At 34.9% G+C, this 71658-nt stretch overlaps 6 protein-coding genes and 1 pseudogene across 10 annotated transcripts; 4 read left to right on the top strand and 3 right to left on the bottom strand.

The window, feature by feature from the left end:
• Positions 1-4497: 4497 nt before the first annotated feature.
• LOC127792257 (uncharacterized) lies at positions 4498-5138 on the top strand. The gene has a single exon (XM_052322709.1). The coding sequence runs from the start codon at positions 4573-4575 to the stop codon at positions 4894-4896; it is 324 nt and encodes a 107-aa protein (XP_052178669.1). The 5' UTR covers positions 4498-4572; the 3' UTR covers positions 4897-5138.
• Positions 5139-17632: 12494 nt separating this feature from the next.
• LOC127792276 (1-acyl-sn-glycerol-3-phosphate acyltransferase-like) lies at positions 17633-24410 on the top strand (annotated as a pseudogene).
• A 4744-nt stretch (positions 24411-29154) lies between these two features.
• Positions 29155-37103, top strand: LOC127791546 (DEAD-box ATP-dependent RNA helicase 32). The gene is made up of 8 exons (XM_052321529.1): positions 29155-29605; positions 30829-31104; positions 32233-32556; positions 34671-34862; positions 34970-35125; positions 35336-35751; positions 36162-36322; positions 36396-37103. Exons 1-8 carry the CDS (start codon positions 29234-29236, stop codon positions 36746-36748), a joined length of 2250 nt encoding a protein of 749 aa, XP_052177489.1. The 5' UTR covers positions 29155-29233; the 3' UTR covers positions 36749-37103.
• Positions 37104-37517: 414 nt separating this feature from the next.
• Positions 37518-49291, bottom strand: LOC127791547 (polyadenylate-binding protein RBP45-like). 4 transcript variants are annotated; one of them, XM_052321530.1, is made up of 7 exons: positions 48667-49288; positions 47754-48234; positions 39673-39728; positions 39462-39592; positions 39275-39371; positions 39049-39195; positions 37518-37935 (listed from the first exon to the last, which is right to left on the bottom strand). In XM_052321530.1, the coding sequence occupies exons 1-7, from the start codon at positions 49033-49035 to the stop codon at positions 37933-37935; spliced, it is 1284 nt and encodes a 427-aa protein (XP_052177490.1). In that variant the 5' UTR covers positions 49036-49288; the 3' UTR covers positions 37518-37932. The 4 variants fall into 4 exon arrangements, 3 of the variants coding, with proteins under 3 accessions (XP_052177490.1, XP_052177491.1, XP_052177492.1); XR_008020967.1 differs by lacking the exons at positions 37518-37935; positions 39049-39195; positions 39275-39371 and adding an exon at positions 47318-47400 and having other exon boundaries at positions 39501-39592; positions 48667-49290; XM_052321531.1 differs by lacking the exons at positions 37518-37935; positions 39049-39195; positions 39275-39371 and having other exon boundaries at positions 39458-39592; positions 48667-49290.
• Positions 49292-50104: 813 nt separating this feature from the next.
• LOC127792537 (CRS2-associated factor 2, mitochondrial) lies at positions 50105-55373 on the bottom strand. Of its 2 annotated transcripts, none has more exons than XM_052323061.1 (6): positions 55252-55373; positions 53312-53913; positions 51534-51661; positions 51213-51438; positions 50896-51044; positions 50105-50785 (listed from the first exon to the last, which is right to left on the bottom strand). In XM_052323061.1, the coding sequence occupies exons 2-6, from the start codon at positions 53841-53843 to the stop codon at positions 50717-50719; spliced, it is 1104 nt and encodes a 367-aa protein (XP_052179021.1). In that variant the 5' UTR covers positions 53844-53913; positions 55252-55373; the 3' UTR covers positions 50105-50716. The 2 variants fall into 2 exon arrangements, with proteins under 2 accessions (XP_052179021.1, XP_052179023.1); XM_052323063.1 differs by having other exon boundaries at positions 50917-51044; positions 55252-55268.
• Positions 55282-56397, bottom strand: LOC127792538 (uncharacterized). The gene has a single exon (XM_052323064.1). The coding sequence runs from the start codon at positions 56245-56247 to the stop codon at positions 55282-55284; it is 966 nt and encodes a 321-aa protein (XP_052179024.1). The 5' UTR covers positions 56248-56397.
• Positions 56398-63075: 6678 nt separating this feature from the next.
• Positions 63076-70490, top strand: LOC127792619 (protein FATTY ACID EXPORT 5-like). The gene is made up of 3 exons (XM_052323201.1): positions 63076-63417; positions 64564-64651; positions 70194-70490. The coding sequence occupies exons 1-3, from the start codon at positions 63219-63221 to the stop codon at positions 70264-70266; spliced, it is 360 nt and encodes a 119-aa protein (XP_052179161.1). The 5' UTR covers positions 63076-63218; the 3' UTR covers positions 70267-70490.
• The last annotated feature ends 1168 nt before the right edge of the window (positions 70491-71658 follow it).

The raw sequence follows: 71658 nt of genomic DNA, 5'->3' as shown, positions 1-71658 counted from the left end.
TGAACGAATTACGATTTAAGGAAATTGGTCAACTATATATTTTAACTCATGTACTTGCACCTTTTTTTCAGTTAGACATTTAAATTTTTTATTATTTCAATTATATCCTTGAATTATATAATTTCAATTTAATTGTACTCTTAAATTTTTATTATTTCAATTACACCATTAAACTATATAATTTCGAGTCAATTGCATAACTCAATAAATTTATTGAGAATAATGAATTTAGGAGTGTAATTAAAATAATAAAAAGTTCAAAGATGTAATTGATTCAAAATTATAAATTCATAGGTGTTTTGAAATAACAAAAAATTTAAGTATTTAAATAAAAAATATAAAGTAAGTATGAGAGTTAAAATATATATTTTGCGCAAGTAAATGGGAATGGGATTCCTTGGAAAGCTTGTTTGGTTGCAATGACGAGGAAATAGGCATTCTCTCAGCAGCAGTCTCTCCATCTACCAAATGCTGTCGTCTACGACTACTGTTGCTTGCCGAAAACTGATGCCAAGTACTTCGTTTTCTTCTTCCTTCTCCATTCTTCGCAGATCTCCATTACAAATGGCCATGAGTCCATAACCAACCATTATTTTCATCGATCTGATCTTTATTCTGCTAGAACCACTGCACTTCACCGATCTCACCATAACCCATCCCAAACTGCCGATCTCCACCGAGACCGATCGTTATCTACCATCATTCCACCAATCTCCACCACAACCAACCACTATCTACATTGATCTGACCATACTTCCACTAGACCCACCCCAAACAACTGCAACCTTTCACCTTCTCCACCGCGACCCACAGCAAACCTCCATCCTTTCGTTGATCTCCGCTAAGAACAACCACCATCTCCACTGACTTGACCCTCCTCCACCATGACCCACCTTTCTGCTATTGGAACCACCGGTCCACCACCACTCTTTGTCGCCTCCACCGTTCGCCACCCATTTTCTGAGCCCACGTCTGATCTGTATTCGCCCTTTTTTAATTTTTATTAAAATAAAATATTTAGATTAAAAAATGAAAAATAATCTTTTATTTTATTATTAATAATAAAATAAAACTATTCAATCCAACCAAACGGGCCTTTAAATTGTCTTTGCACACATATTACAACCCTTTAATAACAAATACAAGTATAAATACAAGTCAATAGTGAGTTGGATGAGAACCTACATTATAGGACTCAAATCTACCTATTAACCTTTGAGAAATGCTATTTGTACAGAAGATGATTCACATAATGGGTTATAGGAACGATAAATTGTGATATATCGCGATATATTGAATATGAGTTGGAGCAATTTATCACAAGAAATTAGAAATTGTAGATAGAAATGGGAGAAGCTGGCGACCCTAATTTCTTCCCTAATTTATCTGCTCTACCCTAATTTTTTCGACCACCGACGAAATAAAAGGCAGGAGAAGCTCGGCCAAACCATATTTCTTTGCTGCTCTACTCTCCTGACCATCGTTATTCATTCTTAATTTGCTACTATGCTCTTCTAACTTTTGTGTTCTTCAAGCATTTCTTGGGAAAGTTCCCTTAGAAATGAACCTAGCTTGTGCTTGTTGCTTCATTTCCTATTGATTAATTAAGGTCAAATGAATGATCTATGAGAGAAGAGGAATAAAAGCATTGAATTAATTGAAAATGGAAATCTTAGAATGATCTAATGGCACTTGCAGACAGATGCCAGCATTATACTTCGCTGATTTCCAGCATTATAAGTTTGATTTCCTGATTGCATTAAACCTTATAATGATCCACCACTGTGAGCACAGTGTTCGGAGAGGGACGAGCGGGTGGTCAGAGGGTGGGGCCGACGATGTCGTGAAACGGAGACGCGAATGAGGACGACCGTGTTTGCAAGAGGGAGAGCGAAAGGGAAACAAAAGGGGATGAGAGAGAGAGAGAAATGGTTTTGGGTGATTTGGGTTTATCACAAGGGTAAAATAGTCATTTCATTGTTCCTGTAAACCATCCTGTGAGAGTACTTCTGTACAAATAGCACAACTCTTAACCTTTTGGGATGGCATAATTGGTTATTCGTGTACAATGAAAAAATTGATTATCACAATATCAAGGGTTCAATTCATGTTCTAACTAAAAACATTGGTTCTTGTTATTTGAGGGGCCACAACCCTTATCTTTAGGTAATAACTCAATGAGTTTTATTATTAAGGCTATAGTGGTTGGATTCGTGATTTATGAAGCGAGTGAGGTGCTCCAATTCAAAGCCTTTAAGAAGACGAGGACCCTTGATTTCTCTCTCAATTTTCAGTCTCTACCTTTATCACGAAATTGAGGCTTCATTAAACACGATTAATTGATTAGAACAACTATTGCAATTAACTTAAAATATAAAAGAGATATGTTATGTTGCTCGCGTCAGATAATAATATGTTGCCTGACGCGAGCAATAAGGGTAGGTGTGAGGGTCTTCCAATGGGCCCTCGCCCCCTCCCTCCTCAATTTGTTCATGTCCTGTTAAGTAATAAAAAAAATTTCAAATGCAAAATATCATCTCTACAAAAATGTGATTAAAGTTATAAAAAATAGAAGATGGATATGTCTTCATGTTTTTTTTTTAAATACTGACGTGTAAATTACCTTAGGAGGAGATCACGTGACGTGACAGCAGAGAGGCACGTGGAAGGAAGTCATTGATTGATTCCTTTCGCTTCCGCGTTCACACCTGCTTTAATCCCAAAGATTCCGCGCCAAATCTGCTTTCACACCTGAGAGCCCCGGCTTCAGCCATTCGGCTTGGCTTCAAGCTCCTGTATGGCACCGCTTCATGGCTGGGGTACACGTGTCGAGTCCACGTCATATTGTATTTAGTCACAAAATATATATCCAATTTAACTCGATGTTCTCTATCCTTATTGGGCCACGATTTGTGATTAAATCTCAATCGGTATTTAACACTTTATCTTACACACACTTCTATGATTTCTTTCTATCAATCTATGTTATTTATTGAAGTTAAACATATATTTTTCAAAGTGGTTGGGGAAGATACCCTTAAAACATGTGTTGAATCGCAATTTACTTTTATTGATGGTGTGGCATAATAAAATTATTAAAATATTTAATTTAATATTATCAAGTATTTTGAATTTAGGCCAATAAGGGAATGACACGTACCACTTTATTCGAGTTAGATCTAGATCGCAAGGAGTAACATAGATTTAATATTTCAATCTTGATTTAAAAAGACATGGGTTAGATTTTATAGGTCTACCCTCATTTAAATTCATACTAGAGATTATGGTATTTGATAGTAGCTAATCCCGAGAATCCTAGATGAGGTATGAAATTTCAACTACCTCGAGATCAATTATTTCACTTCATTTAATCTATATAAAAAAGGGTCACATTACTAACTTTAACGTCAAAAGCTATACCAAGTGACCTAACCTTACCCCATTCTTGTAAGTATTTGCATCGAGGTAGAGCCATAGTAAACTAAAATAAAAAACCATGACACTTATTTGCTTTCAAGCTTGAATACTTACAATTTTGTTAAAAGTTATTAATTGTAGCACCTAATTGCGGTGTTGGTGGTTGTTTAAGACGAAGTGATTGGTTGTGATGGTGATTGCAAAAGTTTTGGTTGTTTGAGATAGAGTAGCTAGTTGTGGTGGCAGTGGTTATGATAGTCAGTTTAGAATAAGTGATGGTGATTGCAGTGATTTTGATGTTTGAACGAGAGAAAAATAAAGAAATAGGGTGGCTAAAAGTGAAAAAAAAGAAAAAGAAAGTTGTTACTTAGAATTTTAGCTGTGATTGTAACGATAGGTAGAGATAATTAATGTCAACGAAGAGTTGGTAGAGACAATAAATGGAGCGGAAGTAGGTGATAAGTTTTGAGCATTTAGGCGATGAGTAAAGTCATGAGTTTGAGAGTTTATGTTTTTTTTTTTTTTTTAATTTTTAATCCACATTCCTTAAAATTGACTTAAAACATATGAAAATTCTTGAACCATAAAGGAATTTGACATTTAATTCTCAACTAAAATTTAATATATTATCTCCTTTTAATTATTTTTTTTCATCACTTAAGTTATTGGTATTAGTCTCCATTAACACTTGAAATACACATGTTGTAAGCATGTGAAAGAAGACTTAAAATGACAAAAAAAATAAAAATATATATATACTAAAATTTTAATTAAAAACTAAATACTATATTTCTTAATAATCCAACCTAACCAACCCTAAGTAAGTTCGTTCCAACGGCCTTTACACCAGCCGAGTTTCAAGCCATTAGCAAGCCGTGGGTCCTAGTCAAGTGCAAGCCAGCAAAGCCGAGCCGAGCCGAATCGAGAGGCCGGCCATGTGAGTGCAGCACATCGAAAGGCATATAATATAGGATAAGGACATGGCGGCACACCCCACATCGAAAGGTCAATCCTACCCTCACCAAATACACCCCTCTCTCTGTCTCTCTCTCTCTCCTATAAATACTCAAATCCTTCGGCATTTCCCAGTCCTCGAGTTTCTCTCTCTTCACGTCTGCATAAATAAAGCCCACATATTATATATATAAATATAGCATGGGAAACTGCATCAGGAAGGAATCTGCAATGCAATGGGCCGGCGAAGACTGGGGATCTCCGGCGTCGGAATCTCCATTTTCAGGTGAGAGAGGGCAAGAGAGATCATCGCACGGAAAGTTTACGCAGATGTCGGCGGCGGCGGCGCAGGTAACGGAGGTGAAGATCAAGATCACGAAGAAGCAGCTGGCGGAGCTGGTGAAGAAGATGGAGAGGAAAGAGCTACTGGTGGAGGAGGTGGTGGCGCTGCTGGTGAGCGCCGGCGACGGGTTCGAGGCACACCACCGGCCATGGAAGCCGGCTCTGCAGAGCATTGCAGAGTAGTCGATTGATTGATCAGTTCTTCTGCTCTAGGGTTTAGATTAGATGGAAATGTAAGTAATTTCTAATTAATTCTCTTCTTCCGCTAATCCTTTGGGATCTTCTTTCTTTCCTTCTAGATTAGGGTTCGAAACCAATATACTCTTTAGGGATTTTTGTATAGAAAGTGTAACTCAATCTTGATCCAATGATGTTGCAAATGTTCTTTTGTATTTAAAATTCATTTTTGATTCTTTTTTGCTAAAGTTTGATGTGATTTGGATGAAAAAAAGTATATGAAATATTATACCTTCAAACGAGTTTAACAAATAGTATGTCTTTTAACACATAAGTCGAGTAATTAAATGAGTAATATATTAGTGTCAATTTGACGGGTTGCAAGTTCGATCCTCGTCTTACATAAGAATTAAAGACTTAATTTATGATTTATCTCTCTTAACATAATTAAAAACACGAGCATAAGAACCACACAAAAATGATCGTTTCAAATTTAACAAATTTATATATATCACATCAATTTATAAAAAATATTTTTATAAACCATTTCTTGATAAGGCTCTTAGCGAGTAGTCGACCACATAAAGGTTTAAATTTACTTTTTCAAAGATTTGTCCAAGTTGAGCTTGTATATCTTGGTTGTTTTGCCGAACTTGGCCTGCTCATGCTAATTGGGGCCATATTAGGAGGCCTAAATTTAGAAGTAATTTAAATTTAATTTCAAGATAGTTTAGGTAAAATATATAAAATTAATATATTTTAATATATATCTAAATAATAAAACAAAATTATTTGATCATAAAAAAAAAAAGCATTATTTTAGAATAAGTCTAGATCGAATTAAATTAAATTTAACCAACTAACAAATGATTCTTAGTTGTAGCTAATTAAATAGATTGAATTATTCAAATTATATAAACTGAATCTCTATCCAAAATTAAATTAAATTTATCGAATAAATTTTTAAATCAAATAAATTAAAAAATAAAAAACAGAACCAATAGAAGAAATCAAAAAAACCAAAAAAGGGGAAAATAAAAAAATAAAAAACTGAAAATCCAAAGTAATAAAATTAAAAAATGACATTTTGACTTTCAATTGATTTAATTATTTTAATATAAAGATCAAACTCAACCCACAATTTTAACTAATTTGATGAGGTTATTTAGGTGAAAGCAGACGTTGAGAAGGGCCCCTCGCAAGGCTCCACTTGCTGCAGGTGATAGACTTAAAATAAAAATGATAATAATTAGAGAGGTGGGGCAATGCTATACGCGTTAAAGAAATATAAATAAAAAATTATTTAAATTTTGGTATAGTTGTAAAATTATTTAAAATTTAAGAGTTTGAATTTTATTAAAGAAATTAATTTTATTTTTTTAAGTAAGACAAATAATAAAATATTTTAAAAACATACTTTATTGATAGAATTTATAATATAAAAAAATAGTGCTTACTCATGCGGATTCAAAACAATCAGATAGTACCAATCGAACCAACCCAAACCACCAAATTGTGATTTTTTTATCGAGACGGTTTGTCGTAGTTCGGGGTTTAGGAAAAATTGATAAATTCATATGTAAAATTGAGCATTTCACCTTTTAATCAAAACCCGAAACAACTCCTATGTGATTATTGGCCCAACACTATTGTTAAGGGAGAAAAAAAAAAAAACTCAAAACAATGTTTTAACACGAATCTTTAAAATGAAATGTATTGGATGTATCGACGTATTATTTTAATTTTAAAGTTTACGTATTTTGTAATTTTGTATATTTTACGAGATTGTTTTAATTTTATTAGGTGTGTATTAATTTTAAATTTTATTGATTATATTTTTTATATTTCTCAAATTGCTTAGAGGGGTCAATTATGATTTGAGTAATTTAAAGTATGTAACCAAACCATTAGTGGGGTTTGGTTGGAAAAATACTTTTCAAATACTCGGTCCAAAAGGTAAAATTGTTCATCCCGGACACCTCCACATTCGACCCGACATGACGTGAGGAGGTTAAATACTTTTCAAATACTCGAACTGACCATTGCACGTCCTTACTTACTTATATAATACTATTGATGAATAAAAAATAAATTAAATATTAGGGTTTTAGTTGGGAGTGATGATGAGGACAGGTTGGCTCTCATGGTGGATTTGGTAAGATATATATATATATCAACAACTACTTCTCAAGAATAATTATTTAGACCTGGTTGGTTTTGTGTTGCTTTTGAAGTATAATTATTTTTTAATAATTTTTTTTAAAAAATTATGATATTTATGAAAGTTGAGAATTAATTAATATAAGGGATGTGATGTATAATATAAATGGTATATTATACTTTTGTGTCATAGAGCACAATGTTCCTATTGTATAAGATATTGATAATATTAAGCTCTTGAGAAATAGCTAAGATGACAAAGATTGAGTCGTAATATGTTAGTGTCATTTCAATGAGTAGTGTGTTCGTAATGTTAAAAATATCGATATCGATAGAAATATCGGTATTACGATTTTGCCAAAATATCGACGAAAATATCGATATCGATGGAAATTGACGTAAAATTTACGAAAAATACTGAAATTTAGTTAAAAATATAATATTTTTTAATGAAACTTTTAGTAATGTTAAAATAATCATTTCTATAATAAAAAATTATATTATATTTAAAAAACTATATTATATCTACCAAGTAATAACTAAAAAATATAAATATGGATATAATATATAAACGAGTTATATAAAAAATTAAAAAAAGGTTCCATTAAAACTTTTCAATTAATTTGCATCACACAAGTCATGTAAATTTTAATACCAAAATAAAGTCTTAAATGGTTCATACATGGTGTGGCTAGTATTTAGATTTATACAATACTGATACCATGACATATAATTTGAATAGTTTTGAATATAATCACGAACATGCCATGAATAAACTTCTTGATTTCTTCTTACCATTTATCCATATATAGGAAATTGTGTGTAAGGATCATTGGAGATCCCAAAACTTCTATAGCCATCATCATTTGTCCTTGAACTCATGAATTCAAAAGTAGTTAAAATGTTATTTTCATTTGATGATGACATCTCTAATTGCATTTGATGGATTATTATTTCAAAAGCTTAGGTCGTGTTCTCTTTATTTTTTAATTTTTAATTTTAAGTTTTGAATTCATTTTCAGTTTTCTGTTTTATTAGTCTGTTTTTAGAAAATTGAAAACTCGTTTTCTTTGTCATTTTGAAAAACTATTTTTCAAAATAGAAAATTAGAAAACGCGTTCTATTTGAAAATTTAAAAATAATTTTTAATGATATTTTATTCAATAAATTTGATTATTCAGTAAATTATAAATATTTAATGTTAATATATTATTAAAATATATATATATTTTAAAGTTAATGAATTTTGTAATATTTTTTTCCATTACAATAATAAAATATAAATAAATAAATAAATATATTTTGAGTTTAGAATTTGTTTTGGATGAACACACTTAAAATAATTTTTTGTTGTTTTGAGTTTTCTTTATAATTTTTTTTTATTTTCAAAAATATATTTTTAAAAACAACAAAGAGAACGTGTTTTTATTATTTTAGAAAATCAAAAACTAAAAATGACTTGAAAACAGTAAAGAAAATGCAGCCTTAAATTTTATTTTTTACTTATAAAAATTTAACTGATATTTCCTAGATATTTTACAAATATTTTTGGAAATTTCCTCTATATTTTGTAAAATTTATATTATAAGTTCATGGAAAGAATATTTTATGGAAATATCACAGATATTCTCATATGTTTCTAGAATATTTTAAAGAACAAGAAATTACACCCTCTTTCTATATCGGAACCCTTGATTTACAGAAATATTGGCAAAAATATCGCAAAAATCATGAATATTTTAAATTATATGTGTTCAAACCCTGGCCTCCCTAAAACACATCTCGCAATTTATCTCCCTCTATAAAATCAAGAGTATAAGCACATAGGGACCTGCGCAAGAGTGGGTAATCCCAAAATATATTGGTATTATTAAGTAACGTAATAATTTCCAAAAAAAGATTTAAAAAAATGGTGTTTGACATTAAGTTCAATTTTCTTTTTTAAAAAAAAACAAGTTATAAGCTCAATTTTTTTGTATTTTTTTTATTTTTTTATCGACGCTTAAAAAGATTGGTAATTTTGCACCCAATTTAATCTTATTGTTTTCCAACTTTCTCGTATATGCGACATTTTTTCCCTTTATATTTAATGATGAGCATTTGGTTATCGAATAAACCAAAACCTTAGAATTGAAATAATCAAACATATGAGAAAAATTAAACTAAATCAATTCATCAAATACGAAAATTGAACAAATATATATATAAAAAAAATCAAACCGACTGAAAAAACAAACAAAAAAAACCAAAAAACGAACAGAATTTAACAAAAATAACCGAAATATAGGTCAAATCACCCTGAGATAAGAATTAAAGCAAAAATCACTTGTCAATTTTAAAAATGACAGTAAATACCACAATCATTAAAAAAATAGTAAAATAATCATTCTATCCCCATTTTTTCTCTCTATCTTAAAATTTTATTAAATTACACTTTATTAAACTTAATTTTGTTAATCATGCCATTGATAATTATTAAAAAATTAAATGAAAACACAAAAACATAAATTTTTAATTATTTTTTGAAATTTGAAAACACTTTTAATTTTTAAAGTATTTATAATTTTCAAAAAATAATTGATAATTTATGAAGAAATTGTTATTTTTTTAAACAAATACTCATAATTTTATGAATATAAAAAATTAATGTACAAGTAATTTTTTTTATAAGTAATAATTCATTAAAAGAAAAACTCAAAACGTTTACAGATTTTTCTAGAGCATATCCCGAGCATCACAATTAAAATTAAATTAGAAGACAAAAATTGTCTCTAAACTACTTATATACAATGATACATTCCACCAAACATAATAAAAATGAGAAGTGTGTCAGAAGTCTTTAAAATATCACCCTTACGATTATACGCTTAATCTTTATTTCACTCATCTCCCTAAGCATTACAAGAATTTTGACGTGCATGACGACATTTATTATGTTGTCACCTATTTTCTGACTTAAATAATATTTAGAGAGGACAACGACTATTAATTTGAATTATTTTAATTTTCTTTTATAGCCCTATGCATTAATTGGCTTTTTCGTGTGAATGTTGATATTTTATAATAAGGGTAGTCGATTATTCACTAAATAATAACTTAAGAGTGTATGAAATAGACTCGTGATTTAAATAATCTTTTTATGTGGAAATTGATATTTTATAATTGTCACAATTCAATATTATACAATAATTGTCACTTCACTGAGTTCACAAACTCAGTGAGGTGGCAGTGATCACGTGTCACTTTCTAATTACTTTAATAAATATTAAATATTCAAATTTACTGAAATTCTATTTAGGTTTAGGAAATCAATGAATAACTTCATTTTATATTAATAGTTCGTTAGGAGGTTTTGGCTCTTCCACTAAGATAATTTGTCCAAACTTATAAGTTAATTTTACGAAGGATTCATGATGATGGTTAATTGGTTGGTTTGGTTTGATTTTGTTTATCGGTTTAGTTTAATCGGTTAGTGAATTTTGATTGATTCGATAATCGCAGTAGTGAAATCAAAAAAAAATTTTAGTCCAGACTAAAATATAATTTCAATCCTCACTAAATTATAATTATCTATAATAATATATATAAAAACTTAAAAAAATAGAAAAATTAGCTAGAGCCAAGGTCCCAGCTGGTCATAACGTGACTCCGCCACTGTAATCGAACTTATCATTTGTACACCTCTAACTAAAAATTACCTTGTAATTAATCACGGTCACCATTGAGTAAGTATGAGTTTAACAAGATATTTTTTAAATTAATTTCGGTTAAATTGATAAATGACACTTAAGACCATGCTAAGACTTAAAAAAAAAAAATAATTTGTCTTATTTTTTCAACAAGTAGATTATATCATAGTAGTTAGAATAACACAACTTGAATATTGAATTATATGACTTGACACAAATATGAGCTAAACCAATAAGAATCTATAACAGAATTGAAAATTGAAAAGACTCCCAAGTAGATGAATATATTGATGTCTCATGGCCCATGACCTATTAAATAAAAAAATATTAGGATTGCCCCTAGGGACACAGTTGAGTGGCAAAGTCGGGATTGTAAAGTCATGTCAGAGACTATCAATGTAGGATTCATTCTTGAGGGAGACAAATCTGTATCTTTCTAAGAGTGATTATTGATAAGTGTCAATGGACGCAGCTTTAAACCCTGGTCACCTAAATACATCCCTGATTTATCTCTTTCACGATAATTTTGGGACGAGATCGACGGAAACGCAAGTGATAGTGTGTAATTTAAGAAAAAAAATCAAGATTAGGAAAAAAGGAACGAAAGCCCAAAGGAAATAGCCGACAGAGGTTTCAGTAGACTTCCTTGACAAAAAGGCATCTCGGATCGAGTCTCACATAAGAGAGATGAATGAAGCCTTGGGAGACATGTAGGCGTTTTAGGAACCTCTCCTAGATTGGGACCTGCGTAGAAAAGCGGGAGGAATCCTCAAGAGACTCGCAAGTCTCCAGGAGACTTCTCTCACGGGCTTCTCGATAAAGACATACAAACAGATAACTTCAAGAGGCGAAAATCTCTTTGAAAATCTTGTAAAAAAATAAAACTTATTTGTTAAAAGTTTTATTTAACAAATAAAACTTGTGACACTTTAATTATGTGCTCTTTAATTATTTGCTTTCTTATAAATCCCAAGAGACTTGTTGATGATGACTTTTTTAATAAATAAATTTATTATTATGTTTGAGTGACAATAATATATATTTATATGTTTGTACTCAACTTTAATAGTGAAAGAAAAGATAATATTGTTGATGAATTGGACCGTTAGAATAATTACTTAAAACTTAAAAAGGTGATAATTTTAATAATTGGTTATTAATATGATTCTATTTATTTATTAATATCATAATTAAGGGAATTTTATGTAAGGGCGTTCATTTGGTCCAGAGTGGACTAAAATGGCTTATCGAGATTTCTAGATTGTGTTCTCTTTACTATTTTTAAGTTATTTTTAATTTTTTAAAATAATAAAATCGCGTTCTCTTTGCTGGTTTTAAAAATAAAAAAAATATAAAGAAAACTCAAAACAACAAAAAGTTATTTTGAGTGTTTTCATCTAAAACAAACTCTAAATTCAAAATTTATTTATTTATTTATTCATATTTTATTATTATAATGAAAAAAAATATTACAAAATTCATTAACTTTAAAATGTATATATATTTTTTAATAATATATTAACATTAAATATGTCTAATTTACTGAATAATCAAATTTGTTGAATAAAATATCATTAAAAAATTATTTTCAAAATTTAAAGAAAACGCGCTTTCTAATTTTCTCTTTTGAGAAATAGTTTTTCAAAATGACAAAGAAAATGTGTTTTTAATTTTTAAAAATAGACTACCAAAACAAAAAATTGAAAATGAATTCAAAACTCAAAACTAAAAATTGAAAAGCAAAAAGAACGCAATCTAAAATTCTTGAATTGAAGACCGGACTGACTAGGATCCACACTAAATCAAAATGTATAAATATGTATGTAATATATATTAATTGATTTTCAATGTTAAGTGGATCTTCAACCAAATTGAATCCAAAACTAATTAAAATTTACAACTGAATTGAGATTCGCACTTTTCAATCCGATCCAAAGTGAAATTTGAATACTCTTACACCTTGGGCGTTTGGCACATGAGAAGTTTTTAGATTCTTGAAAACGTTAGATTAGAAATCTATATTCTTATGTTTGGTATAACTTTTTTAAAAAGGAATTATGAGAAAATGGTATTTTTAGAATTTATTTTTAATTAATTTTTTTACAAAAAGATTTCTAGGGGAGATAGGAATCTTGGATTCTCATGGATTAGAAAAAGTTGTTAACAAATAAAAAGACTAAAACACTCCTTACTCTCTTATAATCCTATAACCCTTTCACGATTATTTTCGTCATATCCTTTATCCTTTTATAATCCCAGACCCTTTACTCTCTTATGACCCCCATAGCTCAATATTTTATATACTAATTTTTATTATTATTTTTAAATAACAAATCAAATAAAGATATTTTTGAAAAATAACGTAGATTCTTAAGAATGTTATATTTAAACCAAACATAAGAATGTAAAATTCTTATAAGAGAATATCTATTATTTCTAAGAATATTTAAAACTAATCCAAAATAGAATTATATAAATTCTGAGAATTAAATATTTTTAAAAATATTCATAAAAATTATAAATCTCAAAAATCTAAACATTTTTCCCATTGGATCGATGTGAGAATTCCTTATCTATGATCCCATCTCTCATATCCATTGATCTTGTCCTTTTCTTTATGCCCTCTTAATCTTTATTCTGCAAGAGTCATGCTATTTATACAGAAGGTGGATTACAGAATTATTTACAGGGCAATAAAATATCCATTTTGCCAATAAATAACTCAAATGATTTTATTTTGTCCTTGCAATACCATTTTTCTCTCGCTCTTCCTCACACACTATTGGCCCTAATGGCAAGGCGAGAGGAGGCGAGAGAGGCGAGGTGACGGGGTGAGGCAATAGAGGTGACGAGACAAGGCGGTAGAGATTGCAGCGACGAGGTGACGGGGCGAGGTGATAGAGGTGACGGGACAAGGCGGTAGAGGTTGTAAAGGCGAGCGACAGCAAGAGGAGGCGATGCGACTAAGGTGAAGAAAAAGCAACAAGTGGTCAGTTGCAACTGCGTGGGAAGGGGGAAGAGAGAGAGAGAGGAGAGAGTGAAGAAATATCATGATATATCACGATATTTTAGTATCAATATATCGCGATATATCACCGTAAAGCATTTTGTAAGAATGCGTAGGTACAAATAGCATTTTCCATTCTGCAATGACACTGTTTTTGACCTCTCAATTTTCTCGCACTTTCTCTCTCATTTTCCCTCACTTTTCCATGGAACCAACCGTCCAACTGTTTCAAGCCACTGGTGAGCAACCTGTCTCCTGTAGAAGGAATAATATTTTCGTAATTCCGTCATATAACTTTCGACTATACCTACAAGACTGGCAGTTCATTGCGCGAATTCATCCAAAATCGACAGTGAATTCCTTCCGCTCCGGTCGCTTCTGTTTGGTTGCTGAGAAAGTTGAGACAAGTCGAAGTATCAATTAAGTACCTCTCCGATTCCTAGTTTTGGATCGTCTGCGTTTGCGCCATAACACAACATACGTATTGTAAGATTCTCTCTCTCTCTTTTTCTCTTTCTTGTTTTTTTCGAGTTAAATGCCGACAAATGTGAGGTTTTCACTTTTCGCCGGTGGTTTCCTTCTCTCTTTCTCGGCAACCAAACGCCTCGTTTTCATTGAGTCTGTCTGGTGCCGTACGTATTTTCCAAAACCGTTGCGAACCAGAGATGATTACTGTTTCAGAGAATCCTTTTTCCTTGTAGCTTTCTCAGCCCCAGGAACAGCAAAGTGTACGGCATCAGGTATCAGGGCGATCTTCGTCTCAACCTTACGAGTAGAAAATCCTGACCGTATTTCATCCCTAATAGATCATGTTCTGTTCTTAAATTTTATATCTAATGAACTATTTCAATCTTGAGCACATTCTAGCCATCTCTGACGTATTGTAATAGATGGGAGTATTTATCGTTCGGATAAACTAAAAGATCAAATTCAACCAATGTAATTAAGTCGATGGATTTGCTTTAGCTAGTTGATGCTTTAGTTCTACCTTTATAGACTTGATTTACACTTAAAAACTAAATTCAACCAATGTAATTGAGTTGATCGATTTGGTTTAAATAGTTGATGTTTTAATTTTAGGTAATATTGCCTAGAAAATAAAAACCATCCCACCCCCTTAAAATAAATTCTATGAAAAAAAAAACTTTAAATACTTGTACCATACACATTTTTTTATAAAAAAATTAAGAGTGTTTGATTACTTCCATAAAAAATATTATAATAATTATACATTTTCTATGAAAAATGTGTGCAATCAAACGCACTCTTAAGGTGTGTTTGATAGCATGGAAAATGTCTCATATAAGAAATTGAATTTCATCTTTGGTATTTGATACACTATATTTTCTATGGAATTCAATTTCATGGTACAATCATTAAAGTATATTTTTAACTATTTTCCAAGAAAATTCCATTTAGGGGAAGATGGTTTTTGTTTTCCATGTAAATTGAAAAATATTTTTTTTTCCACCTAAATGCTATCAAACACACCCTTAGAGTGTGTTTGATTGTATACATTTTTCATGAAAAATATGTAATAATTACATATTTTCTATGGAAAACAATCAAATACTCTTAATTTTTCTATGGAAAAATATGTATGGTACAACCATTTAAAGTCTCTTTCCATGGAATTCATTTTCCAAGGGGGTGAGATGGTTTTGTTTTCTAGGCAATATTACCTAGAATTAAATTCTAGATAATTCAATTAAACACACCTTAGAGTGCATTTGATTGTAAGGGTAGAATTTAGGAGGAAAGAAAATGAGAATTGAATTGCAGAGAAAATAATTTTTTGAAAATTGAAAGTTTAACTTATTTGATTGGTATAATTTTTTACCTAAAAATGATGTTATTTTTCATTTTTTATGTTTGATTGGTAATATTTTTTTATAGAATTTGATCATTTTTCTAGCATTTCGTGTTTAATAGGCATTATTTTTCATGAAAAATACGTCATTTTTCATGGAATTCAATAATGAAAATGTATTAAAAAACATTCAATCCTGTACAGAAAAATTAAAATAATAACATATTTCAAGTTAATTAAATCATTTCTCCAAAGAAATGAAACCACAAAATTAATTTTTTTTTTGTTTTCCAAACTTATTAATTTATACGTAATTTTTTACTTTTATACATTTATATTTATCAATTATTAAAAATAAAAAATGTATTATTTTGTAAACCCTCCCTCGTTCCCTTGCGCTTCTCCCTTATTCCCCAGCTGCCCCCATCCCCTGCCTTTCTCTCTTTCTTGCTTCGCTCGTTGTCATCGCCCACCCCCTTGCCTTTCTCCCCCTCCAGCCTCTTTGCCTCCATCGGACGACTCGGATCATCGCTGCCTCGCTCATCCTCCTCGATTGCTACTCGCTCGCTTCGCTCAGTCGCTCTTATCTCTGCCTGGCTCCGTCGCTCACTGACGTTGACACGGCCTCAGCCTCCTCTCACTGCCTCACCAATTGCGACCCTCTCGCCCTCGGTAGTCACTCACCCTCGCCGGCCATCGATTCTCCCCTCAATCTCTCGCTGGCTACTTCTCTTATTCTCTCGCTTGGTAAGTTGGCTACTTCAATTGTCAAGAAAATCTCAGCTCCTCCCCCCAAAGAATTTGATTTCCATGATTTGAAGAAAAATCTAATCACATGATCATAAATGAGAAAATGAGTTGTCTAGAAAAAAAAATGACTGTGAAACACTACGCAAGTGAAAAATTGGGTGGAAAAAATAGTTTTTCCTTAGAAAAAAATGGCTCTCAAACGGGTTTGGTTGAGTTTAAGTTTAAATGCCAACTTTATGTACTTGATTTGAAACTTAGTTTATATAATTTTGTACTACTCTATTTTGCTCCTACTCTGCTATTTTTCATAAAAATTGATATGATTGTGTTGATTTTAGAATCTAACCAAAACTCTACCAAAAATGTGTTAAAGTTGACTGAATTTTACTTTGTAATTGAATTAATTTTGAATCTAAATTCTTGAAATTTGAAAAAAAAATCAAACTTGATAGAGAAACATACTTAAGAAAAAAACAAGTCACGCCAAACAATGTGTAGGCAATGGCCAACAATGGATCAGAGCCATCCTTTGAATAGAGCTGAGACAAAAAAAAGAATTTGTATTAGTAAGTTGTGGGTTCAATTTTTTATCTTATATAATAAAATAAAATTATATGTGATTTTTTTTTTTTTTATCAAAATTAAGGATACATGTGACGAGTGTTGCGCAAGAATAGTCATCCCAAAAAAGATAACAAAGTTGCGCCCATACTACATGATGAATCTAATGTACCACTTTGTACTGTAACAATCTAATATGCCATTTTGCCCCCAGGGCTCAACCAAGTGGTAAATGAAAGGGTTGCAAAGAGCAGTCATGCTGAAGACTGTCAGTGTGTGATCAATTTCAAAAGAAGTAATTCTTTCTGGGGGTGGCATTGGTAAGTGTTAGTGAACGCAGTCTCCAATTCTGTCCACTTGAATATATCTCACTATTTATTTTTCTCGTGATAATTCAGGGACAGGTTCGGCGAGCGACGCAAATGATGGCACGAAATTCAAAAAAAAATCTAATGTGCCACCTTGCTCTTTGACCGAGTCACATACGTGAAATACTGCTGGTAAAACCAAATGATGAGAGGTCCACTCTAATGAGTCGCTACCTATAGGGTATCTTGAATTTGGTTACACTAATGCTAGGACTAATGACGCTATTGAAATTAAAAATTAAAAAATATTTTTAAAACAAATTTAATATTTTAATATTTAAACATAAAATATGTGAATAAATTAGTAAGCAACTCGTACCGTCTTCCCAAAGCTTTATTCCTCTCTCACTCTCACTCTCTCTCTCTCTGTATATTCTTACAGCTGAGTTCCTAACGTATGGAGGAGAGCAGCGGAGTCGGTGTTTTTACGAGGAATAGGAGATTCGGAAGCTACTTCGACGCTAGCTCCGGTACGAATTTTGGTGGAAACTCGAAAGTTTTGGTGAAGGAAGAAGCGAAAAAACGATGGTCGGAGGCTGAAGTGTATGCCGGTGACGGCGGCGAATGGTTGTCGTCATTGATTTCATGGATTCGAATTATGGTATGTTTCATGACGATGATGTTCACGACTTTCGAGTGGGCTCTGGTCATGCGAGTCACTCTATGAGACCCACCCGCTTTGCAAATTTGTAAAGCGGGCCACTGCCCCTCTCTAACTCTACGCCTCTCTTGCCTGCATGGTCGTCGCTCGCCTCTCCACCGAACCTCGCCTCCATCGCCCGGCCTCACCTCACCTCGTTGATTGTCGGTGAGGCGAGACGATGGCGGCAAGACGGCGGAGACGAGACGACGGAGACCAGGCCGAGCGACTGCAGCGAGGCACAAGGGAGAGGCAAGCGGCGGCCATGATAGGCAAGGGAGGCGCTGAGCGGGGGAGGGAGAATCCATGGGAGGGGAAGAGTAAGGGTGTGGGAGTAAAATAGTCTTTTTATCCCTTTTCGGTAAGTATGTTGATAAACTTATCGGGCTCCCTAGCATTTACCCTGATCATGCTTGTGTTGTTGCCCTGGCCGTGTCAGAGGATCAGGCAGGGGAATATCTACGGACATGTCACCGGGAGATTGCTGGTAAAGCCTCCCAATCTGTCATCCAAGTTATGAACTGAGTGGCTGCGTTGTGAGAATCAAGAAAGAACAAAAGTTATGATCAGAATCCATCTATTTAACAGAAAAAAAAAAAAAAAACGAACATAAGAGCTTCATGAAAGTCAAATTTGTTCCTTTCTTGATTGAAAATTTTGAGCAATTGGATTTAGTCCAGGCCAGTGTTCCTCTTTTTAATCCCTTCCTGCTGGACCTTTTGGTAAATAAATTGATCTATCAATCTTAATAAGGGGTGTTTATTAAAATGTGTAAAATAAAGTTGTATTAGGATTAAAACACTTTGCTAAATAACATATAAAATGATCAAAATAAAATTAAAAATTATTTTAAAATTTTTATCAAACTATTTGTCAAATTTTTCGAAATGTACCGAAAAATATATACGTCATTTTTCTTATTAGTAAGCTCTAAGACATGTTTATGGGAATGAGAGATAAATATATATAAAAAATATCATAAAAGAAATCACGTGACATCTTTTCAAGAGTCGTAAGATAATTTTAATAAATACATTAAAAAGGACAAAAATTTATAATATCTTTCGTATCTTATCTTTTTTTAGTTTATATCTTGATTAATAAATATTATCTAAGTAAAACAATGTTTTATTTTAATGTAATACAAATTTAGATATAACCCGATATTTGGGATGACCGCCTTTGCATAGTTCTTGTTGTTTGTGCCCTTGATTTTGTAAGAAAATTAAATCATAAGTGGAGATTTTGTCTCATTGCACAAAATAAGAAATCGAACTCATAATTTACTGGTACAAATTTTAATTTATCGTGATCTAACAAGTTAACCTATACCGAGAGATATATAACCCAACACTTGTTGTGATTGATTGTTTGTTTTTCTAGTTGTGTCCGTATCAATGTTGATATGTTTGAATGATAGTTATTGACACCCAGTGGACAGTGGGATCACAGTTAAGCAATTTGTGGCACCCTTTGCAAATATAAAAGTGATGATCTCAAATATAAAATTTTAAAATTACTTGATAGTTCAAATTCAAAAGTTTAAAATTATAAATCGAGGAAAGAAGTTCATCTTATCATTAAACTTTAAAGAAGTTAATCTTATTTTTTGTTAAGTTTGTAATATCTTATGAATATAACAATTTATTTCTTTTAAATTTGAACGAGTGTACCAATTCATTATTTAAAGTGAACCGCTAATCAAATTGACTTACCAACTAATCCTATCCCCCATAAATGTATACCTAAATAGGTAAGGTACCTCGAACTAAAATACATGTCATGAATCAAAACATGTCACATTTTGTGTAATTATGAGTGGGACATGTCAACCACTACTACTTTGTTTACAAACTATCATTTCACAAATAGAAGAGGGGTACTAATTTTTGGAGGCCAATGTAATGTATATAAAAAAATTAAGGTTTATTATTATTGTGACATGGATACAACAATAAATTTATAAAATGGAAACGTCGTCTTCAAACTATTTGTGCCTGCAAAAATAAGAAAACAGTCAAAAGGCACAGGGAGGTCCCCGTGCAAATACTCTGACGTTTCAGTTAGATATTGAATATAATAAAAGAAACGGTATTGAAACAGTATCAAAAACTTTTTTTTTTCTCTCTAGGAATGCATACCTACCTATTTATAAACAAATACGGAGTAATTTAAAATGTAACAGAATTGCAGATAACGCTTATCTTGATAGATAATATTTATCTTATCCTTTTTAGAGATATAATTTTTTAGGGATAATGCTTATCCAAATATTTCATAACCATTTTAGAATTTAGAATTCGCTACAGATAATTATCTAACCTCTTCTTGGAATATTCAAAAGAATTTTTAAATATCGGACTTATCATGTTTGCACGTTTTGTGTGGGACCCCCGCATATGGGAAATTTATGCCTTTTAACCCAAAAAGACATTTTGGACTTTTGGCTTTACTTGACCCTTTAATGGGTTTTTACCTATGACACAACAATTATATTTTGACTTCACTAAAAAATAAAATTTTAAAATGACTTGATAGTTCAAATTCAAAAGATTAAAATTACAAATTGAGGAAGGAAGTTCACCTTATCATTAAACTTCGAAGATAATTGTTAATTTTAAATTTGTTACGTTAGTATTTAGTTTTTTTTATTCTTTTCTATTTCTGGTCTTATTATTATAATTTTATGTTAAATTAAACCTTATTTTCATTACAATATCTTAGGAGTATAACAATTTTTTTTTTAAAGTTAAATAAGTGTACCAATTCATTATTTAAAGTGAACCACGAATCAAGTTGACTTACCAATTAATCCTATCCCCCACAAATGCATGTTTAAATAGGTAGCGTACCTCGTACTAAAATACATACTATGAATCAAAACATGTCGTGTTTTGTGTAACTATGAGCGGGACATGTCAACCACTACTACTTTGTTTACGAACTATCATTTAGGAGAAAGGTTTTAATTTTTAGAGACAATGTAATATATATAAAAAATTAAGGTTAATTATATTTTGACTTCACTAAAAAATAAAAATTTTGATTAATTCACTAAAAAGTAAAAAAAAAAAGTAATAATTGGTAATGAAGCAATTATATAAAGCTTTTAAAATATAAAAACTCGCAATGGATAGTTGTAATAATATAATTATTATACATTTAAAATGTCCTATAAAGTAGAGAAAATTCTTTAGTTATTACTTTATTTTATTTAATTATTATAGTTGACTCTACTGGAGTAAAGTTCTCAGTCCGGCACTACTAGCTCAAGCTTTGATTGTGGCCCCATCAATCAACCCATTTTAATTGTAGGCTCCACATCATGTTATGTACTACATTGGCACAAATGAAAGTTAAAATGAGTGCCATTTTGTTCACCACTTTAACGGGATAACTTTATCCCGTTAGTTTGGGGTAAAAAGATTATTTTGGGGGGTCTTCACCCACTTGTTCCTCTCTCTCTCCTTCTCCCCTTCTCTTGTTCTCGTCGCCTTTCCCTACACTGTCGCTGCATCGCGCCGTCTCGTCACCTTTTGCCTCGCCTCTACACCACCGCCTCGCTGTTGCATCGCGCCACCACCTCACGGTCGACGAGGCGAGGCGGTCGATGCGCGATAAGAAGTGGCGGTAGCGGCGACACGAGGCTGGCTGGAGAAGAAAAGGAAGGGGGGAGAGATGAGAGGAAAAGAGAGGGGGAGACTTAGAGAAGAAGAGGGAAACAGAGACGAGAGAGAAGAAGAGAGAAGCAAAGAGGAGAAGCAGAGAGGGGAGAGGAAATGGGCATTAGTTTTTCACGAGAGTTATTTCAACCCTCGTTAAAGGGGGTAAACAAAATCGCACTCGTTAAAAGAGATGCTTAGACCCAACTTGATGGATCACAAATGATTATACAGGATTTATCTTATTTTTTCACAAATAAAACAATTAACAGAAATCTATGTTCATGTATTAATTAATTATTATTCCAACACTTTTTTTTTGTCGTACATTTTGTTAGTTTTTCTTCTTTCTTCTTACAACAGGGTACAAACTTTCTTCATTAAATAGTTGCTCTTCATCTGTATGTACAGTTTTTTATGTTGGCACAACATTTATAAGCTTTTGCTGTGATTTTTAAGTAGCAATATGATGTAGGCTCGTCTACGACTCACACTAAACATATATACTCGAATACGGATTGTATTAAGAAAACGAATATCTTTCTTATTTCATAAGCAACCAAGAACTCTACGATGAGAATAAATATCTTAAATAGACACAAACAGAAAATTTATTGGGCCAACATACCCTAAGGGGCTGGGTTTACAAAACAAAATAAAGAAAAATTTAAAATAATGAACTAAACACACAAAACTTAAGTTTTGACACGGTAAATGATCTCAAACAATCAAAATCCATCACACGTCATGGCAAAGCACGTGTTAGATGCGTCTCATTGTGAGCTTTTCGGAATGGGGTCATGGGCCCAAAACAGACACCGTATGCAAAAGTTACGCACATTTCTTTGAATACCGATCGTTGTAACATTCCAAGTATGCAAGTGCTTTCTCCTCTGCATTAGACACACGAACCTCATCACAACATATCCTTCTACTTCCAGTAGCTAGTTTAATAAATTCTCTCTTATGTAGGGAGCAATTATTAAATTATTAAAGCAAAATTGAACATAATTGCTCTTTTGGTTTTGGTTTTTTTTCGTTTTCATTTTTGTCTATTTTCACTACTTTTGGAATTTAGAAGTACTCTTGAAATCTTGAAAACATTTTTGTTGTCATTTATTTTCTTTTTATATACAATGAGGTTTGGGAAACGTGAGAACATTTGAGATCAAGTCTTTGGTTTTCATTGCCATCAGTGGATCTAAAAATCTAGAAAATCTAGAAAGAGTTCACAGCTCAAGTGTTGATCAGTTTGAAATAGTAGCTAAAATTTCCTTATATAGACTCATACAAAGAACTTCTTAAGTCACGGTTAGCATAGGCATCAGTAGACCCAACTACTAGTAGAGCTATTTGAACTTTAAGTGATGCAGAAATTAATGCAATTTAGGACACATAATGCAATATCAGAGTTGGCTGATTCTTTACAATATTGTCAAGCCAAAAGCAGCTCTTACAACACTTTTATATGTTTGAATCATAGTCACGACTGGACTGAACTATTTTACCACCCTGTTTGTTAATATGTTTCCATTCTGATTTCCCCTTGATATCTAGTTTAGTTTACCATACAAACATCAAGCCTTAATCCTATTATATAGGGTTTAGCCACATAAATCCTAGCTAGTTGGGTTTATAATAAATATGGAAAACTAAGTTTCATCCCTAGAGTTCTCAGCTGATGAATGCAGATGTGGATACTGGGGAACCCTATAAAGATTGAAGGTGTTGAGTATTCCAACTGGAGGGCGATTTATATCAGTAATCATGCATCGCCTATATATTGACATTTTCAACCAATTGATATGTGGATGTGCCCCTTCCAAATGCATACCTACATTTTCAGATATAAGGGCATTGTCTTAGCAGCAATACTATTTTCTCCAGATCATAGGGTACCCCTTATTTGGACAGCTCTACATCTTAGCACACCATCTGCGCATCGATCACTCTAATCCAAGTGCAGCCATTGAGTCCATGAAACAGGTACTATTCTCTCTCCAATATGATGTGTTTGACATCTTTTACGATCTCTTTTTTCCAGATTGAAACTAACATTCATGTGGTCAGGCTGCTCGTGCAATCACCAAGAACAATCTGTCTTTGATCATTTTCCCAGAGGGAACCAGATCCAAAAATGGAAGGCTAGTCCCATTCAAAAAGGTACAAACTCTCTCTGGAATTTGTTTCTGTCACAGGTACAGCTAATTATCTTCAATTGGCGAGAATTAGGACAGAAAATGAGGGAGAATTGAGAGAGAGAAGAAGAACAGAAGGATGCAAGAGAAAAAGGAGAATCGAGGGAGAGAAATGGAGAGAGAGATGAGAATTCTCTGGATAATTCTTGGATGCATTTTTATTAGGCTGGATTAGCTTTGTATTCTAATCCCAGCAGCAGTTAAGTTGGCGCCAAGCCAGTTACAAAGTACAAATCAATCAGCAGCTTGCTTAGGTACAACTGCTCCTGCTAATGCTATTAAAGTACAAACAGTGAGGTTCATGAAAGTTTCTTCAATTTAATTTCTCTTTGTGAAACATCAGATAAGAGCAAAGCAGCCAAATTAAAGCAGTTCTCCACACTAATTCTGCGTTCTCCTCTGCAGGGTTTTGTTCACTTGGCATTGCAGTTACAGCTTCCAGTAGTTCCAATTGTGCTGACAGGCACACATCTAACATGGAGGAAGACGTGTCAGGCCGGCACCGATAACTGTCAGGTATCTTCCTCCTATTAGAACTGACGACTGGACTTCTGACAATATCGATGATCATCTAAAAATGGTACATGATGTTTATATGTCGAACACCTTCCAGCATCACAAAGGCCTCTTCTGTCCGAGGATAATGTAGCTTCTGTCAAAACATCGGATTCCTAGTTAGAGGTGAATCATTCTTAGTTGAGTTGAATCCCAACAAATTAACAGTCCAATCTGCATTTTGGAAAAGCTGTGCGAATGTATCATTTGTAACATAGTTTTAGGAGATTAGCGCATATATATATATATATATATATGCAATAAAGTGAATTTGCTTGCTTGCATGTCTTATCTTAAGTGACAAATACACTAAAACATTCATTCTTCTTGTTAACTTTACCTACTTTTCAATACAACAAGTGATATATATATATATGTAACGGCCGGAGTCTACATAACAACATATTATTCGGTTTAAGTTGCAACCAATCCCCGTTTTTAACACTTTGGGATTTAATCCCAAAACACCGGTCACTATGTAGAATACCCTCTGCACTTATATGTCAAGTTCCCCCTCTTTGCATGGCTGATGTGGAATTTGCTTAACATGCTTACATGCACCCCCTTTAGGAACTCAGGGTCCTCGCTAAGATTTGCCCCACTGTCGTGCTCAGAGACTTAGGGGTCGATTCTAATACCATTTTGTAATGGCTGAGGTTCACTTAACAACATATTGTCCGGTTCAGCTCACAACTAATCCCCAATTTTATTACTTTGGGATTTAATTTCAAAACGTACGTCATTATGCAGAACACCTTCCGCACTTATATGTCAAGTTTCCCCCTTTGCATGATCGATGTGAAATTTGTCTAAAGTGCTTACAATATATATATATATATATGCAATAAGGTGAATTTGTTTGTCTGTATTTACATCAAGTGATTAGCTTCTTTCCATCTTATTTCTTTTTCTCAAATTGTTCTATCATTTTGCCTTAGTCATTCAAGTGATAATATATTGGTATCCTAGATTACACAAAAATAAAAATGGAAACGAATATAATATGAAATAGAAACGGAAAAATTATATTTTTTAGAAAAGTAAAAAATGAAAACATATAAATAAGAAAAAATATAGGGATTTTTGTTATAAATATAATTTTTAATTTAAAAAATTATAAAAAGATAATTTATTCAATTAAACATAAACATAAATTCTATATTCATTCAAAAAAATATAAACACAGTTGCTTCTATCTCTAATATAATCCCAGAATAGAAACACGTTTATAATATTTTTATAATATTGTGAAACGTTCTCAAAATTATAGAAATGACTTGAAATTTTTTTTTTTTTTTGTTGTGATTCTTGATGTTTTGTGGCAGAAAAAGTTTTAAATACACTAAAATGACATTATTTTGATGTTTTCTGTCGACGTTCAATTTCAGCCCACCGTGATTCGTCAGGGCCGCCGTGAATGAGTAAGTCCAAGATACAAGGAGGAAGAACAACACAAAAAGAACACAAAGAATTTTTACGTGATTTGGCCAAAACGATGCATACTCCACGACTTTACCCTAATTATTTTTTCAGAGTGGCAGTATCAAATTATTTCTGTTGATCCCTTATCTTTCATGATATTTTTGCCCCCTATTTATAACAAGGGGCCTTTACAATTTGCATAAAATATAAAAATACAAACAGTCCTTATCATCTGCATAAAATCATGAGTGGGATCTTTATTACGAGAGATATGGCTCGCCTCAGAGAAAGTGAGTAGGTCCCATGCCTCCAGCTGTCCAGCAGCTTTGTGGTCTAAGTGAGCTGGAGGATTTTGGACTGGTGAGCTGAATAGTTAGGCCAGCGAACTATGAGTATCGCTGAAAACTCGTTGGGTATATCACTAAAAGCTCATTAAAAGCCTTGTTGGGAGTTCGCTTAGAACTCGCTTGGACTTTCTGAGCTTTAGACAATTGAGCCAGCCTTCTGGATTGGGTCTAGCTCATAAAAAGTGGTGAAAGAAATACATAACATTTTCGTATATCAAACTTAGTACCTCAAAATTTTACTAAATTACGTGTATTTTCCACATTTCTCATTAATAAAAAATTATTAAGACATTTATTTAATTTTGTAAATCTTTAATGATATCCCTCCATCATAAATATAATCCCATATAATCTCTTGAGTTTATATGATATAACGTTACATCTTTTGGAGAATAGCAAAGGTAGTCCGTGCAACTTTTTAAAAGTGAAAAGTACTTCTTGTGTTCTTGTGTTTATGCGACCTATCAAAGTGTCAAGTATAATTTATTCTATATATATATATATTGTTATTCCTTAAATTTATGGTGTTTCTAGACAATTTTTTAAATTATGGTGCTTCAAATAATATTTTACATATAACATATATTTGAGGGTAAACTTTAATTTTTTAAATGGTTAAAATACAAGAAAAAAATTAAAAAATGAGATGAAAAATAATTTTGTTTAATGTAAAATCTTTATATAAAACTTTTTTTTTTCTAATATGAATTTTTTTTACATTAAAACAAATGGAGCTTAAACCACACTAAATTTGTTTATTATTTTACTTTTGTTTTATTTTAATTTCATAGTGATTATATAATTATAATGAAAAGTCGATAATCAAATTGAACTTGATGATTTTTTCATTTTGACAATCAAGATTAAAATTAAAAAATATAATAAAATGTCCCCCAATTAAGGAAGGGCATCCCAAAAATAAAATAAAATGAAACCAAAATAAATCAAAGAGATTAAGTTCAATTGTTGAGAAAAAAATAGGTCGATTCTTTATTTTAGTTCTTTGTTTCTTAATACATGATTTTTTGAACATTTTAGCACTTTGTGTTATTTTTTTTTTTTTATAAATGAGAGATTTATAGAACAAAAATCAACGTCGAAATGGCTACACATCAAGGCCAAGACATATCCCGAATCAATCAAAAACAAGGGACATGAACACAACAACGATCACCCTTTAAGCCAAAAGATGAAAAAAATAAACTAAAAAATAAGAAAAACATAGGAAAAAGTAAAAATTATGTACAAAAAATAAACAAAAGCCTGGGTGTGATCGAAAGTAATAATCCATCTCGAAAGAACAAGTCGGCTGACATTGTGTTCTTAACGTGAACTTCTTCTAATAAGTTTTACCACTTGTGTAATATACATTCAAAGTTTATGCAAAAAAAAAAAACTCAAAATAAGTACATCATACGATTAAATGTAAATATTTGTACTTTCTATATCGAGAAACTAAATTAATTAAAATTTATTTCATTTAAAAAAATATATGTTTCTCCACCCCCTTGGGGTGAGCACAACTTCAGTTAAACCGAAGTAACCAAACTGAACAGACAAGTTCGGTCGGTTCAATTCGATTATTCTTTTATCAAAATTTTGGTTCCGTTAATTTTTTTAGAAGATTCGATTTTTGGTGTTCAAGTCGATATTTTACTTTAAATAACCGAAATATCCGAACTGAATATACCCATAACATCCCTCTACCCGAACCCCCCCCCCACGCGGGCGCGACACCTTACACGGGTTCTGGCAGAGCGCAGCACCCTACGCGAGTTTTCTTTTCCATCTAAATAGCCTTCTCCTATTCTCCATCCCTTGCCTCACAGGGGCGTACCACCCATAGTTTCGGGTTAGGCTATTTTTTCTAATTGGCTTGCAATGGTGGAGAGGAGGAAGCCTCTGGTGCTTGCTTCAACCAAAGCTCTCACTAGTTCGGTGCTCGGGTCGTCAACAACAAGAGATCAGATGACCGCTGCAATTGATCGTACCGAACGGGGCTCCATAGATGAGGCGATGAGTATACTGATATCGCCTTGGTTGGGCTTCCGAGTTCCGACGTCTGTGCTCAAGAAATTATCCATAACATTTGGTTCATCGTCCATTCTTACGGTGTTCTCCATCCCTCGCTTCATTGGGAGTCCCTTTTTTTTCCCTTCACCATCCCTCGCCGATGGCGAAGACGAAGGTCGAAGACGAAAATGAAGACAACGTCGATATTTTTATATTAAAACCTAGATCTACTAAAATCTAACCATTAGATATTTTTGATTTTCGGGTATGTGGATCACCGTGGTTTGAGGAATCCGATGATCGGTTTCGATCATCAGAATCACCGATCGACTAAGTGGCCGGCGGCTACAGCAAGACCGAACTAATGTTCGGTCTCTTGCTTATTTTGTGTTCCAGTTCGATTTTCGGTTCAGTTCGATTATCACACTTCAGATTTCAGTTAGTTCGGTTTTGGTTAATTCGGTTTGTTAAGGTTAGTTGGTCTGTTCGGTTCAGTTACTTCATATAGTTCGGTTCGGTTCATAATTTTTGGGCGATTCGATTCGGTTATAATCGATTGCATACTTCTACCCTCTTGTTTGGTTTAAAAATAAGTCATAAAAGCATCTATGATGCATGAAAACGTATTGGGGGCATCGTTTTAGCAGTTTCCATTTTTAAAATGCCAAAAAATATTTTTAGGTTGTTATTATAATTTTGAAAATATTTTGAGACTGTTTTATAATATTAAAAATATATTTTGTTCAGTAAAAAATTTTGTCTCTAAATCAAAATTTTTAATATTTTTGAAATTTATTTAAATGCATTATAGAATTTATGTTTATTTTTATATTAAATAACTATTTTTATATTAAAAATTATATTTATAAAAAGATCACTATATTTTTATATTTATGCTTTTTTTTCCACGTTTCTGTTTTTTATTTCTTTTGAAAATATCGTTCATTCTTTTCGTTTCATATTCTATTCGTTTTTTTTTTAAGTATTTGGGCCGTTTTGCAATATAACCTGCATTTGGGGATTTTAGGGGAAAAATGCTAAACTTAGGGCCTTCCTTGCTAAAATGGGCAAATCCTCCGACCCAGAGAGCCGCCCTGTGAACCCTTAAGACCCGGAGTCTCAAAAACCCTTGAGAAACCCTAGCTGCGAGAATCTTCCGAGATGAAACGGCCGAAGTCCAGGCAATCCATTCGCGGCCAAAAACGGCTCTCGGAGCTCCAGGAAATCGAATTGCTGGAATCATGGATTGAATTCGGCAAGCCCCAATCCGGTTCTAATCCCTTGGCGGTCCGTCCGTTGGCGCCCGACGCTCCGATTGGCCGAATCGACGGCAACACCTTTTCTCTCTACGCTGGTTGCAAGAAATTCGATCAGTTGCCTCTGTCTCAGAAGACGAAAGATGGGCTGCGAGATGCGAAATACACCAAAATGACCGAAATTCAGAGGGCTTCGTTGCCCCAAGCGCTCTGCGGTCGTGACATACTTGGGGCCGCGAAAACTGGCTCCGGAAAGACTCTGGCCTTCATCGTTCCGGTGAGGTTCTCCGAGGAAATTTTAGTTTACTTGGTTGTTACGAGGGGCAAAATGTAGGGGAAGTACTCCATTTCATTGATTGGGAATGAGAAAGTTGATTTGTCTATTCTAACTATTAAAGTTCAGTTGGTTTCTCAGTTAAAAAGGACAAGAAGTAAAACAAACGAAACCCTGCTGTTCTCTTCAGAACTTTAGCTAAACAAGGAGTTGCCCTTTGCTCCTCATTTGAGAGCAATAGGTGTTTATTTATTGCATTGTGCTAAATATATGTGAGAATGTAAGAGAAAATTGCAAACTAGAAAGTAGTATGGATGGAGGTTAAAATACACATTGTCAACATGGTTGGGCATAGGGATTGAACTTGATATCATGAATAAATGCTGAAAATCACTCAAAACGTTAGCTAAGAAGTTGACTATTGGATTCTATGCGCCTACTTATTTACCTAACTCTTAAAATTTTGATTTTGGATTCATGTTAGTTTGCCTACTGCCTACTGGGATTAGTCTGCTGTTTGACTATATTTTTAGCCCATAACTATATCCCACTCCCACCATCATAGATTCGTGAGACTAGACTTTTTGATTGGCACTTGTGGTTGCTGTTTGGGGTGACTATAGTAGTACATCTTCTGATCAACTTGTCATGCGCTGTAGGCCATAGCATTGCTTTCTGTTTCCGATTCCAATAGTAGAACAAAAACTCACATTTTATCCAAGCATCAAGTAGCAACTAGTAAAACTCATCCAGAAAAGCTAGCCAAAGAGCTGATAATTATGCTATTTACATACACATGTTTTCTCGTGTTACTTTCAATGGCATATTAGCATTATTCTAGTTATGTTTTCAGGCGGGCTTTGTACTCTAGGTTATGTTTTCCACCTACAAGTATCTTATAGGGGAGTACCTTTTTTTCTCCCCCAGCCTTTTTCCCTTCTTGTATTTGGTCTGTCTCTAATTGGGTGTGGATTTTGTTTGTTTTGGGGGGGGGGGGGGGGGGGGGGGGGGGGGATCTTAGTGCATTTGGATGAAAAAGGAAAGAAATTGTTCTTCTGGATTATTTTCATGCAGACTCATGCATGTGCTTATATTTTTTTCCTAGGACATGAATCTTTTTGTATTATATTACCTTCTGATGATTTTGCTTCTCTTTTTGTACATAAAAGGGTAATGATCACTATGATGTAAACTTGCATGACATGATAATTCTTGTTGTCTTACAGGTTCTGGAGAAGTTATACAGAGCTAGATGGGGCCCAGAGGATGGGGTTGGCAGCATTATAATATCTCCCACACGGGAGTTAGCTAGTCAGCTTTTTGAAGTGCTGAAGTCTGTTGGGAAGCACCACGCTTTTAGTGCTGCCCTCCTAATTGGTGGCCGCAAAGATGTTGATACTGAGAAAGAACATGTAAATGGGATGAACATCCTGGTCTGCACTCCTGGAAGACTTCTTCAACACATGGATGAAACTCCAAACTTTGATTGTTCTCAGCTTCAGGTCAAGATTATATTTTTTATTTTCCTTGCCCATTTTCCCTTCTGTTGGCATTCTTTTTATTTGTATGGGACGGTAATGGCAGAGCTAGGGCCACCCAATGGGGGCATTTTTTTTAAAATTTAGTATTATAAAGGTGATATATTTGATTGAGTAAATATGGTAAATAAATTAAGATGTAAAAGAAATCCTTTTAATTTTAAGTCTAAAAAAGTAGCAACATAATTGAGAAGTAGCATAATTTACTATATTATACTTAAACCAATTGCCAAACTCAGTAAAATAAGAGGTATAGAATTTTTGATAATCCTTTCTAATTTTTCTAAAAATATAATCACAAAGTTAACAATTTATTTTATGTAAATTCCATGTATATTTCTTATTTGAATGATAATCTAAAATTTTAATCCATCATTAAGGATTTATGTTAAAGATTTTTTAAGTTCATTTTAACTTCACAATTGTTTAAATGCTTTTCATCATTATAACTACCAAATTTTTAATGAGATGGCTGTTGATATTGCTTTTCTCTTATATAAAACCCATCTATGAGTATACATAAAGGGCGCCCTAAGTATTTACTCCATCTATATTTTGTTTAGCTACAAACTTTTAAAAAATTACAGAATAGCCTGGGTATTTTGTTGCAACCCTAAAACAATTTTTAAAAGTCTTATAATCATTACCAATTTTCTACTTTTAGTTATTTTATGGCTTCTCATTTTCTTTTTTCAAATTGGCCCACATTTCATATATTTGAGTGATGGCCATTTGGGGAAAAAAATTCAAACATTATGCCCTGAAGGGAGGGTGTGGGATGGGGTGGGGTAGGCAATTGCCCCCTCTCTCAGCTCTCTGTGGCTCAAGATGCTGGATGGGGCTGAAGCTCTCTTTTTCATTCATCTTTTTTAAAAAATTCTAGACTTTCTTAAGTATGGTACTTCTTCTAAGCAGTCAAATGCATATGGTGAAATTTTCTTTTTATTTTTCTAGAACAAAATAGAAGGATACTCCTGATTTGGGGAGGCAAAATCATTTTCAAATGGCTAGCTTTTCTTCTGTTCATTCCAAGTGTTATCTGCAATCTGAACTGTTGTTCCTGATTCGGGTGTATTCCTGGCCAGGGAACAGGTTTTTGTCCTTGATGAGGCAGATCGTATTCTTGATGTGGGATTTAAGAAGGCACTTAATGCAATAATTTCACAGCTACCAAAACTTAGGCAAACCTTGCTTTTCTCAGCCACTCAAACAAAGTCAGTTCAGGATCTTGCAAGACTCAGTTTGAAGGATCCAGAGTATGTTAGTGTGCATGAAGAGTCTGTAACTGCCACACCAAATCGTTTGCATCAGACGGCAATGATTGTTCCACTTGATCAGAAGTTAGACATGCTGTGGAGCTTTATAAAAGCACATCTTAACTCAAAGATACTTGTATTCCTTTCAAGCTGCAAACAGGTAACCCTTCATCATGTGTATTTTGCTTGAAACCGTATAGTTATTTGCATGCATCATTTGTCTCAAAGTTGTAGGTATCTGAATCTACTGATTTTGGTTTCTAGGAATTTGAGGGAGCAACTGTATAGGGCTTTTATGTATGGAAGTATGAACGGAGGTTAGGGAAAGAGTTAGGAATGCTTAGAAATCAATATGTTAAGGTTTTATAGCTGTGAAGAGTTGCTCTGCAGGAATGATATTAGAATCATTCCCCCTCCCTCCAAAATAAAGCTATAAAAGCATCAGGAAGTGATTCAAAAACTTACTACAACTTGAAATCTTGAGTCTAATAAAGCATGAGATCATGCAAAGTATATAGAGACATCTTGGTGCTCTTAATTCTATTAAGCACGTGAAATTTTTAGAAGTTACGGAATTTTGATTGACCAGAATATTGTGGACTTGAAATAACCTGTGTATGACCTCCAAAACTGTAACTTAGCGTATGCAATTATCTATGATTGACTCCTATTATATTTGTTCAACAAATTCTAAATGTCTAAGTACCCTTGGTGATTGCATTTAACAAAAAACAAAATCTTTCCAAGCTAATAAGCCCCTGAATTTTGAGGTTCCCCGGGCAGTACTTCCTGATACTATCTATAACTCACTAGAGGCCTGAGAAACAAAGAGAAGATGGGTACGAACGAGATATCAAGCAGCAACAAGAAGAACGGTAGTCAGAGGCAAAAGGTGCCCTTAAGGCACTAAGAATGTCTATTGCCTAAGGCGCTAAGAGCCAAAAAAGTTCTCGCCTGACCAAAGCGAAGCGCTAAAGTAACCAAAAAGTAAAAATATATTTAATATGAAAAAAATTCATATAATGCATACGTAATAAAACTTCTAAAATAATGTCAAATACAAATTCTTCTAATATTCTTCAACCACCAAAAGACGCTCATGTGAGGATAGTTGATGAAATTGAACAATTAGTCAAAAAAAGAGGTAGAGGCAGACCCAAGAAGATTTTGGGAGAGACATTAAAGTTTGATATGAAATGTATGGACCTAAATGAAAATATGACAAAAGACAGAAATACATGGAAGTCTAGAATTTATGTAGCTGACCTCACATAGTGGGATAAAGGCTGGATATGTTGTTGTTGTTGTTGTATTCTTCAACCAAAATGAATAACTTTGCTAACCTAAAGTAGAAGGGCATCATCATCAAATTGTAGCTACTAGCTACCTTCTAAGTTTTTATCTCCACCTTCTTAACATGAAAAAGGTAATACAAATAAATACTGCATATAATAAATTAATAATATTAAAAATATCTAAAATGCTAACAAATACGAACAAGAACAACTTTTGCTTACCTGAAACTAAAAGTTGTCACCATCATATTGTAGCTCTAAGTTTTCTTAGTCTTCATCTTCATCTCCTTCAGATTGATATTCTTCTTCTATATCATCTTCTGTCTCGTATGTATTGGCTTCTTCTTCCTCTTCAAATATTGTTTGTGAGCTAGAAGAATTAGACCTTGCTTCCCCCCCCCCCCCCCCCCCCCCCCCTTCTTTTTCGGTGAGGGGGTTGGGGAGGATTAGCCATCGTTTAGAAATTAAAATAGAAGATTTTATGTGAAAAATGAAAGAGTATTGGGCATGGTATTGTGATGAACTTGCCCAGTTGTACATGCTGGGGTGCATGACCATCTAGATATAAAAAGAAACATGTACCCTGCCGTTATCTAAGTATAAATCTAGAAATGTCCTCATATATATGTTTGGATGAGTTTTAAATTGGCTGCCAACTGGAATTACTTTGTTTCTAATTCTATTTCTTCTTCCATTCAAATCCTACTGGGACTGGTAGCTTTTATTGGATAGATTAACTATGCTACTGTGTCATTAGCTGTTACACATGTTTGATTGTCTGGAGAATTTAATAACTACTACCTCTTAGCTGCATGTGACGTGTTCATGACATAAATGGGAAAGCAAATATCTTCCTACTTGATAGCTGAGCATGGCTTTGTCTAACTTCTTTTCTTAGCTCTTCTTCTTCATTCCCCTCCCTCTATTTGTATTGCTGCCTGCTTTTGTTTGTCATTACTTATGGTCATGCCATCAATAGGTTAAATTTGTTTTTGAAGCATTCAAGAAGCTTCGTCCTGGAATCCCCTTAAAATGTCTTCATGGAAGGATGAAGCAGGACAGAAGGATGGGAATCTACTCTCAGTTTTGTGAGCAACGTTCTGTTCTCTTCTCAACTGATGTTGCATCCAGAGGCCTTGATTTTAACAAGGCAGTTGATTGGGTTGTCCAGGTAAGTTTCCCCCCCCCCCCCCCCCCCCCCCCCCAAAAAAAAAAAAAAAGAAGTAATATTTTATATGCTTAAGGGTCTTCTTTAATCTAATCACTTGGTACGTTTAGGTGGATTGTCCAGAAGATGTTGCGGGTTACATACACAGGGTTGGGCGTACTGCTCGCTATCTTAGTGGTGGGAAATCAGTTCTATTCTTGTTGCCGTCGGAAATGAAAATGCTTGAAAAATTGCAAGAGAAGAAGATACCAATTCAGTTTATCAAGGTAGATTGGTTTCATTTATCTAGTTCAGTTAGATTTTTTTTTTTCTGTAAATAATTTCAGTTAGATTGTATACCTAGCTGCCTGGTATGTTGTCGTACAAGATTTGTCCTCTTCAAGTTTTGTGGTTCAGATAGTGTTTCTTTTGTTGTGCAATGGGTTTACGGACCGTGAATATGCTAAAGTTCCCGTTTTACCTGCTGTTTGTTTCAGGCAAACACAAAAAGGCTGCTACCAGTTTCTGGATCGTTGACAGCTTTATTAGCCAAGAGTGAAGATCTGCAGAAACTTGCTCATAGGGCCTTCATCACATATTTGAGGTCTATCTATATACAGCAAGACAAGGAGGTTTTTGATGTCATGAAATTGCCTGTCGAAGAATTCTCAGCATCTTTGGGATTGCCAATGACTCCAAGAATACGTTTTTTGAAACAGAAAAATAAGGGGAAGAAAGTGTTGGGAGATTTATCTCTTCAAGAAGAAAATTTTGACAAAGAGAATTTGTTAGAACTTCCAAGAAAAAATCTAGTGACCAGTAATCTTGAAGATGATGGTGGGGATGAACTTCTATTATCTAAAGAGGCTCCACTTGAAGGGCAAGGAAAAGAAACCAACATTGGAGATGTTGCGTATGTCATTTTCTTCCTTCCCTTGCATTAATAGTTTTGCAATATTTAGTTCTGAAAAATATGACATTATGATGTCTGTTAATTATATAGCATGAATTGCATGTGAAAGGTCAACTCTATGTTTTAGTTTTTTTTTTTTTAGTATGTTTTAGTTTTTAATGACTAAACACTTTCTTCCCCGAAAATAAAAACTGGATACCATGGTCATTTAAATTTCTTTCATTTGTTGGCTTCTTTTCCAAAAGGTTAGATGCCTTGGATCATGAACTTGTTCATCTTCTAGGTTTTGGAGATTTGTCGTATGGTTCTACTTTTCATCCTTGCACCTATTAACTTTGATATAATCTTCATCGCCATTGATTTTGAGTTCTGTTCTGATGCCTATTATCTACTCTCCTGTCTGGTTGTAGGCCGGCAACACGGGTTTTGAAGAAAAAGAGACTGAAAATTAATGTGCACAGACCAATGGGAACGAAAGTTCTCTTCGATGATGAAGGCAACACGCCTTCCCCCCTTGCAACATTAGCGAACAACATCGAGGGTAGTGATGACTTGATTAAACATGACAAGGGTAAGGGTATCTATTGACTTCTTTTTGAGAAGATAAAAAGGACTTTGAAAATCATTATATGTATTTGTGGCAGTTTATGAAAGATACGCTGCATTAAGAGAAGAGATGTCGCAGCAACTGAAGGAAGACAAGCTTCGGGACCGACAACGTCGCAAGGAGAAACGCATGAAGGAAAAAATGAAGAGGAAAAGGGGACAGAAGGAAGGGGATGAGGAGGAGGAAGATGTTGGTAGTTCAGACGAGGAAGGAGCAGGCAGGAAGCAGCTGGGCAAAAGGTCGAAGATATACTTCGATGGCGATAGCGACAGCGATGATGATACAGAGAGAAAGAGAGATAATAAAACTGCTGGTATCAAAGCCGATTCCATTTCCTTGGCAGAGCAAGAGGAACTGGCTCTCAAGCTGTTGAGCTCCATGCACTCATAAATTACAGTGGTTTTGGCAAGCAAGTGATAAAAGTAAAGTTGAAAGTAGGTTTTTGGCAAAGTTTAGACACAGTTGCTTTAAAAATCCAATCTTCTGGTCTGGTCTGGTTTGGCTGGTTTATATATATATACACGAGCTTGTAAATTTGTCTTCCCCCCATAATGCCCGAGGATGGAAGACAAATGCTGGTTGGGGGCTGTTAACAGTATGAGGTTTCAGTTTTCTTTCAAATTTTCAATTCTTAGATTGATTTTTCTCTATTTGTTTTTCTTTTTTTTTTTTTAGTCATTTTCCGGCAACTCTCAATATGAAAAAAATTAATCTAAGGGAAGGAATCAGCTAAATTTGCTTCTCATATTACTTATAGTTAAAAAGATTCCGCATGCTCTATTAGACTGCACTGTGTCCTAATTTAGATCTACACTTTCTATTTGTTTTCTTCCAGTAAATCGCATTAGCATTAGCAACAAACCAATTTGTTAATTTATTGGACTGAAGCTACCGAAAGATAAATCATATGAGTTTCCGTGTAATCACAATCTAACCAAATTAAATCGTTCTAATACATGCTTTGCTCATTAAAAGCCCTTCCATCAAATTATAATTTGTTTGTCCGTCCATGTACTCTTAAAAAAAGAGCACAAAACAAAACGATTTAAAACTTGTAATTATCTTTGTTATTTCTCTGGCGGATTTGCCTTGATCAATTCTTAGCATAATTTTGCAGTATGAAGTTCCGAATGAAAACAAAATGGCTTAGCTCTGTTCATAGGATAAGGATGTATATTCCAACCGCAAATCCACCAGCACCGTGCATATCTAATAACACTAGTAAGCCATCAGTGGCTGTATTTCAGGTCAAAAGTGCATAATAGAGAGAGATTCTGATTCTGCAGAGTTTCTCACATAGAAAACTAAAAAAGGGATTAAAAAAAAAAACCCACAAAACACAAAAACAGAAAACTAAAAAACATGAAATAACACACGCACAGCCCGAACCGAGTGAGTGATTTCCTTTCAAAGTGTGTCCTAACTCCACAACCACGCACTATAATACTAGTAACACTTTCTCTGGTAGCTGCAGCCAGCCAACCACGGTCAAAGCTGAACATCAGAACCCCCACCCCCCCAAACAAACGAGCTCAGGAAGGATTCCTAATAGGATGGGGGCAAGGGCAACATGATCACTGCACATAGAAAAACGTAATCAGCAATACTCAAAATGTAACAAATGTACCAAACATGAACTTCACAACATTTGACAGAGTCAGCTAAAAAGAAAACAAAGGAAAAGGTAGGATCTCTACCTAATTTGGATTGTGATTGTGAACCCCAAGTATTTGTGGCTACTACTGAATAATGGAACAATAAAGAAGTTGTGTATTTGCTAATCAGGGTTAACCTGGTTTATGAAAATTGCAGTCACATTATATTTTACCAATGTAAGCTAGGCTCAAGTTAAGGCTGCGTGCAAGAAATTAGCTGGTTCAAGGGAGCAAAGATAGAGAGTAGGTCTGTCATGGTGAGGGGAGCTAACCAGAAGAGGCATGCCACTCAAAGCTCCATTGCATGTTAAGAGGCTCCATATGTGTGAGCTTTGGACAAGAGCTCAGATTGGGTTTGCAAATATTGTGTTCATGCCTTTGCTCATTAATGAAAACATAGTGTATGGACTTACAAAAAAGTTGAAAGTGATTCTTCAAAACCCAGGAACAGATCATATGTTTCTTTCATTTGTTTCATCTGCTTATTGGTTTATAAACCTCAATGACCTGTCTTCGTAGATAATATCCTATACAAGTGATATGGATAAAAACGGGCATCCCCAAATAACCAAAGCAGACCAATAAACCATGCCAGGTGTGATGCCTGACACAACAGTTTCACACTTAATGGATAACGGATAACCAGGTTCTTCACATGGTAATGTAAGCCCCCATCATGTTCATCTTTAGAAGCGTCCTATAAATTACACTTTACCCTTTCAGATGACACCACAACACCCATGACAATTAAAGGGCTTATGAGCATCAACAAGTGAACCAAGGGTCTGACTAAACATCGTTCAACAAGGAGCTTGCATTCTCAGATTCACGTTAGGTTCATCTTTCTTGTTAAACAAAGCTCAAACGAGCTTGAACTGAACCATAACCGTCAAATCATACCATTTCATTCTTCTTAGATGAATGTCAAGAAAATTTATGATAAGCATTAACCCATTAACTGTCAGCAATTTATTACTAATAATTGCAAATAAAATAAAAATACAGTGAAGAAAAGCCTGTATGTCATTCAATTACCTGCTGTGGCTGTTGGTAATTACCATAGCCAGTATAGGCTCCATAATACATATTAGGATCTTGAGGGGGTGCATATCCATATGCTGCCTCGTAACCTTGAGCATATCCATAATATCCACCATTCCATTGCGTCTGATCTGCCTGAGCCTGAGCAATTCCTATAGTCAGATATGTGGGGCATGCATTAAAAGCAAATAATTATTCAAAATAGAATGCTTATATAAACCTGCTTGTTCGAAGGACTACGACCCCATGAAAGTCGAATATTTTGTCCTCCTAACTGTGTTCCATTCAACATTGACAACGCCTGTTCGGCAGCAGCTCTACAGAGCATTTGCAAGCAGTAGAGATGATAAGAACATTGGAAGTGAAAAAAATAATTGCAAGAAACCAAAAGGCTAGTCCTTTATTACCGATCAGCAAATTGAACAAATCCACATCGCTTGCCTGTTGGTATTTTCACATGAACCAACTCACCAAACTGGCCAAACACTTGTCTCAAAAGGTCATCCGACACACTCTCATCCAAACCACCAACAAATATCTGCACTCCGAATGTCAAAAAATCACAAAATGCATAACCAAGTACTAGGAACAATAAACAACCTCAAACAAGCTACCCACCGTTGTATTATTTGGATCAGTTTCACCTGGATTCGCTTGAGAGCTCTGATAGGTAGCTGCAAGATAAAGAAGTATGAAGGGAAACAGAATAACAATAATGAAATGAGTTTCTATTCTTGGGACATAAGAAGAAGAAAGTTGCATAAGAAAGTTTCCTATTGTTGAATCCTTGAGTATTACCTGTTGATACAAGCAAAAGTCATAGATTGCAGGGATGACCAGAGGGAGTACCCCCCCCCCCCCCCAAAAAAAAAAAAAAAAAAAGAAAAGAAAAAAGAAAAAGAAACAAAGGTCTCTCCAGATTCCACCCTGGCCTATTTATAATCAATTTTATTGCTATAGGACAGTCTTTGTAACTCCAGGCAAGGGCTGGGATTCCAATATCATCATGCAACTAAAGAACCAGAACATCTTACCTACCCTAGGGGACATATGTTGGCATATCCACAACACACAAAATAAAACCAAGCTACTGAAATGATATAAATATTAACATCAATGTTCTCCATAAGAAATTATGCGGCCACATAATCTCAACACTTGCTCTGTAAAACAACAAAGCTTCAAAATCAACTTCACTATACAAAACTAGAAAGTTTCCTCTCCTTTTCTGTGATGAACATACTTAAGATGACTCATTCCTTGAAAATAGAAACAAGGCAAGGCCAGAAAAGAGCAAATAATAAAGTAACGAGATTTTCAGCATGCTAGCCACATAAGCAACACAACAAAAATAGAAGCTCATATACAAAAGAACCCAAGACGCCACCCTAAGCATTTCTATGTAATGACATGATCAATCCAAGTGATGAGGGACATGTAAGGAACTGTTATGGCAATATTACTCTACGACAACGACAAAATATAGAAAATGAAATGCATAATATATTTGTTTTAGTCAGTATAGACAAAGGTAAGAGAAGCCGGCAAGGCCCCTTCACTTAGGTGCTGCCTAGGTGAGCGCCTAGGCTACGAGCAAGGAAAAACAAGAAAAAGAAAATGGAAGGTTGTTGAATCCGAAAGTCAAAGAAGCCATGTGAAACATCATGAACATCTAATAGGCAGAGGGAAAATGGGAAATCAAGTAGAGAAAAGCATGCACAAGTAGGTTTATATAAGTCTTGCCTTTCAATAGCTGTAATGGAGATACTCTCATAGATCTGAGGGTAGCAAGTTCAAGGGGAGTTGCCGGAGGCTAGTTGGAGACATCACACACTGGGAACCCTTGGAACATGAGATGCGTGGCTGATGCTTCCAGTGACCTCTCCATCTCATAGATCTGTGACTGGCAACCCTCTGGTGGTCCCCCCTCATCTGATCTATCTCTGTATTCTTGGCAACTATGGGAACCTAGTATTCAACGTGTTTGCTGCTTGCTTTCTCACTTTTGTATGTGTTAAACTGTCATAAATTCTGTGCTGCAAAGGAGAGTTGCAGCTCGCTATTATTTTTTATAACATTAAATTGAATGTAATATATATTTATTTGTTATATCTTATATAACGTATTGTATGTTGAAACTTATATAACTTACATAATAATGCTGAGAGTATTTAGATGTTTTATCATTATATGCGTTATTTGATTTTTTATTTTTATTTTGTCAATTTAGCGCCTCATTTCACTCGATAATGCTGAGAGTATTTAGATGTTTTATCATTATATGCGTTATTTGATTTTTTATTTTTATTTTGTCAATTTAGCGCCTCATTTCACTCGAGTGAGCCCTTTTTGGCGCCCTAGAGCCCTTTTTGGCACCCTAGAGCCTCAGGAGACATAACGTCATAGCGCCTTAAGGCAAGCCTTTCACCTCTGACTACATTCATTTTAGTATATTCATTTTCTTCTTTCTTTGTTTATTTCCTAAGTAGTTTGGGAAGATTATATTGTCATGTACCTAGGGTTTAGCCTAGGGCTGGATTGGAAATCGGAAGAATTCAAATGAATTGGGACCAAGAACAGAAGGGATTGGAGGGAGAATTGAAGTAGAATTGGGGGGAGATAGTAGATGAAACAGAGAAAAGAGGAGAATGGGAAAAAGGGAGGGAGGAATTAGAGAGAATTCGTGAGAGGAAATTTGAGAGAAATTCAATATCATTGAACATAATTCTTTCCATCCTCGACTGTGGCTTATATATAGCCTAACAGCCTCCCACATGCACTCATGTACAATACAATAAATAGCCTAATTGCCTATAGTTAAGGACAAAGCCCTATAACAGAAAATTGAAAAGGAAATTACAATTATTGTATAACGCATGAAAACTCCTATTATTATATTTACTAATCTATCCTTGGGGTCATGACAATTCCCCCCTCGATAGAGTTCTTGTCCACAAGAACTTGCAGCAATTGGGCCACTGCTCTCATCCAATACCCGCTTTCTCTATATGTTTTATTCCTCTTTCTTTCTTTCTTTCTCCTTCTAGGCCTCTTCTTCTTTGTTCTTAGTTTCCAAGATCAATTTCAGGCATAATTTGGCCCAGAACTTCAATAGAAGCAACCTAATCGAGTTCAAGCCCACTACAACCACCTCCTACAATAGTTGTCCAGTCAAAATTGGTCTCCACTTTAAGAACATAATCAACCATCAATTCATCCCTCAATGCAGTAGACAACAACCTGGATTTGCAAGTGGGAGTAAAAACAAACACAGCAGCGGGAGTTTTGTTCCCCTTGACAAAACCTTTGACTTCTTCCGCTATATCCCTTAGCTTTCCTCCATTTTTTTCCTGTCAGCTCTCATTAGGCACATCCAGATGTTTTAGCTCTCCCCCTGGTTGCCAAACAGTTGTAACCGAATTCATGTCAACAAAATTCTCCTTTAGTGGAGTTCCAATAGTATTTGTAATAGGAAAATTGCCTTCCTCAGCAGCATCAGCGGTCGATATTTCTCCCTCACCCTTGACTAATTTTTCTGTTAGAATTCCCTGATCCCATGTCAATAATTCAGCAACATCTTCTTTTTGTTCACTGGAATATTTCCAAAACTCACTCTCAACACTTTTCTCCTCCAATTTAGCATCATCATCATCTTTTTGCTCACCGAAATATTTCAGAAGCTCACTCTCTTAACACTTTTCTCCTCCAAGAGTCCTTTGTTATGGTAATTCAATCCTGATGATTGATTGTTTGAATCAATCATCTTCTGGTTAGAACTTTCGAGATGGTTATCGGAAACATTTCTTCTCGATTTTTGAAAACCTCAGGAGGAAAGATGTAGTGATACTTTCTAGTCAGCATCTTTGCAAACTCCTGTAGTTGCTCGTGTAGCATACAAGCGAATTCATCGCACGTTCTGCTAACCTGATTATCTAATTTCTTTTCCCATGTCTAATGCTTCTGGCCAAACTCCTCATGATTTCTGTTGTCTCCAACTGAAAATGCAACATTCTTCTGCTGCAATTGAGACTCCAATTGTCTCGTGTGTGCATTACTCCCCATGGCCGACTTCTCATGAACAGGACATCCCATTGAAAATGCAGCATTCTTCTACTACAATTGAGACTCCAATGGTCTCATACGTGCACTATCCGTCATGACAAAAATCTCACGAGCGAGACAAGCCAAAGGCTAAGAAATCAAAGCTCTGTACATCCTAAACCCCACACTTCCCAACCAATAGTTGTGGGTTACTTGTTGGAACTTCCAATTCCATTGAATTCACCAATCTCTAGAATTCGTTGTTCAATCAATTCACTGAGATCACCTTCAAATTCCGAATAGAGATCACAGCCAATAATCGTTCGTAATGCTGGAATCACTTGGGCTGCTCGATGTCAATTTCTGATCAACCTTGTTTCCTTCCGACTTAGATCTGAAACGCGAAAAATCCACTGCTCGATCACTTTCGGCAGGGGTCACCACACTTCTGCTGCTCTATCACTTTGGCAATGTCATCGAAATTGGCCTATAGGTCAACAGGGTTCACCACGCTTCCACAACTCAATGGTCAACTATCACCAGCTCCAATTGTTACAACTTCCTAAATCGTGGCCGAGAATTAATTCTCAACCGAGAGACCAACCAAGCTCGCTGGAATGCTTGAACTCACCGATTTTGTTAAATCACCAGTCCACTCGAATCGCCTCAAGCCTCGTTGCCTCAATCGTGTAACTCCTCGAGAATCAATCTGATGTTGCTTCGCTCCTAGATCGCTGACAATCGCAACCTATATCGTCGGAATTGCTTCACCCTTCCCCTTCGAACACAACTCACCAAATTTTGCAAAAGAGGGTCATGCGTTGGAAATTGACCAAGTCTAGAAGCGGTAGCCCCGACCTGATCAGAACTCGTTTGGCTAGATCACCGTCGAAATCCGCCTTCCAGCAATCGCCTAAGGGAATTGCTCACCTCACAGTAGTCGCCTTCAACTCGAATCAAAACCACCACCAAGGATTAACCTGGCTTCCAAATCCGCCTAAGCTGCTACAGACGCCTCCAAGAAAATCAAACAACTCTTCCAAATCACCAATCGTGGTCGCCTGTAGCTCAGCTTACCCAATCACTTCCTGCGACTCACCTGACTTCGAGAACCATCCTCCAAAGTCACCTCAATCAGTTCTAAGTAACACATCGCTTGGTGATGATCTGACCTTGGTTCCTTAGGAATTGGATCGAAATTGTTGGCCGATCAATTATGTTGAGGCTCCTCGACAATTCGCCCGTATCGCTATATCCGCCTCAATTCTTTAGTCTAGAATCGATTGAAATCACAGCCAAGGACGATGCTCTGATACCAATTTGTCATGTACCTAGGATTTAGCCTAGGGGTGGATTGGAAATCGGAAGAATCCGAATGAATTAGGACCAAGAACAGAAGGGATTGGAGGGAATTGAGCAGAATTAGAGGGAGATAGTAGACAGAACAGATAAAGGGGGAGATTAGCAAAAAGGGATGGAGGAATTAGAGAGAATTCGTGAGAGGGAATTTGAGAGAAATTCAATATCATTCAACATAATTATTTCCATTCTCAATTGTGGCTTATATATAGCCTAACAGCCTCCCACATGCACCCATGTGCAATACAACAAATAGCCTACCTGCCTATAGCTAAAGACAAAGCCCTATAACATAAAATTGAAAAGGAAATTACAATTATTGTATAATGCATGAAAACTCCTATTACATTTACTAATCTATCCTTGGGGTCACGACATATATTTCCATTCCAATTAGCATATGATTTTAGTCCTTTGATATGTTTCCTAATTAGAAAGGATTTATATTCTACATAAGTCTTTTCGAGATGTATTATTAAGCAAACTTTGATTATTGATATTGAATTTGAGCATTGAATTGAGTTTAGTTTGTTTGTTGTTCTTATGTTCTTGCTTCTGGTTTTGCATCAATTGGTATCAAAGCCGAAAATCCTGCACTTGCAATCTAAAATTCTCAACCTTCATTGTCAGTTTCATCTAGCATTAAAGCAATTTGTTTTCATCATTCACCATTACAGCCAGCAACTTCAGGAGCCTCCACCAAAACCACAACTTCCACCATCATCAGATCTCACATACACAGCACTCAACCATCATTGTCCCAGAAAAACACAGTCTACATTCAGCAATTGCATCAGAAGCCCTCATCAAAAACAACAATCAGCAAGGTAGTCAGAAACCCTCTTGACAACTTCAGAACCAGCCGAAGGAAATTAAGTATACTAAAACAAATATATTATGTATTTTAATTTCTATTTTTTGTCCTAGAATAAAATTTTCTATAATATTTCCTTGCATGCCCCTCAACATTAATGATGATCGGAATGAGAGACATGCAAGGAATATCATGGAAAATATTATTCTAGGACAAAATATATAAAATAAATTACATAATACATGTTTTAGTATATTTTATTTCCTTCTTTGTTTATTTCTTTCCCAAGTAGTTTCAGGAAGATTACATTTCCATTCTAATTAGGATATGATTTTGGCCTTTGATGTGTTTACTACTTAGGGAGGATCTGCGCTACATAAATCCTTCTGTGACTTATTAGTAAGCAGACTTTGATTACTGATATTGAATTTCAGAATTGAATTGAGTTTAGTCCGTTAGTTGTTATTGTGTTCTTCCTTTTGGTTCTGCAGCATCAGGACTTCCTGTAAAATCTATAAAACGACAAGACTATCATCCTAGTTTCTTCGAACTTTACACAGAATATCATCTGACTTCACTAGCAGTAACTGAAAAATGAACTGCAAAGGGGGAGCAAGAATCAAAGATTATCATAGCCCCTGCCTGCTTCCAGTTATATGAACTTACAAATAAATTTCAACAGCATCGATGCTATAAACATAGGTGAAATACATTAGCAGATAAATCAGAACTGTGGCCATCCATATTTACTACATTTTTTCCCCATAAAATCACAAACTTTTGTTTAAAAGCAACTTTCTCTTCTTCCACTACTTTGGTTTGTCTGCAGTCATTTTTGTAATGTATGACAAAATGTATCACTTTGACAAGACCCTTTTGGCTACTCATTCCATTAGAATTCATCCCAATTCAAATGCCATACAGAACAACATATCTGGTTTTTCCACATATATAGAACAAAACACAAAATTCTCTCAAGGCCAAATTTCTACTAAGGACAAATGGAAGTTAACAAGCAAATTACTCACAAGCAGAATGCACCATTCTAAAAATCTCGACTTAATAATATAATAATATAGTACATAATAATATGAACAGTAGCAGAAGTCATAATAAACCACATCACAACTTCAAACTTACTTTTATATGTCTCTTCTCAATTTGAGATGAAAAAAGTATAAATTAACCACAAATGCTAATCGCATTGATAAACCATTAATTGGTTGAACATTGAGAATTTATTATTTTAAAAAAATTATTTCATCAACCAGTATAATGCCACAAAAAGTCAATTTTAGAACCCATTAGTAGTACTAGTAGAACTGCCCCTAAAACAAAACACAAGAGAGAGACCATTATCCAACATTTCCATTAGCAACAAAACCACCAAGAAAATAAAAAATACAATTGACAATAATAAACACAAGGCTTAACCCCACTAGGTGGATTCTAGCTCAAACATCTATCCCTGGACATATTTTCTGTGTAACACCATTATATACACCATATCGTGTCTAACGGCCTCCCACCAAAAAAATAAAAACAATGTAAATGTCGAGAAGCGGAATAAAAATTCCTATAGAACTCGTACAAGGACTTGAAAAAAGAGAAATTACACGCAACTAAAACTGCCGCACTGCTGCTGCAACAGCATGCGCTAACTATCATTAGTAAGTTATCACATTCCAAATTCTCAGTAGAAGAGAGCTTGAAATTTCAAGCACAACTGTACAATCCCCAACACACACCCCCCCCCCCCCAAAAAAAAAAAAAAAAGGAAAAAGAATATTGGGAAACCTCTGTCGGCTTATACCACTAGGAAATTAATCTAGAAAGTAGTAAGAAAAAAGGAAGGGTAGGTACCTACAAATGAAGAAAGTACTGAGAAAAGAAAATTCTCTCTTGGAAATATAGAAAAAGAATAGTAAACTCTTACGGGTAAAAGAAAGGAACTGGAGAGTACGTGTATGTAGCATAAATGCCACAAAGAACATTAAGGAAAAAAAAGGAAAACGGAAAAAGCTTATGACATAAACAAAATTAACTGACCTAAAATGAGGCCACGCATTAAAGTGGAATCATTTCAGCTGAAATCAGTTCCAGGCCCCCCAAAATGAGAGCCTCTCTGTGTCCTGCTTTGAGACAACATGAGTTTTAATAAGTTTTTGCAAGTTTTAACATAATTAAATGCGCCCAAGTTCACAAAGGTAAATATTGGATCGAAATGACTTCTGAAATTCGTGTATCTTCCCCATCTAATTTGAAACATCATTTGAAAATAGCACATCAAGACCACCAAGGGCACTCTACTTCAAACAATCCTCACTTAAAAGGATAAGAACAAACTGGAGGCCATTATATCAGCTCAAAAGCATTAACACCCAAAACATAAAAGGCAAAGCATGTCAGGAAACTTTGTTTCATCTAGAAGCATTGACAAGAGTTAAAAGAGGATTTTATAAAGGCCTTTTTCCCAAATGCATACCTTTCTGATATTGCTGTCCTCCCGCAGTGGCAGGTTTCTTGTTAGCAGCAGGCCCAATCCGCATCGGCCTCGTAGAGCAGAGCATACCATTCATTTCAGTCATAGCACGCAACTGTTCAGTCTCGTCTGCAAACCTAACAAAACCATAACCCTTGGAACGCCCAGTCATTCTGTCAGTAACGACCTTTGCACCCTTGACTGATGGATAGTGAGCTTTGAATGTTTCTTGTAACAAGTAGTCAGTAACATCAGCGGCCAAATCTCCTACAAATATTGTATGGTCAGGAGTATCATCTGCCCGCCTTTCACCAGCACCAAGAGTAGCCCAGTTCAGTCGGAAGTTCTGTTCAGCATTTGGCATCAATGTGCCATTGTATGACAGCAATACCCTTTCAGCTGCTGCACGAGTTATGAACTCAATGAAACCATAACCCTCAGGCTGTTGAGTTTGCTTGTTGCGAATAACTTTAATGGATTGCACCTGAAAGTAAACCCACAGAAATACATCCTCGTCACGACATTGAAAAAAGATGAAAGAATAAATTCAAGAATCTCACACACAACCTATCAATTCTAAGTGGATATGAAGGTAAGAATTAGGATGAGAAGAAATAGGTTGGGATAATGGACGCCCAATATCTAATTGGGCATCTTTATGGTATCGGAATTTGGATGGCAGGGGTAACAATCAGAAGTGGGAGAAGTCAGAGCCAAATCATTAGCATGAGAAAACAAGCGTTTATAGTTGCCAAAACCTCGCTGCTTCATTACCTATGTTTCTAGACTTTAAATTGTTTCCTAAAGTTTTTATCTAAGATACTGCCAAAACCTCGCTGCCTCATTGCATGTGAGAAAAATCGCCCAACATGCATAAATACGGAATCATACAAACAAACGCGTATAGCATTAATACCTCTCCACCATGACCAAAACAACCGTAGATATAGTTCTCATCCATCCAATATTGCAAATCCCCGATCCAAAGCGACTTGATCTCGTTCGGAGAAGTCGCCTGCCCAGCGGCCGCATACTGCTGCTGTTGCTGCAGCTGCTGAGACTGGGCTTGTAGCTGCATAGGCTGCGGCTGAGCCTGCATGGGAGGCTGCTGCGGCCACGCCGGCGGCGGCTGTGGCTGAAACGCAGCCTGCTGCTGCTGCTGCTGCTGCGGCGGCGGCATCATCATCCACTGCTGAGGCGGAGGCGGTTGCTGGTACTGCTGCGGCTGCTGCTGCTGCATCGGAGGCATCGGAGGGGGGACCACGCCGCTTCCTGGTTGCATCATCTTCGGATCAAAAATCTCAACCTAACCCTAAATCCCGGCCTAGGAAACTGAAAACGAAATCAGGAAAAAGAAATGAAACCTACAGAGAAGATAGGTAAAGTAGAGGATTATAGTAAACCCTAGACGATGGCGAGAGATCGACCAGAGAGAGACAAAGAGGACCCTAATCCCCAAATCGATCGATCGAACCAGAGAGAGACTTTGGGGGGTGAAAGGGAAGGGATGGGCTTTTGAAGGGATAGGGTTAGAGATAAGCCCAGCGAGAGCCGGTGGATATAAATCGTGAAAGGTTCCCAGTCGCAAGTCGGGTGTTAAAGATGGGCCGGGCCGGGCCGGGCTGGGCTGGGGATGGTCAATGCTGGTCCAGCGAAAGTTTCTCCTTGGCATATTTTATAGGTTTTATTTTCTAATTGTTGTGTTAACCGAGCCATTTTGGAGATTATTTTTTTCTTTTTTTAAGTTAAAGGTATCTACACCTTCAAGTAAATCATCTTGGTTACATGATTCAAGCCAAGTAAAACTTGATGATTGACAAAATAATATGATATAAACTCAAGAAGAGTATATAGTATTTACACAGACTCCATCACCTAACATAATACTCGAAACATCACGTTAACTACACATGTTACATAAAATCACACAGACCCCTTACACATCATGACAAATATCAAGAATTTAACTAAAAAATATCGCTTGCATGCAAAACTCAAACCTACGTTAAGTAATCTCAAAATTGCAACAAAGACTAGCTTGGAGTAGCCAAGGGGTTGATTTTAGAGATTATTTGATATGGTATTTGTTATTTATTATTATTATTATTATATTTTTCTAGACATTTACTTAGATAATATTTTACTACTTTGAGATCTAGATGACTCTAAAATAACACTTGAGAGTTGCATGTTATTTTTATAATTTTTTACTAAGCTCTTAAGCCATTTTTTGATTTATAACCTCATTTGATACCAAATAGTTCTAAAACTTCACCTCATTATTTAATTATTATTATTAAAAGTGCTTTCTTTCATTAGTTGCCAAACACCTACAACAACATACATTAGAACCATTGTTAAAAATAATTTGACCAAATGTAAAACTTGTTTTTACAAAAATAATGCTCATAAAAGTTCTTATCGTTAAAATGATTCCCATGACAGCAACCATTTCACAACAATACCAAACAGATCCTAAGCCTTAGGAACCTCAACCAGAGATCCTAGACTCTCTCATAGAGCTATTACAAGGTTGTGTTGCATGCATTCCTTGTACAACAACACCACTACTAAACAAATCCTATTTGGGACCAACAGAATCCCTTTCTGCAAAGCAGCATGGATGCTGGAATACCATGTGCCAAAACTCACTCCCCTCATTTCATGTCGGTTCGGCTACAGGACTTCTAGCTCCCCTTCTGTTTGATTCCATGAGTTCTACGCCAGTTGTCGGCTACAAAATGCAACCCTCCTATAATCAAGCTTGTACCAGCCATAAATAGGAAAGTACGGGCAGAGTTAAGCATCCAATCATGTATGTGTCACCATGAGCATAGGCAAATTAATTTGTGGTAGAACAACCGAGTTACCAAGTCTTGATCCAGCTCTTCCCAATTCACGCCGAATATCTAATCATGCTGTCCAAGGTCTGCAGGTTTGGCCAACAAAACCGCGCCCGGTTCCAGCTATTTCTTTCCCCTCCATAGTACAATCTGCTCATCCTTGAACAGAATTGGAACACAAGGCACCAAATCCTACAACAACGACAACGGGGTATGAAAAAAATGAGCCCATGATCACCAGTACTTCCCGGATTAGGAAATTTTAAGATAACCCTACAGATAAATGTGAAAAAATGGCATACTGATTCAAGTGCTAGTCGTACCCTTAACTTAGCACCTATCTTCTTGCAGTCACTTGCACCCACATGCAGGCAGTCTAGTCGTACAACTTCTTCAGCCTGAAACGCTTCCTTCACTCTCTCCACAACATTCACATACACGCCATTCCTTGCTGCATGTATAACATATACGTGCAGAAATTAGCACCCATGCCAATTTGAGCGTCTGATCCTCATCGATAACTCATATTACCACCACAATGAGAGGCAATCAGAGAAATCGTATCCACTTGTTCCAAATATAAGCAATCACAACCTTCAAAAAAGTTGAGTTCACTTACTAAGTTTCATTAAAGGTGGAGACTTAAGTCCCCTGTTTCTAATTTCCTTCGTTTCCTCAAATGTGAGACCATCTACGACATTCTTCACGAGCTTCGGATATATTGGAGCATAGGGCTTCCATAACATCAAAGGAACAACTGGCCTGCTCTTGGGGTCATAGTTTCGCCCCCGATATAGTAGGAGCACATTTATGTGGCGGTGGATAATATTTCCACCAGATTTGTCCTGCACAGGCACAACTACATTTCAGTTAAACCAACTTGACCAACAGAAGAATTCAAGCTTCTGAAACGAGATAGATGGGTGTTCCGAGATCAAACCTCAAGATGGAAGCAAACATTGTCCATGTCAAGAGTCGGCACACCCAAGACTTTGATCCTGACTGCTTCAGCCCGCTTCCAGTGGTTGTGGATGTCTTCAAGCATGTTGTGAGTAACACCTCCCCTCCCTAAGGAGACATACGATAATAAATCACTAAATACCAAAAATTAAGCATACATTAATGCAGTCTTATTTGCATTTGTATCAGAGACCAACAAAACATACAAGTAAACTTGAACTTAAAATTACTGCTCATAATGACTCCACTACCAACACTATTTTACATGCTAGAATGGATTTTACGAAACAGTGAACAGGTTCCGATAACTCAGATTAAGGCCAGCCAAACTTAATAACTCAGATTAATGCTTTTAACCTTGAAAAATTTTGTTTTGAGTAATACTAGTTAAATATTCAATAAATATGTAAATTAAAAAACATCACATGCAACTTCCTAATTCTTGACTGCCTCGGTTCAACATTCCTAAGTTACATCAAAATTTTGTCCATACACCAAGTAAGAAGAATAATAACATACATTTCTGGCCATCAATTCAATAAATATAACCCTCCCAACCATAGCAAAAGTGGAGCCTTGTGCAGTGAGGACGCCCTTTTACCACTAGTACATACCTACACTAATCAGGAAAAGAGCAAAATATGTTGTATAAATTTTCCAGGAAACCAGTGAGATCGATGGATAATGCATTATGCAACAAACCCATCTGAATTCCTTTACAGCCTGTTTGAAACGAACTAATGGATTCCACAAAATTTTGTGGAATTAATCTAGAATTCCAAATTTCCGTGTTTGGAATGAAAAAAAAACGTTAATTTCAATTCTAAGAATTCAAGTCTAAGGAGTTGAACATAACTAAATCAAACCCTATCAACATAGAAGGAATTTCCAAATGAATTCCACAAAACTCAAACAAGCAAAATTTTTCCTTTTCACAGCAAACTTCAATTCTAAATTTGTTCTAAACATGAGTTTGTGGAAATTGATTGAACTTAATATGATGTGATGGCGAGATTCAAGGGGATAGGGCCCAAACCAAAGCTAAGAACTGACTCGCCTGGAGAAGGCCAAAACCGAGCCTATAAGTACAAGGAGGTCCATTCTAAACTCAATTCAACTTTTCTCTAACTTCTCTATTCCCTCCAATTCTCTCTTTTTCCTACACTTTCTCTTCTCCTCCTATATTTTGGTTACAACCATACATTTTTTTTTGGATTACACCCCATTACTGGCGTCCTCAGCTACCCCGTCCCTAGAGATACACTGAGGAGGTAAATCAAGGGATGTGCCCGAGTGATCAGGGTGGTAGGCCTTTGCACCACTAATGTCACTCCCAAGATCCTCCCTAAAAGGAAGCATTCTACTTCCCTAATAATCAAACCCACATTGGGAGTACCCAGACAAGCTTTCAGCCTGCCCTTTGCCACTCAGCTATGCCCCTGGGGCACAACCATACATATTTTTGTACATCGGAGTGTGGTTCTAGGAGCGTCCCGGGCAGTCCTATCCTCCATTTTGCAGATCCGGCATTATCACTCTCCATATTCGGACATTGACGGTGCAATCTCCGGCATCATCACAACATTTCCCATATCGAACATAAGAATTAATAAAATGAATTCCATGTTTCAAATTCATTCATTCCAAACATAGTGTTATTTTCCTTCTTGATAAGTCAAGCGAATATGATATGAATTCTGATAGCTACTGACGGACACTTAAAACTAAGAACAGATTTTTATGAAGAGCAGGAATTACCCAAATTGATCTGGCGAGAACAATCGCTGTGACGATACCGTTCCACGAGCTCCGCGACCTCTTTTTCCGATAGCGATTCTCCGAGAATTGCATCACGTTCTCGCGCAACCTCGGCCAAATCGGGAGCCGGGTCGAGCGGAGCGCAGGTGCCCGTCCATTTCCGGTCGAGCCGGCCGGGGCCGAAGGGGGAGAACCGCGGCGGTTCGCGGAACCCAATGGGCTGAACCGTCGGGTTGGTCTCGGAATAGGAGTACCGGAAGTCGAAGGGCAGATCGGATTTCAGGGGGAAGCTATTCCCGTCGTCTTTCTTGGCTTCGCCGGGAGTATTTTTCTTCTTCTTCTTCTTCTTGGGTTTGAGAGTTTCGGGTTTAGGAGTGGGCGAAAATGGAGGGTCGTAGATGTCTTCTAGTTCGGATTGGGACTGAAAGTGGGTGAGAAATCGATGGAGATGGAAGAGGAGGAATGGCGGCTGGGTTAGGGTTTGAAGTGATGGAGCTGAAGGCGAAGGACGCCATTGAAGGAGCTTTAGCATCGACGCAGAGAAAACCCCTTCACTCTGGCAGTCTAGTTTGAGATCTAACTCCAATTTAAATGACCATCCGCTAATTTTAAATAAATGAAAAGAAATAAAATTATCAAATTTAAAAATTAAATTAACTGAATCAAATTAGAAGTCAAATCAAATTAAATCGATAATTTTAACTGATTTAATTTAATTATTTTGATTCAAGTGAATGTTGCTCACATTTACTCTCTCCATTCACATTTTTTAGGGTATATATATATTTATATTTTTTTCTCTCTATTATATATATATATTTTTTATCAAAAATAAATATGTATATTGATCAAAGGGAACAATATAGATACACTGGGCATACTCAGGCAAACACGATCAACAAGTCAAGTTATTGATCCATAACTAGATTCGAAAATTGGGATAAAACATCATAATACAAAAAAAAAAAAAAAATTTGTATACATGTGTTTTAACAATACAATATTCAGAAAAATTTTGATCATAAAAAATAAGACAGTTTCTTGCTATCCAAATGAAATAGACGGTTTCTTACTATTCAAATGAAATAAACAACACGAGCAAATGCAATCTTTTTGGCTTTAGACTGCCACGATGAACTATCAGCCTTCTTCTTAAATCACTTGAGAGCATTAGGAATCGAAGACATGGATCACCTAATGCCAATCCACCCTTTAATATGACCCCAAATTCTTGAACTTACTGGACATTGAAAGAATAAGTGCTACGTAGATTCCTCATAGGAACCACACAAATTGAATGATGATAAAGACATTATCCTCGTTTTCTCTCGTCTTCTTATTATCTCTTATTGTAATACGTTTACATCTATTTAAGAGCTTGTTCTATCAATCCAAACTAACATTGAATGGTATCAGGTCGAAATCAAATTTGATAGAAATTTTAGATTGAAGTTTGAATCGAACTAGACTGGATCGATTTAGTCCAATTTGATTCTATTAAATTTGTATGTACATAAACATGCTGTATTTATAGCCATACATGCTACTACAATAAATATTGTTGTGTTTTGAGAAGCACGCGTAGAACCAAACTTGCTTAGCAACCAAAGCTAGCTTATTAAGCCGAAGGATTTTTTTTATAGATTGTACGAGCTAGCCAATAAACAAAACTCTCATTAACTCCCCGGGCCATTACATATATTTGAAAGCTTGAGATATTTTAAGATCGTAAATTCGATTCTATTTTTGATCATAAATTCGATTCTATTTTTATGCAGGATTGCACATCTAATTGTGTCTCTACGTGGAATCAGATTTATGACTTACTCGATCGTACACCTTTTAAACTTAAGCGAGGCGGATCGTAAATTTTAAAGAGATGGCTACTCCCTCGGATTTCCCCCCGATAAATAAAAAAAAAAAAACAGAACTCCCATTACCTTATTACCCTTCTTTGAGATTTGATATAGTTATAGGACTCCCCTGAGAGGAATCTTGCTCAATCTCTCATCCTTGCACCGCCTTTGATCTCCAACCATCGACTCGAAAGCTTCCAAGAGATTGTCCAATCCATCAGTTCCATCTCCCACGGCCTTCAATCCATACACAATGCTTTCAATGGTGGACAAGCATCCAGCCCTAGGCTGATGCCTCACTTCTCCGTACAAGCTCCCCTTCTCCTCCTCCAAATCCAGCTTCAGATGAGGCAAAACTTTCAGCCAAGGGTTCTCGCTGTACATCCTCTTCGCCTTCGGCCACGTTCCATCCAGCACAATCAACTTCTTCACCTCCACATCCATGGCGGTGATCCCCACCGATTTCTCGCTCGGGAACAGAAGCACCGATCCCGGAGTAACCGCAATTTCGAACTCTTCGGATTCTTCAGTTTCAATGCTCCGATTCAGTTCGCTGTTCCGCCATTTCTTTACGACGAATCCTTCGCCTAGAGCATCGAGCACTGGAGGAGAAGCCAAGAGCGTGTCGAGGTTTGGGGGCTGGGATTGAGATCGAGGCGTCAAATGATGCGAAAGTGAGCTGCAGACGCCAGATTTGCGAATTGTAAATGTCACGATTGGGGCCCTACCAGGTCGGATTCCGTCTGATTCCGGCAAGTGAATGGCGAAGCGAGCTTCGGAGTTTACGTCGGAGACGGAGAAGACGTCCAGATTCTTGAGGCCTATAGCGGCGATGCGCGTGGAATTGAGAGGGTGATTTCGCTCGAGAGTGTGTTGGAGAATGGTGACGGCGACGGAGTTGTCGAGAGACGGGGTCTTGATTCGAGTGCACAAGCAGAGACGGGAGGGCTTCGAACACTTCGGGCACATTGGTCTCCTTCCCGTCGCCATTTCTAGGGCTCGGTTTAGGGTTTTAGAAACTGTGGGCTTTGTTTGGTTGCCGAGAAAGGAGAAGAAAGCAGCTCGGAAACGTAGAGGCATTTGAATTCATCAACAACGGAAACGGCATGTGTAAGGCTGACTCCATCGGACAATCCAAATTTGCTTGCAAGCCAAAATCTAGCGAGCGAAATCCTTAAAAACTTTTTTAATTCAATCGCATACAGCGTGCGATCTAGATAAGGTTACCTATTATCTCATTCTCGCGTACCTTACAAAGTCGAGGTCTAGGGCACTTTTGGCGAGTGCGATTTTGTTCATCCCGGGTGATCATTACCTTCAGTGCTTTTAGAATAAAAAATAACGAAACGACAGTCAAATATTACCTTTTATGCAACCGTTTCGTTATTTTTAACCCTCAAAAGCACTAAGGGTGATGATCACCCCGTTAAAGGGGCGAACAAAATCGCACTCACTTTTGGCGACTTCTAACTAAATTAGTCTTCTTTTACTTTGTTAGTCAAAGTGTTTAGTAACTCGATATTGATATTACCAGAGCTAATTTTCATATAAAATTATGGTTGATTTATGAGTGTGTTATTGGTACTCTAAACTATTGTTTAAAAAATAATTAGGAGATTGGCATTACAAATATTAACACTTGTATGAATATACCATTCTAATGTTTAAGGATGATCATGTATTGATGCTTATAAGATTTAATCATGGCATTTTCAGGTTTTTTAGGTGAATAATCAACATTGACATTCGTGTCAAAAAATTTTAAATTTTTAAGGAGACTTGTCTATAATGATTGAGTCTTTCGAAGATGTCGTTAATCCTTGTATATAATTGTATAGTTTTCTTTTTCTTATTTTTTTGTTGTCGACGTTTAAAATTAACCGACCATGATTCATAAGGTCGCAATAAAGAAATAAGGCAAAACGTAAAGAGGAAGAACAAAATAAAATGTACACAAGAAATTTTTACGTGGTTTGGCTAGAACGATGCCTATTCTACGATTGTTCTCTGGTTATTCTGACAAAGTAACAGTATATTGTTATTGTTGTCATTTTTCATCCATTTTACAATGGTATTTTGACCCTTATTTATAATAAGGGGTATTTTTCAATTGCATAAAATCAAAAAGTGAAAGGATGACATCATGGATACAAGATGTTTTTATCAATTTCATAAAATCGGGAGTGTGTTCCATATTACCAGAGATCTGATTTACCTCAAATAAAGTAGATGGATTCATACCTCCAGTTATTTAGCAACAATATTGTTATGCGAGCTGAATGGTTAGATCTGCAAACTGAAAGTATCGTTGGGAGCTCATTAAAAGCATTGCTAGGAGCTTCGCTGGGAGTTTGCTTGATTCCGCGATCTGAGCTCGGGTTTCAACGATGTGTGAGCTTGCTCTGACGAGCTTGGCCTTTGACTTATTGGGTTTCAGTCGATTAGGCCGGTCTGCTGAATCAAATCCAACCCATAAGAAATGGTCCAACAAATACCCATAACATTTGTTTAGAGAATTTTTGTTGTTTGCTTATTTAGCCATTTGTTGTGATACTCGAGATCAGCTTTAACCTAAAGATATGGATATTTTTGTAATTTTTCATTTAATAAAATTCTTATTTATAAAAAAACAAAACATTTTTGAATTTGTCACAACACTCTCACTCATCCATCCCTCATATTTTAGGCCTTTGGCCCAAACCCTGTAAAACTTTTTTTTTTTTTTTGCTAATTTAGTTGTTAAATTTCTCAAAATGGCCAAAACACCCCTCCCATATCAAACAACGCCAATTAAACGAAATTAAAGAGATATTAAGGATGTTTTTATTTTAAATTAGTTTAACGAACATCATTTATTGTGGAAGAGTGACTTGGCTATTTTTAAAAAAATTAAGGATCAATTTGGCAAAAGTAAAGTTTATGGATTATATGGTCAATTACTTAACATCATTACTAATCAATGGGGGTGTTGTGGCTAATTCAAAAAAATTTATAGACATATTGGGTAAAATATAAAGTTTAGATGGTGTTTGTATCAAAACATAAAGTACAAGAGATATTAATTTACCGGGAAATTGCATAAAGATTTCTCATGATTTGGGTCATTTATTAGGAGACCCCCATAGTTTAAAGATGCATTTGCAAGTTCTCATAACTTATTATTTTTGCTAAACTCTTTATTTAGAGGCATTTTGAAATCTTTATGGTTTAAACTTATATTTAGAGGTCATTGTGACTTAATCTTTGTGGTCTAAACACTTTATTTAGAGGCATTCATGTTATTAAAAATTAAAGGAAAATAATTATTTTATTTCTAACTTTTCAAACATTTTCTCTCTTTTCTATAATTATATAAAAAGCAAAAAAAATAATAGTGGTCGATTGCTATCACCGACCACTACTATTCTTTTTTCTTTTTAATCTTTCTAAATAAAAAGAAAGAAGCAAATATAGAAGAATAATGGACTGATAGTTGGGTTTCATAACTTAGTTATCCTTGAGTTTTAAGATTCCAACTATTACAACAAACATAGCATCGTTGGGACTTAATCCAAACATTACTAGGCGAGAGAGAGAAAGAATGAGCCTATTTTAAAATTTTAATAAGAATTTATTAACTTCATGAATTAAATTATTTCTTAATACATTGAATTATTTCAGGGAACTGATGCGTTTGTTGGCAAAACTAAAATTGCTAAGATTCAAATTGAATATCAATGGACTTTGTCATTATGTAAGCAACAGTGATGCTATATTGCCCACTGGTGGGCAACATAGTATTTGCCCGCCAGTGAGAGGGTGCAGCCTCATGCACGTGGGGCTTTGGCCATTTCATGGTGAATTGTATGAAAAGGTCAAACAAGTTTATATCTGAAGAGGGTAGATGGTAGGTCTTTTCATTGATGCTAGTAAGAAGAGGATAGATGGTAGGTCTTTTCAAGTTTCTAATTCAATTGTGTTAGTTGATCATGTTAGACTTCTTCAACTAAGTGACATTTCTCGTAGTTCTTTCCATGGCAAGGATCAGTGTTCTCCCGAGACTTAGTTTGCTTTTTCCGACTCCATCCCATATTTGGTGAGTAATAGTTTGGTGGCTAATAGGTTTTGCCCGCTAATGCAAGAAGACTAGTGTATTCATTATGTGAATGTTTTTAGCCCCCATGATAGGTATCTTAAGCACCAAGATATAAAAGATGAGATGGAGGTGATGGTTGATTTAGATGAGTTGTCTAGCACACACACTAGTGAGTCTCCCCCAAAGTCTAAGGCATAGCAGAAATGGGATCGTCAGAATAAGAAACAAACAATTATGGCAAATTTTTTTCTTTTGTTAACGAATCATTACGAGCGTCTCCGTTGTTTGATTTCACGATTTTAATAAAAGAGATAAATCAGAAAATCTAACAGACAGGTTTCGACTCCTATCACAACCTCAAATGTGAGGGCGACAAGTATTTTTCATTTTTTAAAGTCGCTCATTTCCTGCTGAATTATTTCCTAGTCAAGTATCAAACACGAAACCTGAGGATCTAAAAAGTAACATCCCATCACATTCTTCTTTTGCCAATTGATCTATGCCCTGAGGGCAAACAATTAGGATAGTCTTGATAGGTCTGTATGTCTGTTTAGGATTTTTTTTTTTTTTGTGCGCGCGCGTGTGACATCGTGCCTTGCTTTATTATTTTATTTTTATTTTTTTGTGTGTGTTTTTACTTGGGGTATGCCCCCATCTAGTTTTGTAAACTTATTTCTAATTTATGTGGGATGAATATCTCATTTAAAAAAAAAATTATTTCAATTTTTTAACTTTTAAGAGTACGAGGAGTTGAATATATAAAAAGTGAGATGTGGTCCTCCAAGTACACCCAACCTCAATGGTCTTTTGTTTAATTTACCTTATATATATATATATATATATTTTCCTCTAATTTGAAAATTTTGTATGTTTTCATTACTAAAAAATAAAATAATATATCAGATATTATTTATTAGGGTAAATTATATGAAACTCTCCTATACTTAGGGTCATGTGTAACTTATCCCCTTGTACTTTTGATTGCATCAAAAAACTCTCTTTATACTTTTAAAATTTTGCAATAAACCACAATCTGGTAAAATTTTGTGCAATCTACTGGTTGAGTAATGCAAAATTATGTATTTCTTTTATATAGTAGAATTCTGTATTTTGTATGTAAATTATTATACAAAATTATGTAAAATTTTAACAATTTATAATTGATTATAACATTTTGAAAGGGTAAGGGAGTTTTTGATACAATCGAAAGTATAAGAGGACAAATTGCATATGACCCTAAGTGCAGGAGGATTTCATATAATTTATCCTATTTATTATCCATTTTATCATATAATCAAATATCAAATTTCGTGTTGAAATTTTGAAAACAATCACATTTTTTATTTCTTAAAATTTTCTTTATATATTTTGTGTAAAAAAAGTAATTAATATTAAAGTCGGGCGAGACAAGTGAGTTAAGGTGTAAAGGGTAAATTTGTGAAGTTAAATTGAATTTTAATTATTTAATATAAAGTAAGTGAAATTAAAAAAATTATAAGTTTAGCAACACTTTATTAGTTATGTTTAATATTAAACCCACCTTAATATTATTGTGTTTAAGAAAATGAGTCTAAGTCCAAGATAGATCAAAGAGGAAAAAGCCTAAGAAACCTTCCCAACATAATAGTCTTCGGGAGACTCTCTCGAAAGCCACTCTTGAGTACCTTTCTAGAGTTAAAGAATATGCGAACTCATATTTAATGTCTCGGTCTGAAAATCCAAAACAGATGATTTCAAAATATATGGATATTTTTTTACCTGTCAACTTCAACTTTTATAAATAAGAAATAATTCATCCGATCAAGATATAACTATAATACTACTTAAATTATATATCTTTTGATCTTATATACTTTTTCATGAAAATTGATTTAAGCATCAGAGTGTTGGATCCTTAATCCAACATTGGGCTCATATGTGAATAATTATGTATTATGGGCTGTCAAATAGTCTAAGCCCAATTTAAAAAGTGATCTGTTAAGTTTTGAGCTTTAATGTATCAAATAGAGTGTGGGCCTTTAATGTGTAGATACTAAGATAATTATGTTTTCTTGATGGGTTGAAACATAATTAGGGTAACGGGCTGTTACCCCTATAAATACAGCGGTTATGGTCCCCAGGTCAGACGAACGAATCAGATTTGTTTCTGTATCCCATCGTCAGAAACTAGTTGTCAAGAGAAACTTAAAGGATTCTCTAAGAAGTTCGTGTTGATCTGGAAGGCTTGCCGCACGGATCTAAAGAGATATAATCATTATAGATTCAGGTACGCTTCTGCTTATTGTTTATTTACTCTTGATGATTTGACATGATTATTCTTGGCATTTGGGTGATAGTTTTCACATAAGGATTTAAAGTTTCCAACACAGAGAGCTCAAGCGGGAGACACGTTGGGTCCCTAACCGTCTTCTATTTTACAAGTATTCTAAAAACTAAAGGTCGAATACAAATATTTTTCTATAATTATAAATTTATTATTATATCATAACAATTACATATTTAAACTCAATGTCAAAATCAACCTAAATGTAAGCCTAACCACAATTTGATTCGAACTATAAACCGAACCGAATTGTTTTTCTAAAAATCGAACTAAACAGTTTGGGTTCAAAAATTGAAACTAAATCTAAAAACTTATAGTTCAGTTCCAATTTCTAACAATAAAAAATCAGAATTAGAAATAAAACTAGAATCGAAATCGATTTGAACAGTTAAAAAATAAATTAAATAAATATAAAAATATATAATATAATACACAACAACTAATACTTCCAAAACCAACCTAAATGTCATCTCTCAAATGTGAGGAACGTGCATGGTACCTTCGCTCCGTTAATTTTCCAACTCCTTTAAATTTTAAAATATAAGTGACGGTCAAACGCGCCCTTAATATCTTATTTTTGTAAGCAACTCCACAGCCATCCACCCCACATTGTTCATATATTAAATAATGGAAAAAGTTTGGAATTTAGGTTGGATGGCACTCGTTTATTCATATATTCAAAGACCCCATCGTTACCTTTGGTTAAAGTCTTGGTAGCATATTATTAAATTTAATTTTTTTTTTAGTATAATTTTACGTCGAAAGTGAATTTACTCTCACAACAGATGTAGATGATATTGTAGATAAATTTTTTATTTTAAAATTTTGTCGAGCACAAATTTAATGAAAATTTGTTGTACTGAGTTTTCGGATACATAAAAATTTTATTATATTAATTTTTTAAAATTTTAGTATTCCCTAACATGAATTCTTAGATGTGTCCCTGAATATAGTATTGTATTTAATTGGTCTTCGCCCCAAAACCAAGATCGAATCGGGTCCAAAACAAAGATTAATTTTGTAAAATATTTAAATCAAAGACCAAATCAAACTTATTCCTTCTTGTATTGGATTAGGTTTTTTAATTTGACATAATCTATTTTTTTTAGTTTAGACTAAAATTTGAACGCTCATAATTTAAATAATATTTTTATTTAAAAAATATTACTTACACATATTCGTTAACACTTTATTAATTAATTATTAATATATTTTTATTTAAATTTTAATTTATAATTTATGATAAAATATTTTATCATAAATTATAAATTAAAATTTAAATAAAAATATATTAGTAATTGATTAATAGAATGTGAATAAGGATTTCAACAAGTGCATGTAATATTTTTATTTTTATAATATTTATTAAATCAATTAAAAGGTGACGTGTAACTCTCATCATAAAATAATTATTTTATGGGGATATGATTGCCATTACAGGCAATCTCGAGGGCAATCGTGGAGTTGTAATCAACGGAAGCCAGCGTGTGTCATCCAGACGCCTTTTTGAATTTGACCAACGAACGACGGAACCAGTCCTCCCGGCAACACCCGATTTCTCTTACATATTCTCAATCTTCTCCTTAATCCCTGAGAAAACCCTAGCGAGATTCCACTCGAGATCTCGATTCAGACTCGACGCAACTCGTCAAAATGCACGACTTCTGCTTCACGATCCCCTACGGCTTGATTCTTGTTTGCGGAGGACTGTTCGGGTATGCCCGCAAAGGCAGCACGGCCTCCTTGGCCGGCGGCGTGGGCACCGGTTTGTTGCTCCTCCTAGCTGGTTATCTTAGTCTCAGGGCCTTTGGCAAGCGGACGAACTCCTATCTAGCCTTGATTCTGGAGACTGGTAACTGGTTCTATTGCGGTTCTTTATATATATATGTATGCATGCATGTATGATTTATGTATATGTGTATTGATGTGCTTGTTATTTTCGATGTTTGTTTATGTTGTTCCGAGTGATTTATGCACACTAGTCTAGTTATAGATTGATACTCTGGATCTTGCAGCTGGATTGTGTTTAGTTTGTTAGCTTTTAACTCGTATAGAAACAACAGATTGTAAATCTTGAACCTTGGAGAATAGATGTATAGAGGGAGAGAGCGAGAGCTTGAGTTTACTCCAAAACGTACTTTCGGTATTTGACACTCTAATTGAGGAGCTTATTACTCTTTGACTTGCAGTTTGTTTGGAAATTATGGTCTTTGATGGTGGTCATGATCCTGGCTTGGATTTACATGGAGATGGCTCGTATATTTGGAGAAGAAAACTAATAACGTTTGTTGTTGTACTTAGTACAGATCTGTTTATGATGCGGGAGTGCTGAGCTTTTTTACTCTGGTGATAATGAGGATTGGTCTATAGACATGTATAGGTTATTGTGGCAGATCTGATTTCCCATACAAGATTCTTTCATTCCTAGTGTGACAATTTGGGGGTCGTTTATGTGAATTTTTCATTTAAATCATTCATTGCATTTCTTTTCCTTTCTGAATTTGTTCTTGATCTCTGTTGGGTATCTTGTGTTCTTTCATAATCTACTATATTTCGTAGATAATGCTAGTGATGATTTAATTTCACTAAGTGGGATTGACTACATGAATTCTAGATCTCCAACCATCTCTATCCATGACCATATCTAATTTGTCTAGAATTCACGGTTTTGATCGAACAAATTTTATGCCAGTTGTCGGCTACCAACACAACCAATTTCCTTTATCTGTGCTTGTGATCAACTGAGAATAGGAGGAAAATTGTCAACACTAAAAGTGGTGGGGGCAATCCATAGAGGGAGTTTACCAAAAGAACCAAAAAAGAAAAGAAATGCACACAAAAAAACCTCAAAATTCTTTTTTTAGTTTTTTGCTTTTCATAATACTCATTTCTCAGTTTACACTTGCATGTTATTTTAGATCTGCACGCTGTAATCTTCATTCATCAAATTATGCTTAACTTTGTTTTTACTCATTGTGATCCATGTAACTTCATCCAGTTTGTGCTGCCATGCTGACATGGGTTATGGGACAGCGCTATAGTCAAACTTCCAAGATCATGCCGGCTGGTATTATTGCTGTGATCAGGTAACTGTAGGATAAATCATCACTATTATCCACCTTTGCATGTTATATGTAATAGTTTCTTTGCTGGTAGTATTATGTTGCATCTTTACCTTAGCTCTATCATTTCTCTAGGGAGTATAGAATGTACTTTGAGATGCATATATAGAAGACAGGCATGACATTCCAACACAAGAATTTTCAGAAATACAAAGGGAAAACAGATGATAGGGACACATTTATAAATAGAAAAATCTTATATATATGTAGTACATATTAATTAAATTAACCATTTCTTCACTTTTTCCATTACAAAAAAAAAAAAAAAAGGTTATGTTTTCAAATAGTAAGCAATTGTTATTCACATCTAAATATTTGGAAAGGGTAAGTGCTGATATATTTTTGAAATGTCTATTCATAATCGATTTGATAAATCCATGTTGTTTTTATCTTATAATTGATTTTCAACTTATTTCTTTTAATCTTGTGATGCTTTTCCAATTTGCTTAAGTAACAGTCATGCATGTTCCCACTATGAGGATGCATGCCCCTCAAGTGTTTGAGAAGTATCTAATTTCAGAAAAAATTATAGAAAGGACATTTAGATGCTGGAGTATCTGACACCTATTGTGAAGTGTCCTATGAGTATTCAACATCTCAGTCTCAGAAGTGTATGTATGATATAGGACAGCTGACAGCCTAGTGTCTGCAACTTTGCAACTATATTTGTGATGTAAAACTGGCAGGTTAATAATGGAAACAAAGAGAATAAGCCAATTGTTGGAAAATAATGAATGTAAGTCTGTAGACAGATTTCCAGTATGAAGGAATTCAACCAATAGAAAATGAGAGAGAGCCCTACTCCATGAGGGCTAACTAAAAATTGACACTAGAAGAGCTCCACATACATTATTTTACCAAGAAAGACTATTATTCCACTCTAATTTTGGAAGCAAACCCAATTGTGTAGACACTAGCAATCCTAAAGACACCAAGAAACCTTCTAGAAAATACCCCGCCTGGTCAAAGGTTGCTTTTTTGTTTGGAATATCATTATTGATTCCATTTTGATGTAGACAATTTGTGGAAGCGAGGTCATTGGTAACTGAAATAAGCCGAATTCTTGAAAGCTTACTTAAGAATTTATTGAATATGAAGGGAGATATTTATACAAGGAAAAATATATCCTCTATCTCCTAGAAAAAAGGAACAAATTCAAATTTAGATAACAATAACTAATATTCAAAACATGCTTTCCTTTATCTTCTGATTTCAAGCTTGAATCTCTCCCTTGAATCTTGAAGCTTTATCCTATCTTCCAGACTTCCTTATCTTTTAAATCTTTATCTTATTGAACTACCTTATCTTTCATTTTTAAACTTGAACACCCAATCTCGTCCAAGAGTAACTGATTGGTACTAGATTTTGTAAGATGGCAACTAAATTAGTGAAGCATCTTCTTTTACATTGTAACATTGATAGAGATTGTTAAGTCTGAGATTTTTTATTTTTGATGTTGGAGGTGATGCCAACTCCATTTGGGGCAGTGAATACCTTAAGCTGTGGCTAGAACATTGTGTTTTGTATTTGTTTCTGTGTTTGGGACAGGAAAAACTTAGAAGAGTTTTTGATGGAGTTGAGCATTTGATTCAAAATGATAAACTTAAAGAGTTTACTATTATTATTGTTATTTTGGTTGAGATTGTCTCATCTTTCTGTTGAGAGTCCTTTGTGCAGTTTATGTGTGATTTACCCCTGTATATATTACAGTTAATTTCTCCCTGTACAGGAGTTGCCACGTTTTGTCATTTCTTTTAATAGAAAACATAGGCCACTTGCATTGACATCTCCTTTGGTTGGGTAAAATACTGATAGTATGTATCCCCTGTATCTTAGTTTTTAGTAACTTATTCCCCTACCTCTAAGACACCATTAATGATGGTGAATGGGAAGTATGAGAAAAGCTGATGTCACCTTGATCACTATATTTCAAAATACCAGTTTTATCCTTATAGAAAAAGATATAATTTATCTAAATGTGATTCTTGACTTTTAATGACATTAAATCATATGATACTAAGTCAATATCTCCTACGACCACCAGCACCAGTGCACATCATAATTTAACCTGGCGTATATCTTCTTCTGTGAACTGTCTCTTTCCTTCCCCCCCACCCACTCAAAGAAAAAGAACCCCCTACTTGCAAATGTTGGCTGTCTTATATACCTAACCTCTCTTTTCTACCCCTCACTTTCTCTCTCAGCCACATCATGACACCATCACATCCATTGGTCACCAGTCCCATCATTGGCATTACCCCTCCTAGTTTCAGCTGAACCAGAACACTTATACGTTATCAAGCTCTCCCACCATTGCCGTACTGATCATATCCATCATCATAGCCTCTTATTGGGTTGGTGAAGAGCTTGCTATATTGTGGGGGTTCTGCATCATTCTTGCGAATTGACTTTGGGTTTGCGTGCATGTGTGTGTGTGTGTGTGTGTGAGAGAGAGAGAGAGAGAGAGGGGGGGGGGGGGGGGTTATAATTCATTTGGACAGAGGGAGGGGTAGTGGGCTATGAATTACAGAACCCTTTTTTCTCCAGACTCAAAATCCACTTTCACTTTAAGGAAAAATTAGTTGAATATATTGTCACAACCCCAAGGGCATTGGAGTAATTTTTCTGTTACATGTATTTGCCTTTGTTATACCTTAGGCTGTTATAGTGTTATACCTACAGTTAGTTACTAACTGAAAGGATGTAACAACCTATAAATAGGCTGTAGAAGTAGAGAATGGGAGCTTATGAATGAATTTGAATCCTATTTCTCTCTCTCTTCGTCCAAACCATTTCCTATCTTCTTAATGTCTTCCTCTTTCTGTTCTGTCTCTCCCTCCCTTTCTGCTCTCTCTTTCCCGTATTCTTACCAAATTCCTTTCTAAACCCTAGCCCAACCCTAGGGGCGTGACATATATATCCATGAAAGGTGAGTGGAATAAATGGAAGAAGTTTATAGCATAGGTGCAGAAGAAAAAAGGGTGGGGCTCCCTGCTTTGTGAAAGCTGTTTTGTAAAAAATCAAAACTTTATAAAGCTCTTAGGCATGACATGATGAACTTGCAGTATGCATGATCATAGATAGAGATGATTGGGGAGTAAGAATCCATGTGGATAATCCCAGTTAATGAAATTAAGGCTTGGTGGTGTGTTGTATATATGTTTATTCAAATTTCTATACACTTATACTTTGGAGGTTGTTGGGTTTTCCGAAGCATGGGTTTGTAATTGATGTGCGATTAGAGTGGTTGGGTTTGTTGTACTGTCGGTTCTTCAGTTGTATTCATAGGCAATATCTAAGGCTTGTTTGGTTATGATTTCTGTATTTCCTTTTCTCTATTTTGCTATCTTTATAGCCAAAAACTCTGGATACTTTTAACAACTCTCATTTTCTTGTAGTTTATATCTTCATGAGAAAATGATTTTTGAAGCAAGTAAAAATATCTTTTGTTTGTTTATTAAGATTAGAGTATTTTGAGTTCACTTTCTGGAAACAGTTTTTGAAACTTGTCTTTGAAATGCATTTGCTTGAGTTTATTTGGTTTTGGAATAAAAAAAGGCTTTTTGGAACCATAAGCAAAATGGGCACTTAGTTTTTAGTTTGAATGTTCTATGGAATAGGGAGGAGAATCAGGGCTACAAGTAGTGGTGATAAAGTTGTAATAGTAATGATGGGAGGTGGGCTGTTAATGCCATTGAGAGGAGATAGAGAGAGGTGTCTTACCATTTTTTTCTTCTTGTTAAAGTTGATGGGATGACAGTTGCTGGTGTGGCTTAGAATCATTTGTGTGCGGGTGTAATTTTTAAAACCTAAACACGGATGATAAAGGGTCAGGTATAGGGCTAGCTTAACTTAGATTACCCGACCCAAATAGATCCCCCTCCCTCGTTCCAACCCACACCAATTTTTGTCATAAAATCCTATGTTGGAGTATTTTGGCCTTACTAATAAAATATCAAGAAGAATTTTTTTAAATAAACATTTAATTGAGTTAGGTTCTGGGAAAATAGGTTAAACTCAACTAGACAACTCTAATAGCACGCCCCAATACTCATATATGGCACTCCCATACCCACCTTATTAAGGGTCAAATTGGGTTAAGAACCCACATTCGCGAGTCAAATTCTCATCCCTAACCTTAAAGGGTGCAATATATGTTCTCATATTTTATCTCAATGGAGGTTGTAATATGCCCTACTTAATTGTCTGTGGAATCGATTTTTATATGTGGAGATCATGATATATGTAGATTTTCTGTGTACCATGCATGATTTTTGATGAATGCCTACATTTTTTCTTCTAGAAGCATATGGCTTGTACTTCTAATTTGGATCATCCATATCATATTATTATTTTCATAAAGCATGGTAATTCTTGGAATGGGGCATGCTATGTTCAATAGTGTTCGCTCTTGTTCTCCAAGGAAACCTCATCTTTTTGACAGCACATTTTTAATGAAACCACATTTACTAGATCTGGAGAGGGCTAGAAATTGGTGAGCAATCCCCCTCTTGTGCTGGTGCAGGAAGTTGATATCCATGTCATTGCTCAACAATACCCATAGTAGAACATGTCAATATTATTAGAGTTTATCTCATATGAGGTTGTAAGTTTATAAAATATTGCGATTATTTCCTCTTCCAAAATTCGACACAGCACAAGAGGGATGAAGGGAGGAACTTTGCTTTTGTCCTCTAACACTGGGAGTTTATATCATAGAAGTTCAACATGGACTAGACATATCATAGACTTGGTAGCTAATTGCTAGAGATGTGCTTTAAGATAGTCGGTTGTTCCACCGTTACATTTTTTTTTTTGGGGGGGGGGGGGGGGGGGAGTGTATTTGTGCTCCTACTTTTCTGAGGATTGACATCCTTGTGGCACATTTTCGGGTAGTGGTAACACACACAAATCTTATTTAGCATTTAAATGTTCTCATGTAAAAGCATCTAATTTTTGCCTGTCAATGTATCTCAAAAAAATGAGTACTTTTTGCTTCTCGAGCTTGAGAAAGAATAGTCATTTTTTCTCCCCCATGGCAACTATAAGGTTGCTCCTTTGTGACTACATAGTCATGGGCTTGAGTTGCAGAAGTAGTCTCTTCTCAGAAAAGCAAGAGGAAGATTGCATGTACAAAAATGACTGTCTCTTGACTCTAGCAAAGCAGGGAGTCTTGTGTACTAGAAACACCCTTTAGGCTCACAAGGTTTAAGGAAGGTAGTAAAGATGCACGTTAAAGAGTCAAACCACTCCATGTATATCCTGGGACGAAGCTTCGCTCATTAATTTGTTTTGAAACTTTGTATTTCCATCATCCAAGGAAAGCATTTCTTCCACATGGAAACGAGAAGTTACAGTTTGTGCGCCTTCAATTCTCACACGTCCAAGCAAAAATTTACTGCCTACTTGGCTATACTTCATTCTTATTTATAGCTAGATTCTCCCTTCATGTTAACTCAATAAACATCGACTGAACTTAACCCTTTCTTCTCATTTTACCTTGCAGTGCTCTCATGACTGGATTTTATGTCTACAAGCTTGCCACAGGCGGAAACCATATCCCCCCCAAGTCTGATTGATGGCATTAATGGTACCTTTCTTTTGTTTCTCCAGATGCTTTTTCACATAGTGTGTGTAACAGGACAAATGCTTCTCTTGGGACAGTTTTGGGTTCTTCTGGGGTTATATGGATGGCAGTGTTGTTGTGTCCTACTGGAATAAAGTTGTTACAAGTCATGGAACCTGGTCTGTACCATTTGCTGTCTTTTTTAATGAATCAATCAGCCTCTGTAGATTATAATTCTATTCCTTTCCCTTGAATATCATATTAATTGACCCCCAAATATTAAAATGTTATAGGAGAAAATGACAGGTGACAGTCACCCAAAGTGAAGGTGGTGTCCTCCGAGATGGAGGCAGTTTTAGGAAAAATATGCTAGAAAAAGAACAGAACAAAGTGAAGATGAGACATGAGAATGAGATGGTTGTAAAGATGGTTATTGTTTTCGGTTTTAGTAGGACCATTATCTGGCTGTCCCAAGGGAGAATGACGTACAAAAACAATTATTTTTCAATTTTCACAAAGCAAATCAAAGAGTCTAGTGTATCGAATGTTGCCCAAAATCTTTTATGACCTCATATCCACGAAAACACTGAAATAGTGCTGTTTTGATGTTTCTAAAACTTTTCTTACCTGGAAACCTTAAGAAACATCAAAAACAAATATTTTTGAGCTATTTTTGTAATTTTAAAACATTTTGGGGCTGTTTTGTAATAATAAAAAATTATTTAAAAACATGTTTCTATCTCAGATCACATTAAAGATGGAAACAATTCCATCTTTATTGTCCTAGTTAATATGTTACAGGTAAAAGTAATTTATGTTTATATTTGTTTGAATAAATGATGAAATTTATATGGTAAAATACATATTTTATTTATCTAGACACTCGAATTTTTTTTAATTACACTCTTAAACTTGCAATTTTATGTCTATTGTATCATTATTTGTTTTATTATTTTAATTATAATCTTAAATTTATTATTCTAAACAAATTTATCGAAATGCGTAATTGATTCAAAATTACATATTTTTGCATCTAATTGAAATAATAAAAAGTTTAGAAATATAAAACTGCGTTCTCTTTACTTTTCAATTTTTAATTTTAATTTTTGAATTCATTTTCAGTTTTTTGTTTTGGTAGTCTGTTTTTAGAATATTGAAAACTCGTTCTCTTTGTCATTTTAAAAATTTATTTCTCAAAATAGAAAATTAGGAAATGCGTTTTCTTTGAATTTTTAAAAATAATTTTTAATAATATTTTATTCAATAAATTTGATTATTAAATATTTAATGTTAATATATTATTAAAATATATATATTTAAAGTTAATAAATTTTGTAATATTTTTTTCATTATAATAATAAGATATGAATAAGTAAATAAATAAATGTGTTTTGATTTTAGAGTT

This window comes from Diospyros lotus, chromosome 15 (genome assembly GCF_014633365.1).
Source record: "Diospyros lotus cultivar Yz01 chromosome 15, ASM1463336v1, whole genome shotgun sequence".
Classification (NCBI taxonomy): Eukaryota; Viridiplantae; Streptophyta; class Magnoliopsida; order Ericales; family Ebenaceae; genus Diospyros; species Diospyros lotus.
The sequence above is the reverse complement of the archived record's forward strand: the minus strand, read 5'-3'. Positions and strand labels throughout refer to the sequence as shown.

Excerpts from the sequence above, each read along its gene's own strand:
- LOC127792257 (XM_052322709.1), top strand. The coding sequence starts at position 4,573 with ATGGGAAACTGCATCAGGAAGGAATCTGCAATGCAATGGGCCGGCGAA.
- LOC127791546 (XM_052321529.1), top strand. The coding sequence starts at position 29,234 with ATGAAACGGCCGAAGTCCAGGCAATCCATTCGCGGCCAAAAACGGCTC. Across the intron at positions 34,863-34,969 it reads CAGTTGATTGGGTTGTCCAG|GTGGATTGTCCAGAAGATGT; the intron begins GTAAGTTTCCCC and ends TGGTACGTTTAG. Across the intron at positions 35,126-35,335 it reads TACCAATTCAGTTTATCAAG|GCAAACACAAAAAGGCTGCT; the intron begins GTAGATTGGTTT and ends TGTTTGTTTCAG.
- LOC127791547 (XM_052321530.1), bottom strand. The coding sequence starts at position 49,035 with ATGATGCAACCAGGAAGCGGCGTGGTCCCCCCTCCGATGCCTCCGATG. Across the intron at positions 48,235-48,666 it reads GTTTTGGTCATGGTGGAGAG|GTGCAATCCATTAAAGTTAT; the intron begins GTATTAATGCTA and ends GTTTACTTTCAG. Across the intron at positions 39,196-39,274 it reads GTAGTCCTTCGAACAAGCAG|GCTCAGGCAGATCAGACGCA; the intron begins GTTTATATAAGC and ends GGAATTGCTCAG.
- LOC127792537 (XM_052323061.1), bottom strand. The coding sequence starts at position 53,843 with ATGCTAAAGCTCCTTCAATGGCGTCCTTCGCCTTCAGCTCCATCACTT. Across the intron at positions 51,662-53,311 it reads TTCTCGCCAGATCAATTTGG|GGAGGGGAGGTGTTACTCAC; the intron begins GTAATTCCTGCT and ends ATGTCTCCTTAG. Across the intron at positions 50,786-50,895 it reads TACGACTAGCACTTGAATCA|GATTTGGTGCCTTGTGTTCC; the intron begins GTATGCCATTTT and ends TCGTTGTTGTAG.
- LOC127792538 (XM_052323064.1), bottom strand. The coding sequence starts at position 56,247 with ATGCCTCTACGTTTCCGAGCTGCTTTCTTCTCCTTTCTCGGCAACCAA.
- LOC127792619 (XM_052323201.1), top strand. The coding sequence starts at position 63,219 with ATGCACGACTTCTGCTTCACGATCCCCTACGGCTTGATTCTTGTTTGC. Across the intron at positions 63,418-64,563 it reads AGCCTTGATTCTGGAGACTG|TTTGTGCTGCCATGCTGACA; the intron begins GTAACTGGTTCT and ends AACTTCATCCAG. Across the intron at positions 64,652-70,193 it reads GGTATTATTGCTGTGATCAG|TGCTCTCATGACTGGATTTT; the intron begins GTAACTGTAGGA and ends TTTACCTTGCAG.